The sequence below is a fragment of the Bombina bombina genome, chromosome 5 (genome assembly GCF_027579735.1).
Source record: "Bombina bombina isolate aBomBom1 chromosome 5, aBomBom1.pri, whole genome shotgun sequence".
Classification (NCBI taxonomy): domain Eukaryota; kingdom Metazoa; phylum Chordata; class Amphibia; order Anura; family Bombinatoridae; genus Bombina; species Bombina bombina.
In genome coordinates this window covers 25,895,073-25,967,161 of record NC_069503.1, presented here as the reverse complement: position 1 = coordinate 25,967,161, position 72,089 = coordinate 25,895,073, and the positions used below count along the sequence as shown (strand labels likewise).

Below are 72,089 nucleotides of genomic sequence, written 5' to 3'. Positions count from 1 at the left end.
TATTTATTAGGATTAAAAGGTTGTAAGAAGTGTATTATTGATATTTTGATTTATAAAAGATAAATGTTATTTAATTCTAAAAGTTGTAAATTACACTTTGATATTGTATTCTATTAAGCTTAAGATTTCTCTATAATGTTCAACAGATTTAATAAGACATGTCAGGACTTGTTTTATTGTTGATATTTTGATTTATAAAAGATAAATGTTATTTAATTCTAAAAGTTGTAAATTACACTTTGATATTGTATTCTATTAAAATATTAGGAGTTTTTAAAAAGGGGGATAAAAGTATAATTTTGATAATGTTTGTTAACATTTGTTATAGGATTTCTGTGAAGCAAATCATTTAATTCAGCACTGCACATATCTTCTCTGTCTTCATGCCAGCATATTGTATGAACTGAATGCACAGTGCTCTGACACTTTTATGTTATTAAAATGCTGACTTATCCAATACGTTATTTGTTAAATGATGACTAAGTATTTTGTTAAAAAATCATCATATTACTTTCAGATGTCATTTGAATTAACAAGCTATTTTAAAATACTGATACACATAATTTCTGTACGACTAAGCATATCACATGTATCTAAACTAAAGCAAACTGTCAAGGTTAGCCCAATGCAAATGACAAATCTCATACCTTTACCCTAAATATCTATAGCAAGATAATTTCATTAAAAATGTTATAAAATCTAGATGAGTAAAATACTATCAACAGATTGTTTATATGTACAGAGTTCATACAAGTTTAAACCATTGATCACAAAATAAACATTCAGAAACATAAGTTTGCATAACCGTAAAGCGACCTTCAACTACACAAGATTAGCGCGTTATCTGTTTTTAAAAAAACTTAAACTCTTACCTAATTTTATGTAACATGGTAAATAAAATCTTATAAATGTACATTTACTGATATTGTTTTTAATATCAAATTCATATCAGAATCCTTATACAACCTATACTTGGTTACACGTTAACTTTGTGGGTGTGAAACTTAAAATTTGGCCTTCTGGCTCATACAGTTTCAAAGTACAAGTGACTCAAAGTATAATGGGGCAGTTTCACCACGATGTTGCTTATCAACAACAGTATCCAACGGTAAGCTATGTTATTTTTTTATTTATATTTATAAAAATGTTTAAAAAACAGCTTTTTTATTGAAATGTGTATATTAATTATGATTTAACAGTGAAATATTTCCTAACTTTATTAGGCTATCAGCATGCAACAGAAGCAAATTCTCAATTATCTTTTTAAATTAACTTTATACCCACAAAACAAAAATAAACATTTATACATCACAAATACAAATAAGCTTAATGCAAACATCTTAATAAAATGATTAACTCACAATATTATTTTATTTTGAACTCACATATCTGTACTCAGCTGATGAAGCAATTTAAAACAAATACAGATACACAAATACAATATTTTTCAAAACATTGCATGTGCTCGTGAACGTGAAGTTATCTGGGAGCAGGCACTGATTGGCTAGACTGCAAGTCTGTCAAAATAACTGAAAAAAGGGGCAGTTTGCAGAGGCTTAGATACAAGATAATCACAGAGGTTAAAAGTATATTATTATAACTGTGTTGGTTATGCAAAACTGGGAAATGAGTAATAAAGGGATTATCTATCTTTTAAAACAATAAAAATTCTGGTGTAGACTGTCCCTTTAATAAAAAAATAAATACATCTCTTATAGAAATATTTTTTTCTATCTTATTTTAAAAACCTCTATTTTTACCACCCCTGCTTGGATGACAATATGTGTACCAACAAACTCTTTTATACTTTTTATTGTAAAGTGTTACACTAAGTAATTAAGCTTAACTTATATTAATGAAACTAATGTTACCATCAGTTTACACTGTTTACAACAGCAATGTGTTCTCATTGTGACCACTTAATATAGCTAGTGATTTTTAACCTCTCATACTAATAATATATCACTTAATGCACTTGTTGGCTACATCACATGAGTATTTTCATCTTGTTTACTAAGGACAAACTGCATTTGTATATTAGGTATGGTGTATATGAGCATATTTATATTAGGTATGGTGTATATGAGCATATTTATATTAGGTATGGTGTATATGAGCATATTTATATAACGTATGGTGTATATGAGCATATTTATATTAGGTATGGTGTATATAAGCATATTTACATTAGGTATGGTGTATATGAGCATATTTATATTAGGTATGGTGTATATAAGCATATTTATATAAGGTATGGTGTATATTAGCATATTTATATTAGGTATGGTGTATATGAGCATATTTATATTAGGTATGGTGTATATGAGCATATTTATATTAGGTATGGTGTATATGAGCATATTTATATTAGGTATGGTGTATATGAGCATATTTATATTAGGTATGGTGTATATGAGCATATTTACATTAGGTATGGTGTATATGAGCATATTTATATTAGGTATGGTGTATATGAGCATATTTATATTAGGTATGGTGTATATGAGCATATTTATATTAGGTATGGTGTATATAAGCATATTTATATTAGGTATGGTGTATATAAGCATATTTATATTAGGTATGGTGTATATAAGCATATTTATATTAGGTATGGTGTATATGAGCATATTTATATTAGGTATGGTGTATATAAGCATATTTATATTAGGTATGGTGTATATAAGCATATTTATATTAGGTATGGTGCATATGAGCATATTTATATTAGGTATGGTGTATATAAGCATATTTATATTAGGTATGGTGTATATGAGCATATTTATATTAGGTATGGTGTATATAAGCATATTTATATTAGGTATGGTGTATATGAGCATATTTATATTAGGTATGGTGTATATGAGCATATTTATATTAGGTATGGTGTATATAAGCATATTTATATTAGGTATGGTGCATATGAGCATATTTATATTAGGTATGGTGTATATAAGCATATTTACATTAGGTATGGTGTATATGAGCATATTTATATTAGGTATGGTGTATATGAGCATATTTATATTAGGTATGGTGTATATAAGCATATTTATATTAGGTATGGTGTATATCAGCATATTTATATTAGGTATGGTGTATATGAGCATATTTATATTAGGTATGGTGTATATGAGCATATTTATATAAGGTATGGTGTATATAAGCATATTTATATTAGGTATGGTGTATATAAGCATATTTATATTAGGTATGGTGTATATAAGCATATTTATATTAGGTATGGTGTATATCAGCATATTTATATTATTTATATTAGGTATGGTGTATATGAGCATATTTATATTAGGTATGGTGTATATGAGCATATTTATATAAGGTATGGTGTATATAAGCATATTTATATTAGGTATGGTGTATAGGAGCATATTTATATTAGGTATGGTGTATATGAGCATATTTATATTAGGTATGGTGTATATGAGCATATTTATATTAGGTATGGTGTATATGAGCATATTTATATTAGGTATGGTGTATAGGAGCATATTTATATTAGATATGGTGTATATGAGCATATTTATATTAGGTATGGTGTATATAGGCATATTTATATTAGGTATGGTGTATATGAGCATATTTATATTAGGTATGGTGTATATGAGCATATTTATATTAGGTATGGTGTATATGAGCATATTTATATTAGGTATGGTGTATATGAGCATATTTATATTAGGTATGGTGTATATGAGCATATTTATATTAGGTATGGTGTATATAAGCATATTTACATTAGGTATGGTGTATATGAGCATATTTATATTAGGTATGGTGTATATGAGCATATTTATATTAGGTATGGTGTATATGAGCATATTTATAGTAGGTATGGTGTATATGAGCATATTTATATTAGGTATGGTGTATATGAGCATATTTATATTAGGTATGGTGTATATGAGCATATTTATATTAGGTATGGTGTATATGAGCATATTTATATTAGGTATGGTGTATATGAGCATATTTATATTAGGTATGGTGTATATAAGCATATTTACATTAGGTATGGTATATATGAGCATATTTATATTAGGTATGGTGTATATGAGCATATTTATATTAGGTATGGTGTATATGAGCATATTTATATAAGGTATGGTGTATATTAGCATATTTATATTAGGTATGGTGTATATAAGAATATTTATATTAGGTATGGTGTATATGAGCATATTTATATTAGGTATGGTGTATATAAGCATATTTACATTAGGTATGGTGTATATGAGCATATTTATATTAGGTATGGTGTATATAAGCATATTTATATTAGGTATGGTGTATATAAGCATATTTATATTAGGTATGGTGTATATAAGCATATTTATATTAGGTATGGTGTATATAAGCATATTTATATTAGGTATGGTGTATATAAGCATATTTATATTAGGTATGGTGTATATGAGCATATTTATATTAGGTATGGTGTATATAAGCATATTTATATTAGGTATGGTGTATATAAGCATATTTATATTAGGTATGGTGTATATAAGTATATTTATATTAGGTATGGTGTATATGAGCATATTTATATTAGGTATGGTGTATATGAGCATATTTATATTAGGTATGGTGTATATAAGTATATTTATATTAGGTATGGTGTATATGAGCATATTTATATTAGGTATGGTGTATATGAGCATATTTATATTAGGTATGGTGTATATGAGCATTTTTACATTAGGTATGGTGTATATAAGTATATTTATATTAGGTATGGTGTATATGAGCATATTTATATTAGGTATGGTGTATATGAGCATATTTATATTAGGTATGGTGTATATAAGTATATTTATATTAGGTATGGTGTATATGAGCATATTTATATTAGGTAAGGTGTATATGAGCATATTTATATTAGGTATGGTGTATATGAGCATATTTATATTAGGTATGGTGTATATAAGCATATTTATATTAGGTATGGTGTATATGAGCATATTTATATTAGGTATGGTGTATATAAGCATATTTATATTAGGTATGGTGCATATGAGCATATTTATATTAGGTATGGTGTATATAAGCATATTTATATTAGGTATGGTGCATATGAGCATATTTATATTAGGTATGGTGTATATAAGCATATTTATATTAGGTATGGTGTATATGAGCATATTTATATTAGTTATGGTGTATATGAGCATATTTATATTAGGTATGGTGTATATAAGCATATTTATATTAGGTATGGTGTATATGAGCATGTTTATATTAGGTATAGTGCATATGAGCATATTTATATTAGGTATGGTGTATATGAGCATATTTATAGTAGGTATGGTGTATATGTGCATATTTATATTAGGTATGGTGTATATGAACATATTTATATTAGGTATGGTGTATATGAGCATATTTATATTAGGTATGGTGCATATGAGCATATTTATATTAGGTATGGTGTATATGAGCATATTTATAGTAGGTATGCTGTATATGAGCATATTTATATTAGGTATGGTGTATATAAGCATATTTATATTAGGTATGGTGTATATGAGCATATTTATATTAGGTATGGTGTATATGAGCATATTTATATTAGGTATGGTGCATATGAGCATATTTATATTAGATATGGTGTATATGAGCATTTTTACATTAGGTATGGTGTATATAAGTATATTTATATTAGGTATGGTGTATATAAGCATATTTATATTAGGTATGGTGTATATAAGTATATTTATATTAGGTATGGTGTGTATAAGCATATTTATATTAGGTATGGTGTATATAAGCATATTTATATTAGGTATGGTGTATATGAGCATATGTATATTAGGTATGGTGTATATGAGCATATTTATATTAGGTATGGTGTATAGGAGCATATTTATAGTAGGTATGGTGTATATAAGCATATTTATATAAGATATGGTGTATATAAGCATATTTATATTAGGTATGGTGTATATGAGCATATTTATATTAGGTATGGTGTATAGGAGCATATTTATATTAGGTATGGTGTATATAAGCATATTTACATTAGGTATGGTGTATATAAGCATATTTATATTAGGTATGGTGTATATGAGCATATTTATATTAGGTATGGTGTATATGAGCATATTTATATTAGGTATGGTATATATGAGCATATTTATATTAGGTATGGTGTATATGAGCATATTTATATTAGGTATGGTGTATATGAGCATATTTATATTAGGTATGGTGTATATAAGCATATTTATATTAGGTATGGTGTATATGAGCATATTTATATTAGGTATGGTGTATATGAGCATATTTATATTAGGTATGGTGTATATGAGCATATTTATATTAGGTATGGTGTATATGTGCATATTTATATTAGGTATGGTGCATATGAGCATATTTATATTAGGTATGGTGTATATGAGCATATTTATATTAGGTATGGTGTATATGAGCATATTTATATTAGGTATGGTGTATATGAGCATATTTATATTAGGTATGGTGTATATGTGCATATTTATATTAGGTATGGTGTATATGAGCATATTTATATTAGGTATGGTGTATATAAGCATATTTATATTAGGTATGGTGTATATAAGCATATTTATATTAGGTATGGTGTATATAAGCATATTTATATTAGGTATGGTGTATATGAGCATATTTATATTAGGTATGGTGTATATGTGCATATTTACATTAGGTATGGTGTATATGAGCATATTTATAGTAGGTATGTTGTATAGGAGCATATTTACATTAGGTATGGTGTATATGAGCATATTTATATTAGGTATGGTGTATATGAGCATATTTATATTAGGTATGGTGTATATGAGTATATTTATATTAGGTATGGTGTATATGAGTATATTTATATTAGGTATGGTGTATATGAGTATATTTATATTAGGTATGGTGTATATGAGTATATTTATATTAGGTATGGTGCATATGAGCATATTTATATTAGGTATGGTGTATATAAGCATATTTATATTAGGTATGGTGTATATGAGCATATTTATATTAGGTATGGTGTATATGAGCATATTTATATTAGGTATGGTGTATATGAGCATATTTATATTAGGTATGGTGTATATAAGCATATTTATATTAGGTATGGTGCATATGAGCATATTTATATTAGGTATGGTGTATATAAGCATATTTACATTAGGTATGGTGTATATAAGCATATTTACTTTAGGTATGGTGTATATGAGCATATTTATATAAGGTATGGTGTATATGAGCATATTTATATTAGGTATGGTGTATATAAGTATATTTATATTAGGTATGGTGTATATGAGCATATTTATATTAGGTATGGTGTATATGAGCATATTTATATTAGGTATGGTGTATATGAGCATATTTATATTAGGTATGGTGTATATGAGCATATTTATATTAGGTATGTTGTATATGAGCATATTTATATTAGGTAAGGTGTATATGAGCATATTTATATTAGGTATGGTGTATATGAGCATATTTATATTAGGTATGGTGTATATGAGCATATTTATATTAGGTATGGTGTATATGAGCATATTTATATTAGGTATGGTATATATGAGCATATTTATATTAGGTATGGTGTATATGAGCATATTTATATTAGGTATGGTATATATGAGCATATTTATATTAGGTATGGTGTATATGAGCATATTTATATTAGGTATGGTGTATATGAGCATATTTATATTAGGTATGGTGCATATGAGCATATTTATATTAGGTATGGTGTATATGAGCATATTTATAGTAGGTATGGTGTATATGAGCATATTTATATTAGGTATGGTGTATATGAGCATATTTATATTAGGTATGGTGTATATGAGCATATTTATATTAGGTATGGTGTATATGAGCATATTTATAGTAGGTATGGTGTATATGAGCATATTTATAGTAGGTATGGTGTATATGAGCATATTTATATTAGGTATGGTGTATATGAGCATATTTATATTAGGTATGGTGTATATGAGCATTTTTATATTAGGTATATGGTGTATATGAGCATATTTATAGTAGGTATGGTGTATATAAGCATATTTATATTAGGTATGGTGCATATGAGCATATTTATATTAGGTATGGTGTATATGAGCATATTTATAGTAGGTATGGTGTATATAAGCATATTTATATTAGGTATGGTGTATATGAGCATATTTATATTAGGTATGGTGTATATAAGCATATTTATATTAGGTATGGTGTATATGAGCATATTTATATTAGGTATATGGTGTATATGAGCATATTTATATTTTCCACAGGGATGCCAGTTTTATAGCAATTCAATGCAATCTCTAGGATTTTATTTGTATCTTGTACTATTAACAAAGAACATTTAGTATCTGAAGATGCTGGTGTGACTTATTTGCTATAATAATGAGTGAATTTATTGTGCAAGAGAAGTGTAGGGCAAGATCCACTTATTTCTTTTCTCTCTCTCTCTTTTTGTGTGCATATATTTTACTTTTTACCTTCATGCACTTTCCCTGGATATTGTTTTGGGACAAAGTGCCTTAGTAGCTGTCTAACTCACACACATTCATTTGTGAAGGGGAGCGCTATCCTAGTTGCATAATATTTCCTAACATCAGCTTCCAGGGATTGCGAGAAGCCATATCTAAAGTAGTGAAGCTTGTGGTATAGTGAAGGCTCACCTATCAGCCCTAAAGCTCTCTAATTAAGGAGAGGATTACCAATTTATTTCCAGAAAACACATTTTGGCTATCTTCTCTCACAAAACACGTTCATTCCCTTACTTTTTCCCATTCCCCATTCATCAACCACATAAATAGTAGATTTAAACAGTATGGGCTGTTTTATGAAGCTGTGGATGCAGCTTTGGACCTTTGTGACCCTGCAACATCTAGTTAAGAAGCAAAAGTCTTAAGAAGCTGCACATGAACAAAGTTACCAGGCAACGAGAGCTGACCACCCATGCTAGCAACCAGTAAACTCTCTTAATTATAACTAGACTTAACCCCAGCTCTACAGAATTGTGCAATACTATACAAACTATAATAATAATCGTTCTCAGGAGTCACCATTCATGGTTAAAACAATAGATTAGGACACTGTATGTTAAAAGTGTAGGACATTTTACCTAACGTATAAAGGAAAATATAAACAACTTACTTATTTAGTTAAAATCTGCATAGACGTTTACCCCAAATTATTTGAGTTATTTAGGATTTGTTATGTTTGTTAAGTTTTCAAAAATACAGACTTGTTTAAACTTCAGAGTTGCAAACACATTTATTAACAAATCATACGATTCACATAAGTAGATGTACGTATAGTATTGGTAATGAATATATATATATACATATAGCTATACACAGAGCAACATACGTTAGATTTCCTTCCAATTTTTATTTACATACAGTTACACACAAATTTACAACTGCTACAAATAAAACTAGGGATTTTAAGTATATTAAGTATGTCACTGAAATAAATGTATGGACATAAATATGTATATAATATACTAAAAATACATAGAGACTTGTATCAACATAAGTACTTACAAATACAGCTAAAACTGTCATAAACTTGCACAAATGGGTCATACATTAACTTAAGTACCATCCCATATAAATACTTATATAGAAATTATATCTGAACAATACACTTACATACCTACATCATTTTAAATTTACATATCAAACACAAATATAAAAGCACACGAAAACACAGTTCACTCTTTACCTTGTGTATTTTAAACAAGATTCATATTTTGTTTATTTTGTAATATATCAAATGGGTGCAGAAGATTTTTAATTTACATTTTTAGATATTTGTATGCTTGATATATTTCTGTAACATTTTAGTATGTGCCCCACAATTTATAGTAACGTCACTCTTTATCAGGCTGCTATGTTCAACTGAGTCTATAAAATAGGATAATGTTAGATCAATAATATCAGTTCTAGTTTATATGTGACTTTGTCTCTGTTACTGAAATAATTATAGTAACAAAGTTAACATACCTAAATATATTTCTTACAGAAGATTCCATGTCAAGCTTCAGATAACACAAATAACATATTTATTACATATTTACTTCTAAACATAATACATTATTTATATTTCTGTTCTAGAAAATAACTTTGGTAATTAAGATCAACGGCATTAAATATCTTTACTGGTAACAATCTAAGTTTAATACCTGGCTTATTCATTTTAGTTTGAAATGACTACTTTTTAGCAGTTTTCTTGCATTGGTTTGTATTTATTCTAAGCACATGTTTATTGTTTGTCTTTGTACTGGATGCATAATAGTGTAATCGCTTTATGTATTGAATCTGTTTTCTTGCATAGAGAGTGCTAAATACAGTAAGGTATATAGGTTATGATCAGCATCAATTCTTCTTGCATTGAGAGTGTTAAATACAGTAAGGTATATAGGTTATGATCAGCATCAATTCTTCTTGCATTGAGAGTGTTAAATACAGTAAGGTATATAGGTTATGATCAGCATCAATTCTTCTTGCATTGAGAGTGTTAAATACAGTAAGGTATATAGGTTATGATCAGCATCAATACTTCTTGCATAGAGAGTGTTAAATACAGTAAGGTATATAGGTTATGATCAGCCTTAATACTTCTTGCATAGAGAGTGTTAAATACAGTAAGGTATATAGGTTATGATCAGCATCAATTCTTCTTGCATAGAGAGTGTTAAATACAGTAAGGTATATAGGTTATGATCAGCATCAATACTTCTTGCATAGAGAGTGTTAAATACAGTAAGGTATATAGGTTATGATCAGCCTTAATACTTCTTGCATAGAGAGTGTTAAATACAGTAAGGTATATAGGTTATGATCAGCATCAATACTTCTTGCATTGAGAGTGTTAAATACAGTAAGGTATATAGGTTATGATCAGCATCAATACTTCTTGCATAGAGAGTGTTAAATACAGTAAGGTATATAGGTTATGATCAGCATCAATACTTCTTGCATAGAGAGTGTTAAATACAGAAAGGTATATAGGTTATGATCAGCATCAATTCTTCTTGCATAGAGAGTGTTAAATACAGAAAGGTATATAGGTTATGATCAGCCTCAATACTTCTTGCATAGAGAGTGTTAAATACAGTAAGGTATATAGGTTATGATCAGCATCAATACTTCTTGCATAGAGAGTGTTAAATACAGAAAGGTATATAGGTTATGATCAATTCTTCTTGCATAGAGAGTGTTAAATACAGTAAGGTATATAGGTTATGATACCCTCAATTCTTCTTGCATTGAGAGTGTTAAATACAGAAAGGTATATAGGTTATGGTCAGCCTCAATTCTTCTTGCATTGAGAGTGTTAAATACAGTAAGGTATATAGGTTATGGTCAGCCTCAATTCTTCTTGCATTGAGAGTGTTAAATACAGTAAGGTATATAGGTTATGATCAGCATCAATACTTCTTGCATTGAGAGTGTTAAACACATAATGATATATAGGTTATGATCAGCCTCAATTCTTCTTGCATTGAGAGTGTTAAACACAGTAAGGTGTATAGGTTATGATCAGCCTCAATTCTTCTTGCATTGAGAGTGTTAAATACAGTAAGGTATATAGGTTATGATCAGCCTCAATACTTCTTGCATAGAGAGTGTTAAATACAGTAAGGTATATAGGTTATGATCAGCCTCAATACTTCTTGCATAGAGAGTGTTAAATACAGTAAGGTATATAGGTTATGATCAGCATCAATTCTTCTTGCATTGAGAGTGTTAAATACAGTAAGGTATATAGGTTATGATCAGCCTCAATACTTCTTGCATAGAGAGTGTTAAATACAGTAAGGTATATAGGTTATGATCAGCCTCAATTCTTCTTGCATTGAGAGTGTTAAATACAGTAAGGTATATAGGTTATGATCAGCCTCAATACTTCTTGCATAGAGAGTGTTAAATACAGTAAGGTATATAGGTTATGATCAGCATCAATTCTTCTTGCATTGAGAGTGTTAAATACAGTAAGGTATATAGGTTATGATCAGCCTCAATTCTTCTTGCATTGAGAGTGTTAAATACAGTAAGGTATATAGGTTATGATCAGCCTCAATACTTCTTGCATAGAGAGTGTTAAATACAGTAAGGTGTTTATCAGCCTTTATTATTTCTTGCAGTGAAGGGGCTAAAAAATAAATAAATAATCTTTTTATGTCACAACAGTACAAAGACGTATTTTAAAATGTAAAGAGCGCTCCACTAACATAAACCCCACCCAAACTCTAATCTAAGGGAAAAAAATGTTGCTGGGCTGTCCATTAGTCTGTTGTGGACACTTGATAGCCAACACCCTGCATTAGCCACAAGAAAAAAAACAACTAGATGTACATGAAGTAGCAGTCTAAATAAATACTTTGTCAATATATGTAGCTGTCATTTCATCAATCTTCATCATCAAGGTAATGCTACACGTCACTTTTATGTTGTTTAAGAAAGTTTGTTAAGAATTATTAGATAATTAAAAGTAGATCTTTATGTTATTAAAATATTTTCTTAATGAAAAATAATGTTTTAATATAAAAACTATGGAACTTGGTACAGATAACTACACCAAAAAACAAAAATGTTTTAGTTATTCAAGTAATGATATCAATTTAAAAAGGATACGACTTGATTTTCGGATACATTGCGACCGCCAAATACATTAACATGTTTTGCTGTTCATACTAGTAACCATACTATTCTTTTAAACTTGCAATCTCCCTTTATAATATTTACATAGATTAACTTAAATTCAAAATAGTAATATTTTATTGTATAAAAGTATACATGGAAACATTTAAAACTTAAGAGATGGCACGCTAACTTGGGACAAGGTAAAGAACTTTCCAGAATATGTTTGGCTCTTCTATAGTGGTGAGTAAATAGCTGATCCCAAAACCCAGAGATTTGACAAGAGATTGAAGAAATGTTAAGTTTCTCTGGCAATGGCAACTGGCATTTATTTATCCCATTCATTTTAAAATAAAATAAATGATAACACTTCATGAAATAATCTAAATAAAATGTTGATGGTATTGTAGGTGCGCAAGCAGAAGTTTTCAATATACCTTGTTTCTCTGTAATAATTCATTCTTACGATCAAGACCCTGGAAAGAAAAGGGATAGCACAATCTGCCCTAGATACTCTATAGCTTTTTGCTAATTACTAGATGGTCCTTTGTAAATTATGAAGTTAAAATACCAAATGCTCCAGTTGAAATTATTTGCGTTTCTCACATTTTGAAGGCTCTAGAATTACTCATTCTTTAATATTATATCTATTAAAACTTGCACAACCCTGAAGAAATAATGTAATATATAGTTGAAAATGAGACTCTAGTTTTTTCCTCTAAGACATTAAAGTTAATCCATCTTTAATATTGTCTTAAATGAATAGATTAACATTTAATTTGAAATATTTTCCCTTTTACCATAAAATAGGTATATCCAGTTGCCTTAAGTCTGATACGTGGAAACTTGTAATTTTCTATACTTCTATTTTAAGAAAAGTTGAACATAGCAGCCTTATAAAGAGTGACGTTACTATAAATTGTGGGGCACATACTAAAATGTTACAGAAATATATCAAGCATACAAATATCTAAAAATGTAAATTAAAAATCTTCTGCACCCATTTGATATATTACAAAATAAACAAAATATGAATCTTGTTTAAAATACACAAGGTAAAGAGTGAACTGTGTTTTCGTGTGCTTTTATATTTGTGATTGATATGTAAATTTAAAATGATGTAGGTATGTAAGTGTATTGTTCAGATATAATTTCTATATAAGTATTTATATGGGATGGTACTTAAGTTAATGTATGACCCAATTGTGCAAGTTTATGACAGTTTTAACTGTATTTGTAAGTACTTATGTTGATACAAGTCTCTATGTATTTTTAGTATATTATATACATATTTATGTCCATACATTTATTTCAGTGACATACTTAATATACTTAAAATCCCTAGTTTTATTTGTAGCAGTCGTAAATTTGTGTGTAACTGTATGTAAATAAAAATTGGAAGGAAATCTAACGTATGTTGCTCTGTGTATAGCTATATGTATATATATATATTCATTACCAATACTATACGTACATCTACTTATGTGAATCGTATGATTTGCACTCAATCTTATAATTTGTTACTAAATGTGTTTGCAACTCTGAAGTTTAAACAAGTCTGTATTTTTGAAAACTTAACAAACATAACAAATCCTAAATAACTCAAATAATTTGGGGTAAACGTCTATGCAGATTTTAACTAAATAAGTAAGTTGTTTATATTTTCCTTTATACGTTAGGTAAAATGTCCTACACTTTTAACATACAGAGTCCTAATCTATTGTTTTAACCATGAATGGTGACTCCTGAGAACGATTATTATTATAGTTTGTATAGTATTGCACAATTCTGTAGAGCTGGGGTTAAGTCTAGTTATTATTAAGAGAGTTTACTGGTTGCTAGCATGGGTGGTCAGCTTTCGTTGCCTGGTAACTTTGTTCATGTGCAGCTTCTTAAGACTTTTGCTTCTTAACTAGATGTTGCAGGGTCACAAAGGTCCAAAGCTGCATCCACAGCTTCATAAATCAGCCCATACTGTTTAAATCTACTATTTATGTGGTTGATGAATGGGGAATGGGAAATAGTAAGGGAGTGGACGTGTTTTGTGAGAGAAGATAGCCAAAATGTGTTTTCTGGAAATAAATTGGTAATCCTCTCCTTAATTAGAGAGCTTTAGGGCTGATAGGTGAGCCTTCACTATACCACAAGCTTCACTACTTGTGGAAAATATAAATATGCTCCTATACACCATATACCTAATATAAATATGCTTATATACACCATACCTAATATAAATATGCTTATATACACCATACCTAATATAAATATGCTCATATACACCATACCTAATATAAATATGCTTATATACACCATACCTAATATAAATATGCTCATATACACCATACCTAATATAAATATGCTCATATACACTATACCTAATATAAATATGCTCATATACACCATACCTAATATAAATATGCTCATATACACCATACCTAATATAAATATGCTCATATACACCATACCTAATATAAATATGCTCATATACACTATACCTAATATAAATATGCTCATATACACCATACCTAATATAAATATGCTTATATACACCATACCTAATATACATATGCTCATATACACCATACCTAATATAAATATGCTTATATACACCATACCTAATATAAATATGCTCATATACACCATACCTAATATAAATATGCTCATATACACCATACCTAATATAAATATGCTTATATACACCATACCTAATATAAATATGCTCATATACACCATACCTAATATAAATATGCTCATATACACTATACCTAATATAAATATGCTCATATACACCATACCTAATATAAATATGCTCATATACACCATACCTAATATAAATATGCTTATATACACCATACCTAATATAAATATGCTCATATACACCATACCTAATATAAATATGCTTATATACACCATACCTAATATAAATATGCTCATATACACCATACCTAATATAAATATGCTCATATACACCATACCTAATATAAATATGCTCATATACACCATACCTAATATAAATATGCTCATATACACCATACCTAATATAAATATGCTCATATACACCATACCTAATATAAATATGCTTATATACACCATACCTAATATAAATATGCTTATATACACTATACCTAATATAAATATGCTTATATACACCATACCTAATATAAATATGCTCATATACACCATACCTAATATAAATATGCTCATATACACCATACCTAATATAAATATGCTCATATATACCATACCTAATATAAATATGCTTATATACACCATACCTAATGTAAATATGCTTATATACACCATACCTAATATAAATATGCTTATATACACCATACCTAATATAAATATGCTCATATACACCATACCTAATATAAATATGCTTATATACACCATACCTACTATAAATATGCTTATATACACCATACCTAATATAAATATGCTCATATACACCATACCTAATATAAATATGCTCATATACACCATACCTACTATAAATATGCTTATATACACCATACCTAATATAAATATGCTCATATACACCATACCTAATATAAATATGCTTATATACACCATACCTAATATAAATATGCTCATATACACCATGCCTAATATAAATATGCTTATATACACCATACCTAATATAAATATGCTCATATACACCATACCTAATATAAATATGCTCATATACACTATACCTAATATAAATATGCTCATATACACCATACCTACTATAAATATGCTCATATACAGCATACCAACAATAAATATGCTAATATACACCATACCTAATATAAATATGCTCATATACACCATACCTAATATAAATATGCTCATATACACCATACCTAATATAAATATGCTCATATACACCATACCTACTATAAATATGCTCATATACAGCATACCAACAATAAATATGCTAATATACACTATACCTAATATAAATATGCTCATATACACCATACCTAATATAAATATGCTCATATACACCATACCTAATATAAATATGCTCATATACACCATACCTAATATAAATATGCTTATATACACCATACCTAATATAAATATGCTTATATACACCATACCTAATATAAATATGCTCATATACACCATACCTAATATAAATATGCTCATATACACCATACCTAATATAAATATGCTTATATACACCATACCTAATATAAATATGCTCATATACACCATACCTAATATAAATATGCTCATATACACCATACCTAATATAAATATGCTTATATACACCATACCTAATATAAATATGCTTATATACACCATACCTAATATAAATATGCTTATATACACCATACCTAATATAAATATGCTCATATACACCATACCTAATATAAATATGCTTATATACACCATACCTAATATAAATATGCTCATATACACCATACCTAATATAAATATGCTCATATACACCATACCTAATATAAATATGCTTATATACACCATACCTACTATAAATATGCTTATATACACCATACCTAATATAAATATGCTCATATACACCATACCTAATATAAATATGCTTATATACACCATACCTACTATAAATATGCTTATATACACCATACCTAATATAAATATGCTCATATACACCATACCTAATATAAATATGCTCATATACACCATACCTAATATAAATATGCTTATGTACACCATACCTAATATAAATATGCTCATATACACCATACCTAATATAAATATGCTCATATACATCATACCTAATATAAATATGCTCATATACACCATACCTAATATAAATATGCTTATATACACCATACCTAATATAAATATGCTTATATACACCATACCTGATATAAATATGCTTATATACACCATACCTAATATAAATATGCTCATATACACCATACCTAATATAAATATGTTCATATACACCATACCTAATATAAATATGCTTATATACACCATACCTAATATAAATATGCTCATATACACCATACCTAATATAAATATGCTCATATACACCATACCTAATATAAATATGCTCATATGCACCATACCTAATATAAATATGCTCATATACACCATACCTAATATAAATATGCTCATATACACCATACCTAATATAAATATGCTTATATACACCATACCTAATATAAATATGCTCATATACACCATACCTAATATAAATATGCTCATATACACCATACCTAATATAAATATGCTTATATACACCATACCTTATATAAATATGCTCATATACACCATACCTAATATAAATATGCTCATATACACCATACCTAATATAAATATGCTCATATACACCATACCTAATATAAATATGCTCATATACACCATACCTAATATAAATATGCTCATTTACACCATACCTAATATAAATATGCTCATATACACCATACCTAATATAAATATGTTCATATACACCATACCTAATATAAATATGCTCATATACACCATACCTAATATAAATATGCTCATATACACCATACCTAATATAAATATGCTCATATGCACCATACCTAATATAAATATGCTCATATACACCATACCTAATATAAATATGCTCATATACACCATACCTACTATAAATATGCTTATATATACCATACCTACTATAAATATGCTCATATATACCATACCTAATATAAATATGCTCATATGCACCATACCTAATATAAATATGCTCATATACACCATACCTAATATAAATATGCTCATATACACCATACCTACTATAAATATGCTTATATACACCATACCTAATATAAATATGCTCATATACACCATACCTAATATAAATATGCTTATATACACCATACCTAATATAAATATGCTCATATACACCATGCCTAATATAAATATGCTTATATACACCATACCTAATATAAATATGCTCATATACACCATACCTAATATAAATATGCTCATATACACTATACCTAATATAAATATGCTCATATACACCATACCTACTATAAATATGCTCATATACAGCATACCAACAATAAATATGCTAATATACACCATACCTAATATAAATATGCTCATATACACCATACCTAATATAAATATGCTCATATACACCATACCTAATATAAATATGCTCATATACACCATACCTACTATAAATATGCTCATATACAGCATACCAACAATAAATATGCTAATATACACTATACCTAATATAAATATGCTCATATACACCATACCTAATATAAATATGCTCATATACACCATACCTAATATAAATATGCTCATATACACCATACCTAATATAAATATGCTTATATACACCATACCTAATATAAATATGCTTATATACACCATACCTAATATAAATATGCTCATATACACCATACCTAATATAAATATGCTCATATACACCATACCTAATATAAATATGCTTATATACACCATACCTAATATAAATATGCTCATATACACCATACCTAATATAAATATGCTCATATACACCATACCTAATATAAATATGCTTATATACACCATACCTAATATAAATATGCTTATATACACCATACCTAATATAAATATGCTTATATACACCATACCTAATATAAATATGCTCATATACACCATACCTAATATAAATATGCTTATATACACCATACCTAATATAAATATGCTCATATACACCATACCTAATATAAATATGCTCATATACACCATACCTAATATAAATATGCTTATATACACCATACCTAATATAAATATGCTCATATACACCATACCTAATATAAATATGCTCATATACACTATACCTAATATAAATATGCTTATATACACCATACCTAATATAAATATGCTTATATACACCATACCTAATATAAATATGCTCATATACAGCATACCTAATATAAATATGCTCATATACACCATACCTAATATAAATATGCTTATATACACCATACCTAATATAAATATGCTTATATACACCATACCTAGTATAAATATGTTCATATACACCATACCTTATATAAATATGCTCATATACACCATACCTAATATAAATATGCTCATATACACCATACCTAATATACAAACCAGAATTTTTATTGTTTTAAAAGATAGATAATCCCTTTATTACCCATTTCCCAGTTTTGCATAACCAACACAGTTATAATAATATACTTTTAACCTCTGTGATTATCTTGTATCTTAGCCTCTGCAAACTGCCCCTTTTTTCAGTTATTTTGACAGACTTGCAGTCTAGCCAATCAGTGCCTGCTCCCAGATAACTTCACGTTCACGAGCACATGCAATGTTTTGAAAAATATTGTATTTGTGTATCTGTATTTGTTTTAAATTGCTTCATCAGCTGAGTACAGTTATGTGAGTTCAAAATAAAATAATATTGTGAGTTAATCATTTTATTAAGATGTTTGCATTATGCTTATTTGTATTTGTGATGTATAAATGTTTATTTTTGTTTTGTGGGTATAAAGTTAATTTAAAAAGATAATTGAGAATTTGCTTCTGTTGCATGTTGTTAGCCTAATAAAGTTAGGAAATATTTCACTGTTAAATCATAATTAATATACACATTTCAATAAAAAAGCTGTTTTTTAAACATTTTTATAAATATAAATAAAAAAATAACATAGCTTACCGTTGGATACTGTTGTTGATAAGCAACATCGTGGTGAAACTGCTCCATTATACTTTGAGTCACTTGTACTTTGAAACTGTATGAGCCAGAAGGCCAAATTTTAAGTTTCACACCCACAAAGTTAACGTGTAACCAAGTATAGGTTGTATAAGGATTCTGATATGAATTTGATATTAAAAACAATATCAGTAAATGTACATTTATAAGATTTTATTTACCATGTTACATAAAATTAGGTAAGAGTTTAAGTTTTTTTTAAAAACAGATAACGCGCTAATCTTGTGTAGTTGGTCGCTTTACGGTTATGCAAACTTATGTTTCTGAATGTTTATTTTGTGATCAATGGTTTAAACTTGTATGAACTCTGTACATATAAACAATCTGTTGATAGTATTTTACTCATCTAGATTTTATAACATTTTTAATGAAATTATCTTGCTATAGATATTTAGGGTAAAGGTATGAGATTTGTCATTTGCATTGGGCTAACCTTGACAGTTTGCTTTAGTTTAGATACATGTGATATGCTTAGTCGTACAGAAATTATGTGTATCAGTATTTTAAAATAGCTTGTTAATTCAAATGACATCTGAAAGTAATATGATGATTTTTTAACAAAATACTTAGTCATCATTTAACAAATAACGTATTGGATAAGTCAGCATTTTAATAACATAAAAGTGTCAGAGCACTGTGCATTCAGTTCATACAATATGCTGGCATGAAGACAGAGAAGATATGTGCAATGCTGAATTAAATGATTTGTTTCACAGAAATCCTATAACAAATGTTAACAAACATTATCAAAATTATACTTTTATCCCCCTTTTTAAAAACTCCTAATATTTTAATAGAATACAATATCAAAGTGTAATTTACAACTTTTAGAATTAAATAACATTTATCTTTTATAAATCAAAATATCAACAATAAAACAAGTCCTGACATGTCTTATTAAATCTGTTGAACATTATAGAGAAATCTTAAGCTTAATAGAATACAATATCAAAGTGTAATTTACAACTTTTAGAATTAAATAACATTTATCTTTTATAAATCAAAATATCAATAATACACTTCTTACAACCTTTTAATCCTAATAAATATGCATATCAATTGGATATCCAGTTGATATTAAAAAACACTTTTTTAATATCAATTTTATATCAATTTTATATCAATTTAATATAAAATCACTTTTTTTTATATCAATTTTATATCAAAATCACCTTTTTATATCAATTTTATATCAAATTGATATTAAAAAGGGGCGGGATTAAGGGAGGAGAAAGGGGCGTGTCAACCTGTCAAAGGTGTGGAAAAAGGGGCGTGGTACCTGTCAAAAAGGTGTTTGACATAACCTCCATACTCTTACTACTACTGTGTTCAGGCAGCATGGCTCCTACAGCAGCTTCTGAGACAGGATCAGATTGAGACATATAGCAGTTTCCGGATTGGGAAAAAATGCAAATGCTAAAATTGACAAAAAAGCAAATAGCATAGCAATGTGAGCATAAGAAGGCAAGGAGCATATAGGAAGTGGGGTAAAATAAAACTAATTTTTTTGGCGCCAAGTATGACGCACAACGCAAAAGAAAGCATATACATTTTTTGGTGCCAACAAACATCCGGAAATGACACAACTCGCGTGATAAACAACTTTGTGCCAAACAACCTGGCATCAACTAAGACACAGGAAATGACGAACTTGCGTCATCATAGACGCACATTCGTGCCAAAAAATTCTCGCGCCAAGAATGACGCAATAAATAACAGCATTTAGATCCCTCACGAGCCTAATTTGCCCACAAATGTTTTAAAAGAAAAACAAGTGAAATTTGAAAAAAACTAAATTTATGCTTACCTGATAAATTTCTTTCTTTTGCGATGTACCGAGTCCACGAATTCATCCTTACTCGTGGGATATTATCCTTCCCTACAGGAAGTGGCAAAGAGAGCACCCACAGCAGAGCTGTCTATATAGCTCCTCCCTTAACTCCACCCCCCAGTCATTCGACCGAAGGCTTAGGAAGAAAAAGGAGAAACCATAAGGTGCAGAGTTGACTGAAGTTTTTAATAAAAATACTTTTTGTCTTGAATAGACAGGGCGGGCCGTGGACTCGGTACATCGCAAAAGAAAGAAATTTATCAGGTAAGCATGAATTTTGTTTTCTTTTGCAAGATGTACCGAGTCCACGGATTCATCCTTACTTGTGGGATACCAATACCAAAGCTTTAGGACACGGATGAAGGGAGGCACAAGACAGGAACCTAAACGGAAGGCCTCACTGCTTGAAGAACCTTTCTCCCAAAAATAGCCTCTGAAGAAGCAAAAGTATCAAATTTGTAAAATTTGGAAAAGGTATGAAGCGAAGACCAAGTCGCAGCCTTACAAATCTGTTCAACAGAGGCCTCATTTTTAAAAGCCCATGTGGAAGCCACTGGAAAGCGAGGTAGCCGTAGCTTTTTGACCTCTACGTTTCCCAGAATAGACCACAAACAAAGATGATGTTTGACGGAACTCCTTGGTTGCTTGCAAGTAAAATTTCAAGGCACAAACCACGTCCAAGTTGTGCAAAAGACGCTCCTTCTTAGAAGAAGGATTAGGACACAGAGAAGGAACAACAATTTCCTGATTGATATTCCTATCAGAAACAACCTTAGGAAGGAATCCTGGTTTGGTACGCAAAACCACCTTATCAGCATTGAAAACCAGATAAGGCGAATCGCATTGTAATGCAGATAATTCAGAAACTCTTAGAGCCGAAGAGATAGCAACTAAAAACAGAACTTTCCAAGATAGAAGTTTAATATCTATGGAATTCATGGGTTCAAACGGAACCCCTTGAAGAACTTTAAGAACTAAATTCAAACTCCATGGCGGAGCAACATGTTTAAACACAGGCTTGATTCTAACTAAAGCCTGACAGAACGACTGAACGTCTGGAACATCTGCCAGACGCTTGTGTAATAGAATAGACAAAGCAGATATCTGTCCTTTTAAGGAACTAGCTGACAAACCCTTCTCCAATCCTTCTTGGAGAAAGGACAAAATCCTAGGAATCCTGATCTTACTCCATGAGTAGCCTTTGGATTCGCACCAACAAAGATATTTACGCCATATCTTATGATAGATTTTCCTGGTGACAGGCTTTCGAGCCTGAATCAAGGTATCTATGACCGACTCAGAGAAACCCCGCTTGGATAAGATCAAGCGTTCAATCTCCAAGCAGTCAGTCGCAGAGAAATTAGATTTGGATGCTTGAAAGGACCTTGAACCAGAAGGTCCTGCCTCAGCGGTAGAGTCCATGGTGGAAGAGATGACATGTCCACCAGGTCTGCATACTAAGTCCTGCGTGGCCACGCAGGTGCTATCAAAATCACCGAAGCTCTGGCAATCAAACGAGGAAGGAGAGGAAATGGTGGAAACACATAAGCCAGGTTGAACGACCAGGGTACTGCTAGAGCATCTATCAGTACTGCTTGGGGATCCCTTGATCTGGACCCGTAACAAGGAAGTTTGGCGTTCTGACGAGACGCCATCAGATCCAATTCTGGTGTGCCCCATTGATGAATCAATTGTGCAAACACCTCCGGATGGAGTGCCCACTCCCCCAGATGAAAAGTCTGACGACTTAGAAAATCCGCTTCCCAGTTCTCCACTCCTGGGATATAGATTGCTGATAGATGGCAAGAGGGAGTCTCTGCCCATTTAATTATTTTGGTAACCTCTATCATCGCTAGAGAACTCTTTGTTCCCCCCTGATGATTGATATATGCTACAGTTGTGATGTTGTCCGACTGGAATCTTATGAATCAGGCCAAAGCCAGCTGAGGCCATGCCTGAAGCGCGTTGAATATCGCTCTCTATGACCCATGCTGAGTCTGCGGAAACATATTCCCTGGGACAGATGATCCTGTGACAACCACCAAAGAAGAGAGTCTCTGGTCTCTTGATCCAGATTTATCTGAGGAGATAAATCTGCATAATCCCCATTCCACTGTTTTAGCATGCATAGTTGCAGTGGTCTGAGATGCAAGCGAGCAAACGGAACTATGTCCATTGCCGCTACCATTAGTCCGATTACCTCCATACACTGAGCTACTGACGGCCAAGGAATGGAATGAAGAGCTCGGCAGGTGGTTAAAATCTTTGATTTCCTGACCTCCGTCAGAAACATTTTCATGTCCACAAAATCTATCAGAGTTCCTACGAATGGAATTCTTGTAAGAGGGATAAGTGAACTCTTCTTTATGTTCACCTTCCACCCGTGAGATCTCAGAAAAGCCAACACGATGTCCGTGTGAGATTTGGCTAGTTGGTAAGTTGACGCCTGAATTAAAATATCGTCCAGATAAGGCGCCACTGCTATGTCCCATGGCCTTAGAACTGCCAGAAGGGAGCCTAGCACCTTTGTGAAAATTCTGGGGGCTGTGTCCAACCCGAAGGGAAGCGCCACAAACTGGTAATGCTTGTCCAGAAAGGCGAACCTGAGGAACTGGTGATGATCTTTGTGGATAGGGATGTGTAGATACGCATCCTTTAAGTCCACGGTGGTCATATATTGACCCTCCTGGATCATTGGTAAAATAGTCTGAATGGTCTCCATCTTGAAAGATGGGACTCTGAGGAATTTGTTTAGGATCTTGAGATCTAAAATTGGTCTGAAGGTTCCCTCTTTTTTGGGAACCACAAACAGATTGGAGTAAAACCCCTGCCCCTGTTCTGTTTTCGGAACTGGGCAGATTACTCCTATGGTAAATAGGTCTTCTACACAGCGTAAGAAAGCCTCTCTTTTTGTCTGGTCTACAGACAATTGAGAAAGATGGAATCTCCCCCTTGGAGGAGAATCTTTGAAATCTAGAAGATACCCCTGGGTTACGATTTCTAAAGCCCAGGAGTCCTGAACGTCTCTTGTCCAAGCCTGAGGGGAGAGCGAACTCTTTCCTTCGTTCACCTTCCACCCGTGAGACCTCAGGAATTAGATGGCATAACCTGGTTTCCTTCTGTCTGAGAATCATCCAGTGCCACATTCTTAAGGGCTAAAATATGCTCTTTGCAATTTATAGACATAGTAGTGCATGAGGGACACATTCTAAGAGGGGGTTCCACAATGGCTTCTAAACACATTGAACAATGATTTTCCTCACTGTCAGACATGTTAAACAGGCTAGTAATGATAACAAACAAGCATGAAAACAAAATGTATGCTTACCTGATAAATTTATTTCTCTTGTGGTGTATCCAGTCCACGGGTTCATCCATTACTTGTGGGATATTCTCCTTCCCAACAGGAAGCTGCAAGAGGACACCCACAGCAGAGCTGTCTATATAGCTCCTCCCCTAACTGCCTCCCCCAGTCATTCGACCGAATACAAGCAAGAAGAAAGGAGAAACTATAGGGTGCAGTGGTGACTGTAGTTTAAAAATAAAAAACACCTGCCTTAAAATGACAGGGCGGGCCGTGGACTGGATACACCACAAGAGAAATAAATTTATCAGGTAAGCATAAATTTTGTTTTCTCTTGTAAAGGTGTATCCAGTCCACGGGTTCATCCATTACTTGGGATACCAATACCAAAGCTTTAGGACACGGATGAAGGGAGGGACAAGGCAGGAAACTTAAACAGAAGGCACCCCTGCCTGTAAGACCTTTCTCCCAAAAATAGCCCCCGAAGAAGCAAAAGTATCACATTTATAGAATTTAGAAAAGGTATGACGCGAAGACCAAGTCGCCTCCTTACAAATCTGTTCAACAGAGGCCTCATGTTTAAAAGCCCATGTGGAAGCTACTGCTCTAGTAAAATGAGCTGTAATTCTTTCAGGAGGCTGCTGGCCAGCAGTCTCATAAGCTAAGCGTATTTATACTTCTTAGCCAAAAAGAAAGAGAAGTTGCCGAAGCCTTTTGGCCTCTCCTCTGTCCAGAGTAGACAACAAACATAGCTTGTAAATAAAACTTTAAAGCACGAACCACATCAAGATTGTGTAATAGATGTTCCTTCTTTGAAGAAGGATTAGGACATAGTGAAGGAACAACAATCTCCTGATTGATATTCTTATTAGATACCACCTTAGGAAGAAACCTAGGTTTGGTACGTAACACTACCTTATCTGCATGGAAAATCAGATAAGGGGAATCACACTGTAAAGCAGATAATTCCGAAAATCTTCGAACCGAGGAGATAGCTACTAAAAACAGAACTTTCCAAGATAAAAGCTTAATATCTATGGAATGTAAAGGTTCAAACGGAACCCCTTGAAGAACTTTAAGAATTAAATTTAAACTCCATGGCGGAGCCAGGTTTAAACACAGGCTTGATTCTAACTAAAGCCTGACAAAACGCTTGAACGTCTGGAACCTCAGAAAGACGTTTGTGCAAAAGAATAGACAGAGCAGAAATCTGTCCCTTTAAGGAACTAGCTGACAATCCCTTCTCCAATCCTTCTTGGAGAAAAGATAATATCCTAGGAATCCTGACCTTACTCCATGAGTAACCCTTGGATTCACACCAATGAAGATATTTACACCATATCTTATGATAGATTTTCCTGGTGACAGGCTTTCGAGCCTGAATTAAGGATTCGGAAAAACCACGCTTTGATAGAATCAAGCGTTCAATCTCCAAGCAGTCAGACGTAGAGAAATTAGATTTGGATGTTTGAAGGGACCTTGAAGTAGAAGGTCCTGCCTTAGCGGCAGAGTCCATGGTGGAAAGGATGACATGTCCACCAGATCTGCATACCAAGTCCTGCGTGGCCACGCAGGGGCTATCAAGATCACCGAAGCTCTCTCCTGCTTGATCTTGGCAATCAGACGAGGGAGCAGAGGAAACGGTGGAAACACATAAGCCAGGCTGAAGGACCAGGGCGCCGCTAGAGCATCTATCAGCGCTGCCTTGGGATACCTGGACCCGTAATAAGGAAGCTTGGCGTTCTGACGAGACGCCATGAGATCCAGTTCTGGTTTGCCCCATAGTTGGATCAACTGGGCAAATACCTCCGGATGGAGCTCCCACTCCCCCGGATGAAAAGTCTGCCGACTTAGAAAATCTGCCTCCCAGTTCTCTACTCCTGGGATATGGATAGCTGAGAGATGGCAAGAGTGAACTTCTGCCCATATAATTATCTTTGAAACCTCCAACATTGCCAGGGGGTTCCTTCTTCCCCTCTGATGGTTGATATAGGCTACAGTCGTGATGTTGTCCTACTGAAATCTGATGAACCTGACCGCAGCTAGCTGAGGCCAAGCCTGAAGAGCATTGCATATCGCTCTTAGTTCCAGAATGTTTATCGGAAGGAGGGCCTCCTCCTGAGTCCACGAACCCTGAGCCTTCAGGGAGTTCCAGACTGCACCCCAGCCCAGAAGGCTGTCATCTGTCGTTACTATAGTCCATTCTGGCCTGCGGAAACTCATTCCCTTGGACAGATGGACCCGAGATAGCCACCAGAGAAGAGAATCCCTGGTCTCTTGATCCAGATTTAGTAGAGGGGACAAATCTGTGTAATCCCCATTCCACTGATTGAGCATGCAAAGTTGCAGTGGGTCTGAGATGTAGGCGAGCAAATGGAACTATGTCAATTGCCGCTACCATTAATCCGATTACCTCCATACACTGAGCCACTGACGGATGAGAAGTGGAATAAATAGCACGGCAGGAAGTTAGAAGTTTTGACAACCTGACCTCTGTCAGATAAATCTTCATTTCTACTGAATCTATCAGAGTTCCTAGGAAGCAAACTCTTGTGAGAGGGGAGAGCGAACTCTTTCCTTCGTTCACCTTCCACCCGTGAGACCTCAGGAATGCCAGAACAATGTCCGTATGGGACCTGGCGATTTGAAAAGTCGACGCCTGTATCAGGATGTCATCTAGGTAAGGGGCCACTGCTATACCCCGCGGTCTTAGAACCGCCAGAAGGGACCCTAAAACCTTCGTAAAGATTCTTGGTGCCATGGCTAACCCGAAGGGAAGAGCCACAAACTGGTAATGCCTGTCTAGGAAGGCGAACCTCAGAAACTGATGATGATCCCTGTGTATCGGAATATGTAGATAAGCATCCTTTAAATCCACAGTAGTCATATATTGACCCTCCTGGATCATAGGTAGGATGGTTCGAATAGTCTCCATCTTGAAGGATGGGACCCTGAGAAATTTGTTTAGGATCTTGAGATCCAAGATAGGTCTGAAAGTTCCCTCTTTCTTGGGAACTATAAACCGATTTGAAAAGAAGCCCTGCCCCTGTTCCTCCTTTGGAACTGGGTGGATCACTCCCATAACTAGTAAGTCTTGAACGCAACGTAAGAATGCCTCTCTCTATCTGGTTTGCAGATAATTGTGAGAGATGAAATCTCCCCTTTGGAGATGAAGCTTTGAAATCCAGAAGATATCCCTGGGAAAACAAATCTCCAGAGCCCAGGGATCCTGGACGTCTCTTGCCCAAGCCTGGGCAAAGAGAGAAAGTCTGCCCCCCACTAGATCCAGTCCCGGATCGGGGACTACTCCTTCATGTTGTCTTAGAGGCAGCAGCAGGCTTTTTGGCCTGTTTCCCCTTGTTCAAAGCCTGGTTAGGTCTCCAGACTGGCTTGGACTGGGCAAAATTTCCCTCTTGTTTTGTAGAAGAGGAAGATGAAGCTGCGCCACTCTTGAAGTTTCTAAAGGAACGAAAATTAGTCTGTTTGGTCCTTAACTTGTTGGACCTATCCTGGGGAAGGGCGTGGCCTTTTCCTCCAGTAATATCAGAAATGATCTCCTTCAGTCCAGGCCCAAATAGGGTCTGCCCTTTGAAGGGGATATTGAGAAGTTTAGACTTTGAAGTAACGTCAGCTGACCAGGATTTAAGCCATAGCGCCCTACGCGCCTGAATGGCAAAACCTGAATTTTTAGCCGTTAGCTTGGTTAAATGAAAACGGCGTCAGAAATAAATGAATTGGCTAATTTAAGAGCTTTAAGCCTGTCAAGGATATCATCCAACGGGGCAGTTTCGGCTGAAAAAAAAAACTAACACCTGCAAAAAAGCAGCGTTCAGCTCCTAACGCAGCCCCATTGTTTCCTATGGGGAAACACTTTCTAAGTCTGCACCTAACACCCTAACATGAACCCCGAGTCTAAACACCCCTAACCTGACACTTATTAACCCCTAATCTGCCGCCCCCGCTATCGCTGACACCTGCATAATGTTATTAAACCCTAATCTCCCGCTCCGCACACCGCCACAACCTACATTATCCCTATGAAACCCTAATCTGCTGCTCCCAACATCGCTGACACCTATATTATATTTATTAACCCCTAATCTGCCCCCCCCAACGTCGCCACCACCTACCTACAATTATTAACCCCTAATCTGCCGACTGGACATCGCCGCCACTATAATAAATGTATTAACCCCTAAACCGCCGCACTCCCGCCTCGCAAACACTATAATAAATTTCATTAACCCCTAATCTACCCTCCCTAACGTCGCCGCCACCTACCTACAATTATTAACCCCTAATCTGCCGCCCCCAACGTCGCCGCTACTATAATAAAAAAATTATTTTCTGTAATTTAGTGTTTGTTTTTTTTGTACTATAGTTTAGTTAATTTAATTGTATTTAATTGTAGGTAGTTTAGTTAATTAATTTAATTATAGAGTAGTGTTAGGTGTAATTGTAACTTAGGTTAGGATTTATTTTACAGGTAAATTTGTAATTATTTTAACTAGGTAGCTATTAAATAGTTAATAACTATTTAATAACTATTGTACCTAGTTAAAATAAATACAAAGTTGAATGTAAAATAAATATTAATCCTAAAATAGCTACAATGTATTTAGTTTTAAATAGGAATAATTTATTTAATGATAGTAATATTATTTCGTTTTATTTAAATTATATTTAACTTAGGGGGGTGTTAGGGTTAGATTTAGGTTTAGGGGTTAATAACTTTATTATAGTAGCGGCGACGTTGGGGGCGGCAGATTAGTGTTAGGGAGGGCAGATTAGGGGATAATACAATTTATTATAGTGTTTGCGAGACGGGAGTGCGGCGGTTTAAGGGTTAATACATTTATTATAGTGGCGACGATGTCCGGTCGGCAGATTAGGGGTTAATAAGTGTAGGTAGGTGGCGGCGACGTGGGGGGGCAGATTAGGGGGTAATAAATATAATGTAGGGTTCAGCGATGTTAAAGGGACACTGTACCCAAAAAAATTATTTTGTGATTCAGATAGAACATGCAATTTTAACCCCTTAATGACCAACGACGTGCAGGGTACGTCCTCCAAAAAAATGTCCTTAACGACCAAGGACGTACCCTGCACGTCGTTGGTCTTTGTAAGCAGTGAAAGCGATCCTGATCACTTCCAGCTGCTTTCATGTTATTGCAGTGATGCCTCGATATAGAGGCATCCTGCAATAACTTTTTTAAGCAGTCCGATGCAGAGAGAGCCACTCTGTGGCCCTCTCTGCATCGGCTATGATCGTTGGTGGGTGGGAGCGTGTCCAGGGAGGCCATCAGTAGAGGAGGGGGGCGGGATCGTGCGTGCACGGGAGCGTGCGCGCGTGTGCATGGGAGTGTGCGCGCGCGTGCACGTGTGAAACTGCCCAAAAGTTAGAATTGAAGTGGAAGAGGCACAAGGTGGGACTCAGTGGGAGAGAGGGTGGGAATAAAAAATATTAATGATCTGGGAGAGGGTGGGGGGTTGGGTGTTAAGGGGGGTAAGCTACACTACAGAAAATCTTAAAATAAACTTTTGATTTCAAACTGGGTACTGGCAGACAGCTGCCAGTACCCAATATGGTGCACAATAAGGCAGAGGAGGGGGGTAGAGAGCTGTTTGGGGGGGATCAGGGAGGTTGGGGCTAAGGGGGGGGGGTCCTACACAGCAGAATTTTTTTTTTTTTTTAAACTTTTATTTTAGTACTGGCAGACTTTCTGCCAGTACTTAAGATGGCGGGGACAATTGTGGGGTGGGGGAGGGAAGACAGCTGTTTGGGAGGGATCAGGGGGTGTGATGTGTCAGGTGGGAGGCTGATCTCTACACTAAAGCTAAAATTAACCCTGCAAGCTCCTTATAAGCTACCTAATTAACCCCTTCACTGCTAGCCATAATACACGTGTGATGCGCAGCAGCATTTAGCGGCCTTCTAATTACCAAAAAGCAACGCCAAAGTCATATATGTCTGCTATTTCTGAACAAAGGGGATCCTAGAGAAGCATTTACAACCATGTGTGCCATAATTGCACAAGCTGTTAGTAAATAATTTCAGTGAGAAACATAAAATTGTGAAAAATGTAGCGTTTTTTTCAATTTGATCGCATTTAGGCGGTGAAATGGTGGCATGAAATATACCAAAATGTGCCTAGATCAATACTTGGGGTTGTCTACTGCACTACACTAAAGCTAAAATTAACCCTACAAGCTCCCTAACTAACCCCTTCACTGCTGGGCATAATACACGTGTGGTGCACAGTGGCATTTAGCGGCCTTCTAATTACCAAAAAGCAACGCCAAAGCCATATATGTCTGCTATTTCTGAACAAAGGGGATCCCAGAGAAGCATTTACAACCATTTATGCCATAATTGCACAAGTTGTTTGTAAATAATTTCAGTGAGAAACCTAAAGTTTGTGAAAAAATTTGTGAAAAAGTGAACAATTTTTTTTATTTGATGGCATTTGGCGGTGAAATGGTGGCATGAAATATACCAAAATGGGCCTAGATCAATACTTTGGGATGTCTTCTAAAAAAAAATATATACATGTCAGGGGATATTCAGGGATTCCTGAAAGATATCAGTGTCCCAATGTAACTAGCGCTAATTTTGAAAAAAAGTGGTTTGGAAATAGCAAAGTGCTACTTGTATTTATTGCCCTATAACTTGCAAAAAAAGCAAAGAACATGTAAACATTGGGTATTTCTAAACTCTGGACAAAATTTAGAAACTATTTAGCATGGGAGTTTTTTGGTGGTTGTAGATGTGTAACAGATTTTGGGGATCAATGTTAGAAAAAGTGTGTTTTTTCCATTTTTTTCCTCATATTTTATAATTTGTTTATAGTAAATTATAAGATATGATGAAAATAATGGTATCTTTAGAAAGTCCATTTAATGGCGAGAAAAACGATATATAATATGTGTGGGTACAGTAAATAAGTAAGAGGAAAATTACAGCTAAACACAAACACCGCAAAAATGTAAAAATAGCCTTGGTCCCAAACGGACAGAAAATGGAAAAGTGCTGTGGTCATTAAGGGGTTAAGCAACTTTCTAATTTACTCCTATTATCAATTTTTCTTCATTCTCTTGCTATCTTTATATGAAAAAGAAGACATCTAAGCTTTTTTCTTGGTTCAGCACTCTGGACAGCAGTTTTTGATTGGTGGATGAATTTATCCACCAATCAGCAAGGACAACCTAGGTTGTTCACCAAAAATGGGCCGGCATCTAAACTTACATTCTTGCATTTCAAATAAAGATACCAAGAGAATAAAGAAGATTTGATAATAGGAGTAAATTAGAAAGTTGCTTAAAATTGCATTCTCTATCTGAATCATGAAAGAAATTTTTTGGGTACAGTGTCCCTTTAAGGGCAGCAGATTAGGGGTTAAAAATTTTTATTATAGGGTTTGCGATGTGGGGGGGCCTCGGTTTAGGGGTTCATAGGTAGTTTATGGGTGTTAGTGTACTTTGTAGCACTGTAGTTAAGAGCTTTATGTTTCCGCGTTAGCCCATAAAGCTCTTAACTAAAGACTTTTTTTGGCGGTAGGAGTCTTGTCGGTAGAGGCTGTACTGCTCACTTCTTCCAAGATATCGAGGCATCACTGCAATAACCGGAAAGCAGCTGGAAGCGAGCAGGATCGCTTCCAGCTGCTTTCCAGACCAAGGACGTACACCACACGTCCTCGGTCATTAACTGTATTTTTTTTGAGGACGTGTGGCGTACGTCCTTGGTCATTAAGGGGTTAAATGGATTGGATAGAACATGACATTTCAATCAACTTTCCAATTTACTTATATTATCATTTGTGCTTAGTTCTCTTAGTATGTTTGTTAAAGAGTAATCCTAGGGGAACTCAGGAGCGTGCACGTATCTTCAGACAGCAAAGTTTGCAAGAACTTTTATAGCAGTGTTATACATAGTTACAAACACTGCTGCACAGAGTGCTAAATACATGTGCACGCCCCTAATCTCATATAATATCAGCCTCCTATGTTTACTCTATAACAAAGGATACCAAAAGAACAAAGCAAATTAGATTATAGAAGTAAATTGGAAAGGTGGGTAAAATCGCTGCTCTATCTGATTTATCAGCGTTTAACTTTCACTGTCAGATTTGGTTTCTGTCTTTGATGATGTTTTCCTTTTTATTCTGTGATATTTAGTTTTTAATTATACAAAAAACACAAATACTGGTCTGGATTACAATCACTTTTTATTTGCATGAAAAAACATTGTATATCATTATATAGTAAACAGCAGCATTACATGATATATGCACACAATGGTATAAATATACCTAACACTTGTGCTCTTGATACAAAGGGATTTATCACATAATGTTCCCTTTATATATACAGTATGTGCTATTATCAGTTCTTGTGGCTTCTAACTAACATGAAAACATCTAACAGACATAATATCAAGTTACAGAACATGACACACATATTACATACCCAGTATACATGTAGGTTATAGTAGCCATTTAAATTAAACTGATTATGATCACATGACACACATATTACATACCCAGTATACATGTAGGTTATAGTAGCCATTTAAATTAAACTGATTATGATCACATGACACACATATTACATACCCAGTATACATGTAGGTTATAGTAGCCATTTAAATTAAACTGATTATGATCACATGACACACATATTACATACCCAGTATACATGTAGGTTATAGTAGCCATTTAAATTAAACTGATTATGATCACATGACATACATATTACATACCCAGTATACATGTAGGTTATAGTAGCCATTTAAACTGATTATGATCACATGACACACATATTACATACCCAGTATACATGTAGGTTAAAGTAGCCATTTAAATTAAACTGATTATTATCACAAATGTACCAGTTACTGATATTGTGTCTAATTAAATAAAATCAGTTCCCCCTCAGTAATTCCTCTGGTATATAACATTATAATAATATAATAATAATTTGCGATTTATATAGCGCTTTTCTCCCTGTGAGACTCAAAGCGCTTTACAAATATACCAACATAAGACATAAAAGTTAGGAGTTTCTGAAGGTCAGATAAGCGGACTGAATGCCTGATGGAAGAGGTGGGTCTTTAGCTTTTTTTTAAAAAGTCTGTAAGGACGGTGCCTCTCTGATTGTGCACGGTAAAGAGTTCCAGAAAGTAGGGGCAGCGTGGCCGAATGCTCTGGAGCCTGAGTTTGTCCTTATTCTTGGCACTGAGAGGAGGGATGTGTTGGCTGACCTAAGTGAACGGGATGGGATGTAGGGTGTCAGGAGCTCTTTCAGGTACTGTGGGTCTTGGTTGTTTAAGGCTTTAAAGGTCAGAAGGCCAGTTTTAAAATATGTTCGCCAATTAATTGGAAGCCAATGCAGGGAGTGGAGAACAGGTGTTATGTGGCAGGAGCGAGTTTGATTGGTCAGTAGTCTGGCTGCTGCGTTTTGTACCGTCTGAAGGCGATGGAGTTCTTTTTTTGGGAGGCCCAAGTAAAGTGCATTGCAGTAACCTAGCCTAGAGGATACAAATGCATGGATTAATGTTGGTATATCATCCGGTGGAATTAAGTGTTGTATCCTGGCTATGTTTTTCAGATGAAAGTATGCAGATTTTATTACAGAGGAAATCTGCTGTTTAAAAGATAGTCCAGCGTCAATCAGCACTCAGAGGTTTTGTACCTTTGCTGAACTAACGAGTTTAGAGCCTCCAAGCTCCAGGCCAGTTGGGTGATCGTGGGATAATTGTAATGCCCGGGGTCCCCTCACCAAAAGTAACTCTGTTTTGTCCGGGTACACTTTGAGACAGCTAGCATTCATCCATTCTATGAGGTCTGTTAAGCAATTGTTTATGCGGCATGCTGGGTCTGTAGTATCTGGAGCAAAGGAGAAGTAGAGTTGTGTGTCATCAGCGTAACAATGATACCTTAGGCCATTTCGGTTAATGATGTCCCTCAGTGGTAGTAAGTAAATTGCGAATAGCATGGGAGACAGGATAGATCCTTGTGGAACTCTGCAGGCCAGTTCTGTTGGTGCTGATGAGCTTGATCCTGATATTACTCTCTGTGATCTATCAGCGAGAAAAGATTTAAACCAGTTAAGGACTGTGCCTCCTAGACCACAGATGTACTGCAAGTGCTCTATTAGAATCCTATGGTCAATGGTGTCAAATGCAGCTGAGAGATCCAGGAAGATTAGAATGGAGTAATCACCTTTGTCTTTTGCCATAACGAGATCATTTAGCACTCAGACATGTACAATGCTAAGTATCTATTGCTATAAGAAAAGGTTTATCCACATGATGTGCACATTAAATATATCTCCCAGATGTCAATCATTTGAGACTGATGATCTTGTTTATATAATTCTCTAACACTCTATTCATATAAAGACTCTTTATTCTGTAAATGTAATTATTTCCTCCCCTGTGTAAAACAAAACGTACAACGCCTAACACTGGCATATTAATAAACAACACTGGGGGTGCTTTGGTGGTGAATGGTTGTGTAACTGGTCAGTATGAGGACAAAGTTGTATAATCCTGTGTGGTGTTTGGATTCTATCACATTGATATGAGAGAAACTGAGGTGCACATATATAGAGGAACAAAGGACAGCAAGAGAGCTCTTCCAATATGGAGATTTTGTAACTGGGATTTTTGCCCTCTTTAGGATAATTGTAAAGAGGTTTGTACACTGTCTATATAAAGTTTATTTGTGTGTAAATATTTGGCATTTTGTGATACCTGACTTTAATAAAAAAACATGTTTTCCACTTTCTAAGCATGTGAAAGGTTTCTTCCCTTGTGACTCCTTTCATGAATTTTCAGATTACTTATTTGTGTAAAACTTTTTCCCCCCTCTGTACATGTGAACGGCTTTTCTCCTGTGTGACTCCTTTCATGAGTTTTTAGATTACTTATTTGTGTAAAACCTTTTCCACACTCTGTACATGTGAACGGCTTTTCCCCTGTGTGACTCCTTTCATGTCTATTCAGATGACTCTTATGTATAAAACTTTTCCCACACTCTGTACATGTGAAAGGATTTTCTTCTGTGTGACTCCTTTCATGAATTTTCAGACTTCTCTTTACTGTAAAACCTTTTCCACACACTGTACATGTGAAAGGTTTTTCTCCTGTGTGAATCCTTTCATGAGTTTTCAGATCATACTTTTCTGTAAACCTTTTTCCACACTCTGTACATGTGAAAGGCTTTTCTCCTGTGTGACTCATTGTATGAGTTTTCAGATGACTCTTTAGTGTAAATCTTTTTCCACACTCTGTACATGTGAAAGGCTTTGCTCCTGTGTGAATCCTTTCATGAGTTTTCAGATGACTCTTTAGTGTAAATCTTTTTCCACACTCTGTACATGTGAACGGCTTTTTCCCTGTGTGAATCCTTTCATGAGTTTTCAGACAATCCATTCGTGTAAAACATTTCCCACACTCTGTACATGTGAACGGCTTTTCCCCTGTGTGAATCATTTCATGACTTTTCAGACGATCTATTCGTGTAAAACATTTTCCACACTCTGTACATGTGAAAGGCTTTTCCCCTGTGTGACTCCTTTCATGAGTTTTCAGATTACTCTTTAGTGTAAAACATTTTCCACACTCTGTACAAGTGAAAGGCTTTTCTCCTGTGTGAATCCTTTCATGAGCTTTCAGATAACTCTTTTCTGTGAAACTTTTTCCACACTCTGTACACGTGAACGGCTTTTCTCCTGTGTGACTCCTTTCATGAGCTTTCAGATAACTCTTTTCTGTGAAACTTTTTCCACACTCTGTACACGTGAAAGGCATTTCTCCTGTGTGACTCCTTTCATGAGTTTTCAAATGATCCATTTGTGGAAAACTTTTTCCACACTCTGTACATGTGAAAGGCTTTTCTCCTGTGTGACTCATTGTATGAGTTTTCAGATGACTCTTTAGTGTAAAACTTTTTCCACACTCTGTACACGTGAACGGCTTTTCTCCTGTGTGACTCCTTTCATGAGTTTTCAGACTACTCTTTTGTGTAAAACATTTCCCACACTTTGTGCATGTGAAAGGTTTTTCTCCTGTGTGACTCCTTTCATGAGTTTTCAGAAGATCCATTCGTGTAAAACTTTTTCCACACTCTGTACATGTGAAAGGCTTTTCTCCTGTGTGACTCATTGTATGAGTTTTCAGATGACTCTTTAGTGTAAAACTTTTTCCACACTCTGTACATGTGAACGGCTTTTCTCCTGTGTGACTCATTGTATGAGTTTTCAGATGACTCTTTAGTGTAAAACTTTTTCCACACTCTGTACATGTGAACGGCTTTTCTCCTGTGTGAAACTTTTTATGAGTTTTCAGATGATTAATCTGTGTAAAACATTTACCGCACTCAGTATATGTGAACGGCTTTTCTCCTGTGTGAAACTTTTTATGAGTTTTCAGATGATTCATTTGTGTAAAACATTTACCACACTCAGTATATGTGTGTGGTTTCTCACCTGTGTGAATTTTGTGGTGTTCTAGTAGATTAGACTTACATCTAAAGCTTTTCTCACATTCTGTACATTTGAAAGGTTGCTCCTTTGTATGAATCATTTGGTTAGACTGTAGACTTTTCCTTTCTTTAATATGTTTTGAAAACTCTGTAAATGTGTGTGGTTTATCTTCTGGGATAATCATTTCACTAGATAAGGCATTAATGTTGTCCACTTGTTTGATGACTAAATTACTCTCTGTACATAATGATTGCTGCCTTATTCCTTCCAATTCACCATCTTCTTTAAATATCTGCTGTGATGTCCCCAATATTTATGAATAGTCATTGGTGTCTAAGACTTTTGGAGTTTGTGGTATCATTCTGATGCTTCCTGTAGTGAAGGATGAATATGAACTATTGATGTGTTTGTCTACATAAAAAGAAATGGAATAAAGAAAAATAAGAATGTTTATTCATTATAATATAATTCATCTCAATAAAAAACATTTTTGTATACTAAAAAATGTCTTCCGTTTTTTATTTTTAAATTTATTTACCTGTAAATCACAAATTAAAAAAGCATGAGACAGAATGTAAACATTACTACATCACAGTAAAATAAATTACCGATTACTGATAAAAACAAGTTATAGGGCCGCATTAAACCAGGTGCGTGTGAAAAATGTTCTCAGCCAGGGAACAAGTAAATCTGTATTCTAAGCAGGAGAGGTGGCATCCACCATCCTCATTTAACATTGCACAAGCAAATGCACATACAGCCCTGTCCGGCTCATGCTTAAAGGGACACTGAACCCAAATTTTTTCTTTCACGATTCAGATAGAGCATGCAATTTTAAGCAACTTCTAGTTTACTCCTATTATCAATTTTTCTTCGTTTTCTTGCTATCTTTATTTTAAAAGCAGCTATTTTAAATCTTAGCAGCTAGACCATTTTAGGTTCAGCACCATGGATAGCACTTGCTTATTGGAGGCTTACATTTATCCACCAATAAGCAAGCATAACCTAGTTTCTCAAAAAAATGGGCCAGCTCCTATGCATAACATTCCTGCTTTTTAAATAAAGATAGCAAGAGAACAAAGAAAAATTGATAATAGGAGTAAATTAGAAAAATTGCATGCTCTATCTGAATCATGAAAGAAAAAAAGAAAATTTATGCTTACCTGATAAATGTATTTTTTTTTGACACGATGAGTCCACGGATCATCTTAATTACTAAAGGGATATTCACCTCCTGGTCAGCAGGAGGTGGCAAAAAGCACCACAGCAGAGCTGTTAAATAGCTCCTCCCCTCCCTCCCACTCCAGTCTTTCGACCGAAGTTAAGGAAAGGAAAAGCCAAGGTACAGAGGTGTCTGAAGTTTATAATAACCAACAACCTGTCTTACAAGAACAGGGCGGGCCGTGGACTCATCGTGTCAAAAAAGAAATACATTTATCAGGTAAGCATAAATTTTCTTTTCTTTTTTAAGACACAATGAGTCCACGGATCCTCTTAATTACTAATGGGATCCAATACCCAAGCTAGAATACACAGATGATACAGGAGGGACAAGACAGGGCACCTAAACGGAAGGCACCACTGCTTGAAAAACCTTTCTCCCAAAAGCGGCCTCAGTCGAGGCAAACGTGTCAAATTTGTAGAATTTTTAAAAAGTGTGCAGAGAGGACCAAGTTGCAGCCTTGCAAATCTGTTCCACAGAAGCTTCATTTTTGAATGCCCATGAGGAAGCAACAGCCCTCGTGGAATGAGCCGTAACCTTCTCGGGAGGCTGCTGTCCAGCAGTCACATATGCAAAAGGTATGATACTCTTCAGCCAAAAAGAAAGAGAAGCAGCCGTAGCTTTTTGTCCCTTACGTTTTCCTGAGAAAATCACAAACAAAGAAGAAGACTGACGAAAGTCCTTAGTCACCTGCAGGTAAATCTTTAAAGCACGGACCACATCCAAATTGTGCAGAAGTCGTTTCTTCTGAGAAGAAGGATTAGGACACAGAGAAGGAACAACAATCTCCTGATTAATGCTCCGATCAGTAACAACCTTAGGAAGAAATCCTAATTTTGTACGTAAAACCACCTTGTCTGAATGGAAAATAAGGTAAGGAGACTCATACTGCAATGCCGAGAGCTCTGATGCTCTTCAAGCAGAAGAAATAGCAAGAAGAAATAAAACTTTCCAAGATAACAACTTAATATCTAAGGAATGCATAGGCTCAAACGGAGCCCCTTGTAAAACTTTGAGAACTAAATTAAGACTCTTGAGGAGGAGTAACTGGTTTGAACACAGGCCTTATCCTGACCAAGGCCTGACAAAATAATTGTATATCTGGGACATCCGCCAGACGTTTGTGTAACAACATAGATAAGGCCGAGATTTGACCCTTTAGGGAACTCGTCGATAAACCCTTCTCCAAACCCTCTTGGAGAAAAGACAAAATTCTAGGAATCCTAACTCCTCTACTCCATGAGTAGCCCTTGGATTCACACCAATAGAGATATTTACGCCAAATCTTATGGTAAATCCTTTTAGTTACAGGCTTACGAGCCTGAATCATGGTCTCTATGACCGAATCAGAAAACCCCCGCTTGGATAAAAAGGAAATTTATGCTTACCTGATAAATTTATTTATTTTACGATGTACCGAGTCCATGGGTTTCATCCTTACTTGTGGGATATTAACCTCCTGTTAACAGGAAGTGGCAAAGAGCACCACAGCAGAGCTGCAATATAGCTCATCCCTTAACTCCTCCCCCCAGTCATTCGACCGCAGGCATAGGAAGAGAAAGGGAAAAACTAAAAAGGTGCAGAGGTGACTGACGTTTAGAAAAATTTTAAATCCTGTCTCAGTGACAGGGTGGGCCGTGGACTTGGAACATCGTAAAAGAAATACATTTATCAGGTAAGCATAAATTTCCTTTTCTTTTACAAGATGTACCGAGTCCACGGGTTTTATCCTTACTTGTGGGATACCAATACCAAAGCATTAGGACACGGATGAAAGGGAGGGACAAGACAGGAACCTAAACAGAAGGCACCACTGCTTGAAGAACCTTTCTCCAAAAAATAGCCTCAGAAGAAGCAAAAGTATCAAATTTGTAAAATTTGGAAAAAGTATGAAGGCAAGACCAAGTCACTGCCTTACAAATCTGTTCAACAGAAGCATCGTTCTTGAAAGCCCAAGTGGAAGCCACAGCCCTGATGGAATGGGCCGTAATCCTTTCAGGAGGCTGCTGTCCAGCAGTCTCATAAGCCATATGGATAATGTTTTTGAGCCAAAATGAAAGAGAGGTCGCCGTAGCCTTTTGACCTCTCCGTCTACCAGAGTAAACAACAAAGAGAGAAGATGTTTGACGGAATTCTTTAGTTGCTTGCAAATAAAATTTTAAAGCACTGACCACGTCCAGATTATGCAACAGACGTTCCTTCTTAGAGGAAGGATTAGGACACAAGGAAGGAACCACAATTTCTTGATTAATATTCTTATTTGAACAAACCTTTGGAAGGAAACCAGGCTTAGTACGCAAAACCACCTTATTTGAATGGAATATAAGATAAGGTGAATCACATTGTAACGCAGAAAGCTCAGAAACTCTTTGAGTAGAAGAGATAGCAACAAGAAACAAAACTTTCCAAGATAACAGTTTAACATCTAAGGAATGCATGGGTTCAAACGGAACCCCTTGAAGAAAATTGAGAACTAAATTCAAGCTCCATGGCGGAGCAATAGGTCTAAACACAGGCTTGATTCTGATTAAAGCATGACAAAAAGCCTGAACGTCTGGAACATCTGCCAGACGCTTATGAAGCAAATTGACAAAGCAGAAATCTGTCCCTTTAAGGAACTAGCTGAAAGACCTTTCTCCAATCCTTCTTGGAGAAAGGGCAGAATACTAGGAATCCAAACTTTACTCCATGAGTAACCTCTGGATTCGCACCAATAAAGATATTTACTCCATATCTGATGGTAAATCTTCCTAGTGACAGGCTTGCGAGCCTGAATCAGAGTATCAATGACCGACTCAGAGAATCCTCGCCTTGATAAAATCAAACGTTCAATCTCCAGGCAGTCAGTTGCAAAGAAGTTAGATTTGGATGTAGGAACGGACCTTGGATGAGAAGATCCTTCCTCAATGGTAGTTTCCACGGAGGTAGAGACGACATGTCCACTAGATCCGCATACCAGGTCCTGCGTGGCCATGCAGGAGCTATTAGAATCACTGAAGCCCTCTCCTGTTTGATTCTTGCAATCACAGGTGGCAGGAGAGGAAAAGGTGGAAACACATAGCCAGGTTGAACGACCAAGGTACTGCTAGAGCATCTATCAGTGCCTCCTTGGGGTCCCTTGATCTGGACCCGTAAAGAGGAAGTTTGGCATTCTGTCGAGATGCCATCAGATCCAATTCCGGTGTGCCCCATTGATGAATCAAAGCAGCAAACACCTCCGGGTGGAGTTCCCACTCCCCTGGATGAAAAGTCTGACGACTTAGGAAATATACTTCCCAGTTCTCTACTCCTGGGATGTAGATCGCAGAGAGATGGCAAGAGTGAGACTCTGCCCATCGGATTATTTTCTATACTTCTATCATCACTAGAGAACTCCTTGTTCCCCCCTGATGATTGATATATGCCACAGTCGTGATGTTGTCCGACTGGAATCTTATGAATTTGGCTGCAGCCAACTGAGGCCACGCCTGAAGCGCGTTGAATATCGCTCTCAGTTCCAGAATATTGATCGGTAGTTGAGACTCCGCCTGAGTCCACACACCCTGAGCCTTCAGGGAATTCCAGACTGCACCCCAGCCCAGCAGGGTGGCGTCCGTCGTTACTACAACCCAAGATGGCCTGCAAAAGCACATCCCCTGGGACAGGTGGTCTTGAGACAACAACCACTGAAGAGAATCTCTGGTCTCCTGGTCCAGATTTATTGGAGGAGACAAATTCGCATAATCCTCATTCTACTGCCTGAGCATGCACAGTTGTAGTGGTCTGAGATGAAAGCGCGATATCCATTGCCGCTACCATTAGGCCGATAGCTTCCATACACTGTGCCACTGTTGGCTGGTGAAGGGACTGCAGAACTCGGCAAGTATTTAGAATCTTTGATTTTCTGACCTCCGTCAGAAATATTTTCATGTTTACTGAATCTAGTAGAGTACTCAGGAATGGAACTCTTGTTAGAGGGACTAGTGAACTCTTTTCCACGTTCACTTTCCAACTGTGAGTTCTTAGAAAAGACAACACGATGTCCGTGTGAGATTTGGACAGAAGATAGGTTGACGCCTGGATCAAGATATCGTCCAGATAGGGCGCCACTGCTATACCTCACTGTCTGAGAACCGCCAGAAGGGACCCTAGAACCTTTGTGAAGATCTTGGGAGCCGTGGCCAACCCGAAGGGAAGAGCCACAAACTGATAATGCTTGTCCTGGAAGGTGAACCTCAGGAACTGATGATGACCCTTGTGAATAGGAATGCGAAGGTACGCGTCCTTCAGATATACAGTGGTCATGTATTGATCCTCCTGGATCATTGGCAATATCGTTACGAATGGTCTCCATCTTGAACGATGGGACTCTGAGAAACTGGTTTAGAAACTTGAGATCTAAAATTGGTCTGAAGGTTCCCTCTTTTTTGGGAACCATGAAGAGATTTGAATAAATCCTGCCCCTGTTCCAGTTTTGGAACTGGGCAAATTACACCCATGGTGTAGAGGTCTTCTACACAGCGTAAGAACACCTCTCTTTTTGTCTGGTCTACAGACAAGCGAGAAAGATGAAATCTTCCCCTGGGTAGACAATCCTTGAATTCCAGCTGGTATCCCTGGGTCACAATTTCTAATGCCCAGGGATCCTGTACGACCCTTGCCCAAGCCTGAGCAAAGAAAGAGAGTCTGCCCCCTACTAGATCCGGTCCCGGATCGGGGGCTGCCCCTTCATGCTGTCTAGGTAGCAGCAGTGGGCTTCTTGTTTTGTTTACCTTTATTCCAGGCCTGGTTAGGTCTCCAGATCGACTTGGATTGAGTAAAGTTCCCTTCCTGCCTAGCAGAGGAACCGGGCGTTGAGGAAACACCTCTAAAGTTTCGAAAGGAGAGAAAATTATTTTGTCTACCCCTCGTCTTAAGGGATTTGTCCTGAGGCAGGGCATGTCCCTTACCTCCAGTAATGTCAGAAATTATTTCCTTCAGTTCAGGCCCAAATAGGGTCTTACCCTTGAAGGGAATAGATAAAAGTTTACATTTAGACGATACGTCAGCAGACCAAGACTTTAGCCATAACGCTCTGCGTGCTAGAATGGCAAAACCTGCATTTTTCACTGCTAATTTTGCAATCTGAAAAGCAGCGTCGGTAATAAAAGAGTTAGCCAACTTAAGGGCCTTAATTCTGTCCAGAATTTCCTCTAAGGGGGTCTCTACTTTCAGAGACTCCTCCAGGGCGTCAAACCAAAAAGCCGCTGCCGTAGTTACTGGAGCAATGCAGGCCGTCGGCTGTAGGAGAAAACCTTGTTGGACAAACAATTTCTTTAGAAGACCCTCTAATTTTTTATCCATGGGGTCTTTGAAAGCACAACTGTCCTCAATGGGAATTGTTGTACGCTTTGCTGGCGTGGAAATAGCTCCTTCTACCTTAGGGACAAGTTGCCAGGAGTCCCGCATGGTATCAGATATTGGAAACATTTTCTTAAAATTAGGGGGGGGAAACGGTATACCTGGTCTATCCCATTCCCTCTTAACAATTTCCGCAATCCTCTTAGGAACTGGAAATACGTCCGTGTAAGAAGGCACTTCTAAATATTTATCCATCTTGCACAATTTTTCTTGGGGAATTGTGATAGGATCGCAATCGTCTAGAGTTGCCAAAACCTCCCTGAGCAACAGGCGGAGGTGTTCTAATTTAAATTTAAAGGACGGAGTGTCCGAGTCAATATGAGGAATTGGGTTCCCTGATTCTGAACATTCTCCCTCAGACATAAAATCCCTAACCCCCACATCAGAGCATAGTGAAGGGGCATCGGAAATAGGCACTAAGGCATCAGAAGGTTCAGCATTTGTCTCTAAACCTGACCTACTGCGTTTACCTTGCAAACCTGGCACTTTAGACAGCACCTCTGTAAAGGTGTTAGACATTACTGCCGCCATATCCTGTAGAGTAAAAGAAGTAGACGCACTAGAAGTACTTGGCGACTCTTGTGCAGGAGTAATGGGTTGAGACACTTGAGATCATTAGGTGGCATGTCATGGTTCTCTTCAGACTGAGAATCATCTTTAGACACACTATCAATACCTAAGATATGATCTTTACAGTGTAGGGCCCTGTCGGTACAAGTAGGACACAATGTAAGGGGGGGTTCCACAACAACCTCTAAACACATGGAGCACTGACTTTCTTCAATGTCAGACATGTTGAACAGACTAATAAGCACAGTACAAGTCTTGGAAAACCTTTATTGTTTGAGAAAAAACTATTTTTGAAAAGCCGTTACTGTACCTTTAAGAAAATAAAATGTACACAAAAACTGCAAAAGTGCCTAAACGTTAATGAAAATGGCCAATTTTGCTAGGGAAGGTATCTATGGGCTATATGGTATTGCACCCAAGTATGGACCAGATTTAACCCTTGCTTGGGGAGAAAGCTGCGGCATAACTTGACCCTCGTCATTAGACCCTTGGGCAGCATCCATTTTTTAAAAAGTTTGCTCAGAAAAAAATCTTTTCCCTATAATTTAAAGTCCTCTCAATACATGTGGGACAGAAAGGGATTGGTGGTTCCACATTAGCTTGAAAACACAAAGAGCAAGAAACATTTTGTAAGGCCCCTTGGTCTATACTTATTCACAATTGACTTTTTTATATGATAAAAATGTTAAACCCAAAAGACGTTACTGTTTCTTTAATTTCAAAGTGACCACTTGTTTACTTTAAGGCCTGTAAAGTTCAGTGTGTTTTGGAAAAAGCCGGTCCTGGCATAAGGGAAAACTGCATAGCAAGATAAACAGATCTTCATTGAAGTTCTGCTGATTGAAGATTTTCCCTGGAAAGCAAAACCTCAAAGTCTGGAATAGACAGCGCTCCCATACTTGAGCAAGTTATTCCATACACGGCATTGGAGACATCAAGGCAGGCTGCGTTTATCCGGACAATATTGCAAGGCTTCGAAACAGATGATCCCAAACAATTGAATTGAAAACTTTTTCTGCATCAACTGCATCTGATATCTGGACCTTCTGAGGATTTCCAACTGCTTTTGTGCCAAGGACACAGTGAGCTGGACCACTGCAAAAGTTTCAGTCTGCTACACATGCACCAGCTGGGTGCTTTTTGTTTGTGAGTATCCTACTCATCTGTGTTGCTGTGTTTCATTTCCCTGGCGATATTAGGCCATGTTGGCGCCTCTGTGTTTTACTCTTTTTCAAGTTAATTTTGCTACCAAAATATGCCAAAAGAAGAAAAAACACCTCTGAACCCCAGCAACCGTGCCGAGGTGCTCCTACTTGACCGAAAAACGGGTGCCTATGTTTCCGCTCAGCGCTGCAGTAGCCAATTCTCATCCGTTGCATTGCAGTATTAACCTCAATCCGGAGCGCTACAGTACAGATTTTCCAACCGGTGCTAGAAACGCATGCTCTACACGGACCATGCGTTTCAAAGCAACACCTCAGAATATGTGATCTGAGTAACTTCTTGCCCGATGCGCAAGTGAATTGGCACGAACTCGGAAGCTCCACCCATCGTGGGCGTATCACATCAGGAGGAAAAACTCAGTTCCGTTTTAGCACATAAATACATGATTTCTGAGCAAAGGATTCTTGAATAAAGTGAAACCCACCAGAGAAATGGTCCACAGCCCCAGTGCCTGCATAGAAATGCTGTCCCAATACCTCTCCAGACTAGGAGAGTCCTTAGTGTCCCAATATAAGTGCCTTCCTATTGCACTTAATAACAATAATGGTGTGCTTACTCCTTTCTGGTTCCCCCCAGAAAATATATAAAGTAGCACTTACCTTAACTTCTGCCTGACAGCTAGGCAGTGATGTGCGGTGACGTCAGCGGCTAGTGAGGCACTGACAATGATACGCACAAGAATCACACACACACACACATATATATTTATATATATATATATATATATATATATATATATATATATATATATATATATATATATATATATATGTGTGTGTGTGTGTGTGTGTGTGTATATATATATATATATATATATATATACATATATACACACATACATATACATATCACTAAATTACTGGCACCAACAAATATTTTGCACCTGAAAAAAGTTAGTTATGTTCACCTACAGCACAGGGCTCAAATTGTGACCCTCCAGAGGTTTTGGAACTAGATTTCCCAGCTGAAATGGTGGCTGAGCATTATGGGAAATAGCACCTAACACAAGTACTGGACTCACACACACAGACCCACACACAAACAGATGCACACACACAGACAGACCCCCACACACACAGACAGGCAGACAGAAACACACACTCAGACAGACCCCCCCCCCACACACAAAGACACACACAGGGACAGACCCACAAACACAGACCCCTTCCAAACAGACACACACGCGCACACACAGACCCAAACAAACACACAGGGGGACACACAGGGACAGACCCACACACACAGAAAAATCCACACACATACACACAGACCCACACACACAGACAGGCAGACCCACACACACAGACCCCCCAAACACACAGACATACAGTCACACAAACACATCCACACACAGACAGACAAACCCACACACACAGACCCCCCCAAACCCACACAGACAGACAGTCACACACACAGACTCAACACACACACTGTACATATTAAGTGTTGTGTTCTGCCTCATGCAGGGATAGATAAAGGAGGGGAGTTTTAAAAATAAAAACAGAAATAATTCAATATATAGTAAAAAATGAAGCACTACTAGTACCACTGAGCACTCTTCACTAAGTTCACTTGACTCACTGACTTAAACAGACTTGTATACTAAGCTTACAAATGCACACACAGTGTTTATAAAAAGCCATGTGCTTATTTATATTTAATATTTATATTTATTAAAAAAAAGCATAGAGTTTAATGCAATTTGTAAATACAAATAAGGAATATGGCTGTTCATGCACGGTTGTCACCTGTGAGCCGCTTACTAAATATGCAAATCCAGTACTCATAACTCCTGGAAATAGATAAATATTTGGGGTTAGAGATAAGAGATGTGGTTATTTTTAGGGTTTGGGATAAAGGCTAAGAGAGGTTTTGCAATCCATAATCAGCAGCAATGTTGCCAGCTACATTTCTGTGCTGACAATATTTCTGTGACCAGTGGCCAATATGCCATAGTGATATTTTCACTGTAATATCTTTACATTTTCCCCTATTTCCAATAAGAACCAGAGCTACAAATCAGCAAATTCATTCTATTCCCCCAGAAAGGACAGGAATGACCCAGGCACAATGTCAACTGCATGCATTAGTGATGTGCTGTGTGTGTTGCAATGCAAACTGACAGTGGAAATGTAATATGAGATCTATTCTACACAATAGCTAGATGTGTAGGGAAGGCTTACAAAGGCAGGCAGAGTGCTCTTAAAGGGACACTCAATCAAAATTAAACTTTCATTATTCAGATAGAGCATGCAATTTTAAACAACTTTCTAATTTACTTCCATTAACAAAATGTGCACAGTCTTTTTATATTTAAACTTTTTGAGTCACCAGCTCCAACTGAGCATGTGCAAGAATAAGTGTGTATGCATTTGTGAATGGCTGGTTGCTGTCACATGGTACATGTATGCATTTGGGATTGGCTGATGGCTGTCACATGGTACAGGGGGAGTGGAAAAAGACAACTTTTAAAATTGTCAGAAAAAAAAATCTACTACTCATTTGAAGTTCAGACTAAGTGCTATTGCATTGTCTTGTTATGTTGCATTTGTTGATTATGCAAACCTACAGTGTTGACTGGTCCTTTAATTTACAAGGTGCCACAGCTACTGCATTCCATTGATAAGCAGTGTTCATTAAAATCCCCAGGCATCAAAGAGGTTAACTAGTAATTGATAACACAGAAAATAGTGCACTCCCTAATTACATACATGCACCTTTTCAAGTAGAGATCCACAATCCATGAGAAAACACAGGTTAGCGTTAGAGTATCCTTACATAGCAAACTAAGAAGGGGGGCACATTCCTTACATAGCACTAAGCAGCAGGAGGATGACGGGCTCTTCCCTGAGAACGAAGGGGTTGTAAATGCAGCGCTACTGAGGGAAGGATTTGATTTATAGTTGTTCTCTTATCAGGCAGCGTTCCCACTTGTTATATAACAGCTGCCGTTGTAGGCTGCATTTCCCCTCAGTTCTAAATCACTATATTGTGCTAAGGCAGCAGGCTATTTGTGTAAGTTAGAGCCCCGTTAAGAGAAAGCGCTGAGCTCAGCATATGGAATTGCATGAGGTCCCTAGCCCCCTACTGACCTCACAACAGTGTGTGTCCCCCGGCTGCAATATACTTTATTTCAGGATCATCTCTCCTCCTGGGCACTCTGTGTTGTTAAGCAAGTTCTCACTGCAGCAGTATGGCTATGTGATGAGATCGTGACATGATGTTATTTTTTTCCTGATCTAAGGGACTGAAGATTCAGAATCATTAGCATTTCCCTTTAGAAAATAGCCATACTGTATTACTGCTGCAGTGAGAACTTGCTTAATAACACAGAGTGCCCAGGAGGAGAGATGATCCTGAAATAAAGTATATTGCAGCCGGTGGACACTGTGTAGTGTACGTTCTTCTGAGTGACTGCTCTGCTGACTGCTCCCCTCCCCCCCATGCTATACACACTCAGTCACTCGCATACCCTCTCAGGAGGGTATGCGAGTGACTGAGTGTGTATAGCATGGGGGGGAGGGGATTGGGGAATAGACCTTGATGACTCAAATAAGCTATTATTATTTACCGGTCTGTCTACTCTGACACCGGTCTCAGTCACAGTGACACAAAGTTCCATGTGGGACAGACTCCCTCGGCAGGCACTCTCTTGCTGCAGCTCCCCATGCTCACTAGTTCCTGCCAACAGCCGTCCCACGTCACTGCTTCAAACAAGCCCGGCCGGCACGCCTCCTCAGCAGCACTGATGCTGATTGGCTGTGGTCACCTCCATCTCATAGAGGCGGTTTAGAGAACCGCCTCTATTGGAGAGAGGCATGGGCCCGGTGAGACACCACTGGGTGGCGCTAGCTCATAGTGAGCACTAAACAGTAGTCAGCATCCATGTTGCGCAATTAATGGAGGGCAGCGGAGCAGCTCACTGCCTCTTAATTGCGCAACATGGATGGGTGACAATGGCAATGGATGGTATTGCATCTGTGGAGCCGGCAAGGGGGGGTGTGTGGTCACAAAATGTAAAAAAAAAAATTACACTACTTTTTTTTATTTTTTTAATCATAAATAAAAACTTATTTTTCTGATTGGACAGGGGAGGCACTGCCTCCCTTGCCTCCTATTACTGCACGTCACTTCAGCTAGGCAGCTCACAGGCTTAAGAGGTCCTCTCCCTCCCATTGACCTGTGGAAAAAAGGCATGCTGAGTAATCTTTTCCTCAGACTAAAGCATACAGGGTAGCAAAAATACATGGGAGGCGCAGTGAGAATTATGCCCCACAAGTTCCCATTGCTCTAAAGCCACCAAAACTCTACCGAAGAGACTTATATGGACTACGGCTACACCCTAGGACAAAGCAGCACAATCTTGCACTACTCACTTTACTACCTCCTATCACTAACGTAGGCAAAGAGAATGACTGGAGTGGGAGGGAAGGGAGGAGCTATTTAACAGCTCTGCTGTGGTGCTCTTTGCCGCCTCCTGCTGACCAGGAGGTGAATATCCCATTAGTAATAAGATGATCCGTGGACTCATCGTGTCTTAAAAAAGAAATTTGGGTTTAGTGTCCCTTTAACCAGTTGGGTAAGAACATGTCTTAATCCTCACAAACTAATAATCAGTGTGAAATGTTTTGAGAGGGTGTGGTTGTTTGATTTATATAAACAGCCAAAAACTTTATTAGTTTAATAATACTCACTGTAAAATTAATCACACAAATCAGTGGTGGTTCTGGGGTGGGAAACACTGGGGGGGTTGTGGGTGTAAAACACATGGGAACAAGATAGGCATAAGTGTAGTTATTGGTGTTCCATGAGCGAGGTCAGGGCAGGGGAAGGTGGAGTTGCAGTTGTTCTGAGTAATGAACCAGGTCTGGGGGTGAGGTTAGGCAGTTGTTAGACATGGTCTGTCTATAAGGACAGAGGGGGGGAGTAGTATTTTTTACCCTCCTCCTCAGTCCTATAGGAGTTGCTCCTTCTTTATAACGTCACTGACACAAATGTTCTTAAAGATTCAGATATAAATATAATAGTTTATATTTGTTTAAAGGGACACTGAACCCAATTTTTTTTCTTTCGTGATTCAGATAGAGCATGCAATTTTAAGCAACTTTCTAATTTACGCCTATTATCAATTTTTCTTCGTTCTCTTGCTATCTTTATTTGAAAAAGAAGGCATCTAAGCTTTTTTGGGGTTCAGAACTCAGGATAGCACTTTTTTATTGGTGGATGAATTTATGCACCAATCAGCAAGGACAACCCAGGTTGTTCACCAAAAATGGGCCGGCATCTAAACTTACATTCTTGCATTTCAAATAAAGATACCAAGTGAATGAAGAAAATTTGATAATAGGAGTAAATTAGAAAGTTGCTTAAAATTTCATGCTCTATCTGAATCAAGAAAGAAACAAATTGGGTTCAGTATCCCTTTAATGAGTGATCTATTCTGTTTTCCCATTAAATAAAGTCAGTATAATATCATGCCTCCCAACATTTCAAAATTTAAAAGAGGGAGACCCCCCTGCGGCAAAAATTAAAATGTGGTGGGCAGGAGCAGGGGCGGGGCTTAAAAAAAAAATCATAAGACCAAAGTAATATAAATAAAATTCTAAATAAAGTCATATATTTTAATACTCTTAGGCAGCAAATCAAACACAAGCTCAAACCACTAGTATAGCCATGTGACCTCTGTATTTAATTAGCCTTTGCAGAGACAGCGCTAAATATTTTTATCTTAATTGGGCATGTTACAAACTGCTGTTTGTAACTGGCCCTTTAAATGAAAAATTGCCCTGCTTCCCTGGATTTTGGAGAAGCCTATTTGCCAGCCTCCTTCCTCATGACTATGGCCCCTGGAAGATTGTGCCCCTGAGGACATATTGACTTTTGTTGGGTGTGTGTGGCCCTTTAAGAACCATCTGGGGACATATTGTGACTTTAATGAACAATGCCCCTTTAAGACTATGTCCCCAGACCTGTGAAATGACTTGTCCCTGGCTTTCTCCCACTTGGTTCAGTTTCATTGTGTGCCATTAAGAGTTAAATTTTGTTCAGCTTCAAGAAACCTATTCTAAATACAAGTCTGCTGGGATTAGCTCTAATTAGGTTTAGTGATCAACTTTCCCATTGTCTAATCAGACTAGTATTGATAAGGTGGACTGCATTGTTTTATTGTGTGTAATGTTATCTGCTGAAGTAAATGTTGTGGCCTGTCAAAGGGAGTGTCTCTCTATCTAATATCAAATGTGTGATGGGGGATTTTATGCCTCCCCCTGAGAGTGTCCTGTTGGCATGTAACCTCAATAAAAAGGAGGCTGTGTGCTCCAGCACATCAGACCTATTTTCTGTCCCTCTAACTTGCAGCTTTGACTCATGTTTGTAGGGGACAGCTTCAGCTAATATCACTACAGGGATTGCTGACTATGGTGCTGATGATTCTTTGGTGAGCGCTAGGAGCATCCTTTTCTACGGTCCAACTTCCAGCCAGCCTGGAGGCAACCGTAACATTTGGCGGCAGCGGTGGGATTGGCGTCCTAGCGCAAGGAGCAGCACCACAACAGCACTGGTATCGTAGGAGAGTTATTGAGGGCAACGCTAGCCACTGCGCAGCGTCCCTACCTACAGCAGCATGGAGCTGACAAGACACTATTCAGAACCCTGTGAAGAGCACCTCAACCTGATCCGTCGCTATGAGGGCGCGGATTTCGTTCCAGAGGTAAAGAGGCGGCTAGTCCGATATGGTCCAGACCCTGCACAGGAGGTAGTCAGTCGCATCATCCGGGAATTGGATACGGAGAACAAAGCGGCACGAGCCTTTGAGCGCCAACTGTGGAGTTTGAGGGTCTGGACACCTGGTCTCCAGCGAGAAAGTGAGTCACAGGGAGCGGAGAGCAACGACCTCCCTTCCCAGCGGCAGCCAGAGTTACAGGGAGAGGAGAGCAGCGACCTCCCTCCCCAGCGGCAGTATACCGTGCAGAGGGAAGAGACAACCAGTCCCCTTCCCCAGCCAGAGATACCAGAGGCAGCAGGCCTCATAGACTGGTCCTGGGAGGACCCCCAGCAGGCAGGTGGAGATGGGACCGCAGTCTCTCTACCGGCCCTACAGGGATGCTGGGCAGGCGGCCCAGATCCCCAGCGACAGACCCAGCTACAGGGAGGGGAGAGCATCGACCTCCCTCCCCAGCCGGAGTGTGCCTTCCAGGGAGAGGAGACAACCGGTCTCTCTCCCCAGCCGCAGCATGTTCCACAGGAAGCGGAGAGCATCGACCTCCCTTCCCAACGGCCACCGGAGTATCAGGAGGAGGAGGTAAGCCAATCTCCCCCTCCCCAGCTAACTCCTAACTTGGGCCCAGGGTTAACAGTGGAGATGTTAACCCCCACTGACCCCCACGTTCCCTTTGCCACCGGGCAGGACTATGCCCCAATTCCCCCAGCAGAAGAGCTGGCATCAGAACAGAGCGCTGCTGGCCTCTGCCCTACAGACCCCCTTGTTACAGGACTGGCCTGCAAACCCCTCACCCCAGCAGAAGCGCTGGCACCAGGGCAGAGTGCCGCTGGCCTCTGCCCCCCAAGTACCATCAGCTATTTGCCCAGCTGCGCCAGGAAGGCCGAGGATGCTGCACTTTCATCCTGCAACCTGGAACTTACAGGCCAGTACTACGTATTGTGGGGGGGCTACTTTGCTGCTAGCGATTATTTGTGGGTGGGTTGCGAGACTAACTTGGGCACTGACCGGCAGAAGGTCAGGTGCCTGGTTAGTCTCCCTCCAAAAGGGGAGATATGTTACAAACTGCTGTTTGTAACTGGCCCTTTAAATGAAAAATTGCCCTGCTTCCCTGGATTTTGGAGAAGCCTATTTGCCAGCCTCCTTCCTCATGACTATGGCCCCTGGAAGATTGTGCCCCTGAGGACATATTGACTTTTGTTGGGTGTGTGTGGCCCTTTAAGAACCATCTGGGGACATATTGTGACTTTAATGAACAATGCCCCTTTAAGACTATGTCCCCAGACCTGTGAAATGACTTGTCCCTGGCTTTCTCCCACTTGGTTCAGTTTCATTGTGTGCCATTAAGAGTTAAATTTTGTTCAGCTTCAAGAAACCTATTCTAAATACAAGTCTGCTGGGATTAGCTCTAATTAGGTTTAGTGATCAACTTTCCCATTGTCTAATCAGACTAGTATTGATAAGGTGGACTGCATTGTTTTATTGTGTGTAATGTTATCTGCTGAAGTAATGTTGTGGCCTGTCAAAGGGAGTGTCTCTCTATCTAATATCAAATGTGTGATGGGGGATTTTATGCCTCCCCCTGAGAGTGTCCTGTTTGCATGTAACCTCAATAAAAAGGAGGCTGTGTGCTCCAGCACATCAGACCTATTTTCTGTCCCTCTAACTTGCAGCTTTGACTCATGTTTGTAGGGGACAGCTTCAGCTAATATCACTACAGGGATTGCTGACTATGGTGCTGATGATTCTTTGGTGAGCGCTAGGAGCATCCTTTTCTACGGTCCAACTTCCAGCCAGCCTGGAGGCAACCGTAACAGGGCATTTAATAATAGATTCTTTAAAACTGCTCTCTGCATTCCCTATTAATATTCTAGATTCTGGCCTTTAAAGTCAGCAAAAATGCACAGTAACACACTACATAGCATACACATATATGCAGATACACACACACTGCATAGTATACACTTACACATGCAGATACGCACACACACACTACAAAGCATACATTTATACATGCAGATACACACACACTACATAGCATACACTTATACATGCAGATACACACACACTACATAGTATACACTTATACATGCAGATACACACACACTACATAGCATACACTTATACATGCAGATACACACACACTACATAGTATACACTTATACATGCAGATACACACACACTACATAGCATACACTTATACATGCAGATACACACACACTACATAGCATACACATATATGCAGATACACACACACTGCATAGTATACACTTACACATGCAGATACGCACACACACACTACAAAGCATACATTTATACATGCAGATACACACACACTACATAGCATAAACTTATACATACAGATACACACACACTACATAGTATACACTTACACATGCAGATACACACACACTACATAGCATACACTTATACATGCAGATACACACACACTACATAGCATACACATATATGCAGATACGCACACACACTACAAAGCATACACTTATACATGCAGATACACACACACTACATAGCATACACTTATACATGCAGATACACAAACACTACATAGCATACACTTATACATGCAGATACACACACACTACATAGCATACACTTATACATGCAGATACACACACACTACATAGTATACACTTATACATGCAGATACACACACACTACATAGCATACACATATATGCAGATACGCACACACACTACAAAGCATACACTTATACATGCAGATACACACACACTACATAGCATACACTTATACATGCAGATACACAAACACTACATAGCATACACTTATACATGCAGATACACACACACTACATAGCATACACTTATACATGCAGATACACACACACTACATATCATACACTTATATGCAGATACGCACACACACTACAAAGCATACACTTACACATGCAGATACACACACACTACATAGCATACACTTATATGCAGATACGCACACACACTACAAAGCATACACTTACACATGCAGATACACACACACTACATATCAGATTTATACAGGCAGATACACACACACACTACACAGCATACACTTATACATGCAGATACACACTTATACATACAGATACACACACTACATAGCTTACATTTATAGATGCAGACACACACACTACATAGCATACACTTACACATGCAGATACACACACTACATAGCATACACTTATACATGCAGATACACACACTACATAGTATACACTTACACATGCAGATACACACACACACTACATAGCATACACTTATACATGCAGATACACACACTACATAGTATACACTTACACATGCAGATACACACACACACTACATAGCATACACTTATACATGCAGATACACACACATTAAATAGCATACATTTATACATGCAGATACACACACACTACATAGCATACACTTATACATGCAGATACACACACACTACATAGCATACACTTACACATGCAGATACACACACACACACTTATACATACAGATACACACACACACTACATAGCATACATTTATACATACAGTTACACACACACACACACTACATAGCATAAATGTATACATGAGATACACACACACTTTATAGATACAGATACACACACACTACATAGCATACATTTATACATACAGATACACACACACACTACATAGCATACACTTACACATGCATATACACACACACTACATAGCATACACTTATACATGCAGATACACACACACACTACATAGCATACATTTACACATGCAGATATACACACACTACAAAGCATACACTTATACATGCAGATACACACACACTACATAGCATACAATTATACATACAGATACACACACTACATAGCATACATTTATACATGCAGATACACACACACTACAAAGCATACACTTATACATGCAGATACACACACACTACATAGCATACAATTATACATACAGATACACACACTACATAGCATACATTTATACATGCAGATACACACACACTACATAGCATACACTTATACATACAGATACACACACACTACATAGCATACAATTATACTGGCAGATACACACACACTACATAGCATACAATTATACATACAGATACACACACTACATAGCATACACTTATACATGCAGATACACACACACTACATAGCATACACTTATACATGCAGATACACACACACTACATAGCATACACTTATACATGCAGATACACACACACTACATAGCATACACTTATACATGCAGATACACACACACTACATAGCATACACTTATACATGCAGATACATACACACTACATAGCATACACTTATACATGCAGATACACACACACACTACATAGCATACACTTATACATGCAGATACACACACACTGCATAGCATACACTTATACATGCAGATACATACACACTACATAGCATACACTTATACATGCAGATACACACACACACTACATAGCATACACTTATATATGCAGATACACACACACTACATAGTATACACTTACACATGCACATACACACACACTACATAGCATACACTTATACATGCAGATACACACACACTACATAGCATACACTTACACATGCAGACACACACACACTACATAGCATACACTTACACATGCAGATACACACACACTACATAGCATACACTTATACATGCAGATACACACACACTACATAGCATACACTTATACATACAGATACACACACACTTATACATACAGATACACACACACTACATAGCATACACTTATACATGCAGATACACACACACTACATAGCATACACTTATACATACAGATAAACACTTATACATGCAGATACACACACACTACATAGCATACTTATACATACAGATACACACACACTACATAGCATACACTTATACATGCAGATACACACTTATACATGCAGATACACACACACACTACATAGCATACTTATACATACAGATACACACACACTACATAGCATACACTTATACATACAGATACACACACACTACATAGCATACACTTATACATACAGATACACACTTATACATGCACATACACACACACTACATAGCATACACTTATACATGCAGATACAAACACACACTTATACATGCAGATACACACACTTATACATACAGATACACACACACTACATAGCATACACTTATACATGCAGATACACACACACACTTATACATACAGATACACACACACACTACATAGCATACATTTATACATACAGTTACACACACACACACACTACATAGCATAAATGTATACATGCAGATACACACACTACATAGCATACACTTACACATGCACATACACACACACTACATAGCATACACTTATACATGCAGATACACACACATTACATAGCATACACTTACACATACAGTTACACACACACACTACATAGCATACACTTATACATACAGATACACACACACTACATAGCATACACTTATACATGCAGATACACACACACCTTATAGATACAGATAGACACACACACTACATCATATATGGGTATCTGTAAATCATTGTATGGGGTCCTGGGGTTGGCAAGCACATTAGCTGGCAGTCTGCGGCTGCCACTGTTCGTTACCCTGGTGTTAGCACTGCTCATTGTATAAAACTGAAGGCATGCTAGTATTATCACCAGGGGTTAGACGTCATCACTACCAGGGGTTAGAGGTCACCATTACCTGAGGTCAGAGGGTATACAGCCTTGTTACTGCTGCTTAACCCACACACCATTCCTTTTCCACAGGGAATCTAACAGGTATCTAATAGAATTTAAATGCATGGGGACAGATGGCTAGCAACCTGGGACAGTGGGACAGACCCCTATAGTCGGTACTGTCCCACGGAAATCGGGACAGTTGGGGGGTATGGAATATCTATTTTACTCACCTAACACATATGAGTTCATGCTGATAACAGGCTCCAATGTCTGTGCTCAGGAAGAAGGTTCCCTTATTCACTCCAGTTACATCAATACCGGATATCTCTCAGTGCTCTGGCCGTGTCTGTAAAAAGTATATTAAATGGTTTAGACAGATAATAATAAATAATGGTTCTGATTAGCTGTACGTATGGTATAATTAAAGGCACACATAACAATTCATGTGATACAGATCAGCTGATTAGGTTATTACATATGTGCTATTGATTCAGCACAAGCATTTAGTACAGTTAGCCCTGTGGGTGTTATAATTACATTGCATGTGATACAGATCAGCTGATTAGGTTATTACATATGTGCTATTGATTCAGCACAAGCATTTAGTACAGTTAGCACTGTGGGTGTTATAATTACATTGCATGTGATACAGATCAGCTGTTTAGGTTATTACATATTTGCTATTGATTCAGCACAAGCATTTAGTACAGTTAGCGCTGTGGGTGTTATAATTACATTGCATGTGATACAGATCAGCTGTTTAGGTTATTACATATGTGCTATTGATTCAGCACAAGCATTTAGTACAGTTAGCTCTGTGAGTGTTATAATTACATTGCATGTGATACAGATCAGCTGTTTAGGTTATTACATATGTGCTATTGATTCAGCACAAGCATTTAGTACAGTTAGCTCTGTGAGTGTTATAATTACATTGCATGTGATACAGATCAGCTGTTTAGGTTATTACATATGTGCTACTGATTCAGCACAAGCATTTAGTACAGTTAGCTCTGTGGGTGTTATAATTACATTACATGTGATACAGATCAGCTGTTTAGGTTATTACATATGTGCTACTGATTCAGCACAAGCATTTAGTACAGTTAGCTCTGTGAGTGTTATAATTACATTGCATGTGATACAGATCAGCTGTTTAGGTTATTACATATGTGCTATTGATTCAGCACAAGCATTTAGTACAGTTAGCGCTGTGGGTGTTATAATTACATTGCATGTGATACAGATCAGCTGATTAGGTTATTACATATGTGCTATTGATTCAGCACAAGCATTTAGTACAGTTAGCTCTGTGGGCGTTATAATTACATTGCATGTGATACAGATCAGCTGTTTAGGTTATTACATATGTGCTATTGATTCAGCACAAGCATTTAGTACAGTTAGCTCTGTGGGTGTTATAATTACATTGCATGTGATACAGATCAGCTGATTAGGTTATTACATATGTGCTATTGATTCAGCACAAGCATTTAGTACAGTTAGCGCTGTGGGTGTTATAATTACATTGCATGTGATACAGATCAGCTGTTTAGGTTATTACATATGTGCTACTGATTCAGCACAAGCATTTAGTACAGTTAGCGCTGTGGGTGTTATAATTACATTACATGTGATACAGATCAGCTGATTAGGTTATTACATATGTGCTATTGATTCAGCACAAGCATTTAGTACAGTTAGCTCTGTGGGTGTTATAATTACATTGCATGTGATACAGATCAGCTGATTAGGTTATTACATATGTGCTATTGATTCAGCACAAGCATTTAGTACAGTTAGCGCTGTGGGTGTTATAATTACATTGCATGTGATACAGATCAGCTGTTTAGGTTATTACATATGTGCTATTGATTCAGCACAAGCATTTAGTACAGTTAGCGCTGTGGGTGTTATAATTACATTGCATGTGATACAGATCAGTTGATTAGGTTATTACATATGTGCTATTGACTCAGCACAAGCATTTAGTACAGTTAGCGCTGTGGGTGTTATAATTACATTGCATGTGATACAGATCAGTTGATTAGGTTATTACATATGTGCTATTGATTCAGCACAAGCATTTAGTACAGTTAGCTCTGTGGGTGTTATAATTACATTGCATGTGATACAGATCAGCTGTTTAGGTTATTACATATGTGCTATTGATTCAGCACAAGCATTTAGTACAGTTAGCGCTGTGGGTGTTATAATTACATTGCATGTGATACAGATCAGCTGTTTAGGTTATTACATATGTGCTATTGATTCAGCACAAGCATTTAGTACAGTTAGCGCTGTGGGTGTTATAATTACATTGCATGTGATACAGATCAGCTGATTAGGTTATTACATATGTGCTATTGATTCAGCACAAGCATTTAGTACAGTTAGCTCTGTGGGTGTTATAATTACATTGCATGTGATACAGATCAGCTGTTTAGGTTATTACATATGTGCTATTGATTCAGCACAAGCATTTAGTACAGTTAGCGCTGTGGGTGTTATAATTACATTGCATGTGATACAGATCAGTTGATTAGGTTATTACATATGTGCTATTGATTCAGCACAAGCATTTAGTACAGTTAGCGCTGTGGGTGTTATAATTACATTGCATGTGATACAGATCAGCTGATTAGGTTATTACATATGTGCTATTGATTCAGGACAAGCATTTAGTACAGTTAGCTCTGTGGGTGTTATAATTACATTGCATGTGATACAGATCAGCTGATTAGGTTATTACATATGTGCTATTGATTCAGCACAAGCATTTAGTACAGTTAGCGCTGTGGGTGTTATAATTACATTGCATGTGATACAGATCAGCTGTTTAGGTTATTACATATGTGCTATTGATTCAGCACAAGCATTTAGTACAGTTAGCTCTGTGGGTGTTATAATTACATTGCATGTGATACAGATCAGCTGATTAGGTTATTACATATGTGCTATTGATTCAGCACAAGCATTTAGTACAGTTAGCGCTGTGGGTGTTATAATTACATTGCATGTGATACAGATCAGCTGTTTAGGTTATTACATATGTGCTATTGATTCAGCACAAGCATTTAGTACAGTTAGCGCTGTGGGTGTTATAATTACATTGCATGTGATACAGATCAGCTGTTTAGGTTATTACATATGTGCTATTGATTCAGCACAAGCATTTAGTACAGTTAGCGCTGTGGGTGTTATAATTACATTGCATGTGATACAGATCAGTTGATTAGGTTATTACATATGTGCTATTGATTCAGCACAAGCATTTAGTACAGTTAGCGCTGTGGGTGTTATAATTACATTGCATGTGATACAGATCAGCTGATTAGGTTATTACATATGTGCTATTGATTCAGCACAAGCATTTAGTACAGTTAGCTCTGTGGGTGTTATAATTACATTGCATGTGATACAGATCAGCTGATTAGGTTATTACATATGTGCTATTGATTCAGCACAAGCATTTAGTACAGTTAGCTCTGTGGGTGTTATAATTACATTGCATGTGATACAGATCAGCTGTTTAGGTTATTACATATGTGCTATTGATTCAGCACAAGCATTTAGTACAGTTAGCTCTGTGAGTGTTATAATTACATTGCATGTGATACAGATCAGCTGTTTAGGTTATTACATATGTGCTATTGATTCAGCACAAGCATTTAGTACAGTTAGCTCTGTGAGTGTTATAATTACATTACATGTGATACAGATCAGCTGTTTAGGTTATTACATATGTGCTATAGATTCAGCACAAGCATTTAGTACAGTTAGCTCTGTGAGTGTTATAATTACATTGCATGTGATACAGATCAGCTGATTAGGTTATTACATATGTGCTATTGATTCAGCACAAGCATTTAGTACAGTTAGCTCTGTGGGTGTTATAATTACATTGCATGTGATACAGATCAGCTGATTAGGTTATTACATATGTGCTATTGATTCAGCACAAGCATTTAGTACAGTTAGCTCTGTGAGTGTTATAATTACATTGCATGTGATACAGATCAGCTGATTAGGTTATTACATATGTGCTATTGACTCAGCACAAGCATTTAGTACAGTTAGCGCTGTGGGTGTTATAATTACATTACATGTGATACAGATCAGCTGATTAGGTTATTACATATGTGCTATTGATTCAGCACAAGCATTTAGTACAGTTAGCTCTGTGGGTGTTATAATTACATTGCATGTGATACAGATCAGTTGTTTAGGTTATTACATATGTGCTATTGATTCAGCACAAGCATTTAGTACAGTTAGCGCTGTGAGTGTTATAATTACATTGCATGTGATACAGATCAGCTGTTTAGGTTATTACATATGTGCTATTGATTCAGCACAAGCATTTAGTACAGTTAGCGCTGTGAGTGTTATAATTACATTGCATGTGATACAGATCAGCTGATTAGGTTATTACATATGTGCTATTGATTCAGCACAAGCATTTAGTACAGTTAGCGCTGTGGGTGTTATAATTACATTACATGTGATACAGATCAGTTGTTTAGGTTATTACATATGTGCTATTGATTCAGCACAAGCATTTAGTACAGTTAGCTCTGTGAGTGTTATAATTACATTGCATGTGATACAGATCAGCTGATTAGGTTATTACATATGTGCTATTGATTCAGCACAAGCATTTAGTACAGTTAGCGCTGTGGGTGTTATAATTACATTACATGTGATACAGATCAGTTGTTTAGGTTATTACATATGTGCTATTGACTCAGCACAAGCATTTAGTACAGTTAGCTCTGTGGGTGTTATAATTGCCCCTTAAATATGAATCTTCCCAGATCTGTACAACATAATGGTAGAAAATCTATTTATGGGGTCCTATCACAACTTTACAAATATATTATAATCTTTGTTTCTATCATTTATATGAAACAATATTTTCTCCTGAAAGAAATTTTAAAAATCAGTTGTTAAAATAGAAGTTAAATTGCATACTGCAGTATTGGTATTGTACTTCCTACTAATTCTCACTGTCAGACATTTTGTCATGTGCTCCACCCCCAGTCCTTTACCTTCTCTTGGTCAATACTGAGTTGTTTTAAATCACACTGCAAGGGGGAGTGGGAGAGATAGGCACTAACATGTTCATATCAATTGTTATCTTGAATAGAGTTAAGAAAAGAAAGAATTTGTGTTTATATAGAGTGATAATATAATGAGATGTTCTTTTGGCAAATTCAGTCCATTTAAAAGGACCATAAAATATAGAATTACAAAACCACAGGTGCATAATAAAAATGCAATGCAATAAAACTTACTATGAATTAAAAAGAGCAGTAGATTGTTTTCTGATAAATGTAGTTCTGCCTCTGTACCATGTGACAGCTATCAGCCAATAACAGACTCCTGTACCATGTGACAGCTATCAGCCAATAACAGACTCCTGTACCATGTGACAGCTATCAGCCAATAACAGACTCATATGTTTATATAATGTGATCTCCTGCATATGCTAAGTAGGGGCCGGAGCCTCAGGTCATTTAAAAGGCTGTGTACAATTTAATAATGAAAATAAATTACAGACAGCAAACAGTTATTTTATATAAAAATAAAGCTAAAGGTGAAATTTCCCATACACTTTATACTATTTTATACACCGGTAAAACAAGTCATTAGAAACAAATTAAAGGGACAGCAAGGTCACAATTAAACTTTTATTATTCAAATTTAAACAACTTTCTAATTTCCTTCTATTATCAAATCTGCTTTATTCCCTTGGGGACCTTTGTGACAAAGCTTATAATGCACTATGGTGCGCTAGCTGCTGATTAGTGGCACATACAAGCCTCTTGTCATTGGCTCACCTTATATGCTCAGCTAGCTCCCAGTAGTGCATTGCAGCTGCTTCGATAAAGGATATCTAGAGAATGAAGCAAATATCATAATTTAAATAATGAAAAACATTTGGGGTTTCTTGTTATTTTAAGGGAAACACAAATTTACAGCACACTGTCCCTTTAAGTCTGTGATCATGTGACATAAACAGCAGCAGCTGAAGGTGCAGAATACACTTACTAAGGTCTTTACTAACAACAAGAATCAGTCACAGATCAGTGGGATAAACGTTCTGATGATAAACAGGTGCAGCTAATAGAAATAAGAAATGTATTATAAAATAACCTCATTAGAAATAAAATAATATGCAGATCACAAGATATTTATCATTAGATCAGTAAATGTGATGAGACTGATACAACAGGGCCATAAGCTGAGTGATATTTATTACTGGAGCAAATAGCAGCTTCACACTAATATTAAATGACAATGGTTTATCTGGGCTCTACAGTTAATTATAAACCTATAGGGAAATACAAGATTCTAATTGGTTGATACTTAAAATTGGGACGTGCACTCATAGGAGGCAGGTGAGGCAGTGCCTCCCCTGGCCAATCTAGGTATTGCAGCCTTTTTTTTTATATAAAAATAAAAAAATATTTTTTTTTTCATTTTTTGTTTTTAATAAAAAGTGACCCCCCCACCCCTCCACCAAAATCAGTACTTTATTATTTTGATGTGTTATTACTTATGCAATGTATTCACTGTGGAAGTGTATGGGCCGCTGAGAGACTGCCACCAGGAGGAGAATAAGTGCCATTGCAGTGCTCTCTTGCGGCCCATACTGCTCCCACCGGAGGCTTGTCTCTGAAAGCCTCGGGAGCCGTGGCCTCCTCTCAGCCAATCAAACGACAGCAAGTATGACTGTCTGAGTCTATGTTGTGCTGACTGAGTGCCGGCCAGACGGGAAGGAATCGAGCGGCGTGCGTCAGCGTCTGTCACGTGCAGCCGTCACCAAGAATAGATCAGTCGACATCGATCAGTCAGTGAGTGAGTGTGGGGTCGGTCGTGTTCGTGACGGGTGAACTTACAGCACTGAGCAGTGCACGCAGCAGTAGAAGACTAAGTCTACTGTTTGGCGCATATAATTCTTAGGTAGGTGGCGGTGCTAATATATATACTACTCAGCTGAGCATCAGCCTGCATCAAACTAACTTGTTTCAGGCAGCCTTCAGACAGGAATGTTAATGCTTATGGTTAATGGCGCATATTCTTATAATACTGCATGTGCTACCTAGTGCCTTATAATACTCATGTGCTACCTAGTGCCTTATAATACTGCATGTGCTACCTAGTGCCTTATAATACTGCATGTGCTACCTAGTGCCTTATAATACTGCATGTGCTACCTAGTGCCTTATAATACTGCATGTGCTACCTAGTACCTTATAATACTGCATGTGCTACCTAGTACCTTATAATACTCGTGCTACCTAGTGCCTTATAATACTGCATGTGCTACCTAGTGTCTTATAATACTGCATGTGCTACCTAGTACCTTATAATACTCATGTGCTACCTAGTACCTTATAATACTGCATGTGCTACCTAGTACCTTATAATACTGCATGTGCTACCTAGTGCCTTATAATACTCATGTGCTACCTAGTGCCTTATAATACTGCATGTGCTACCTAGTACCTTATAATACTCATGTGCTACCTAGTGCCTTATAATACTGCATGTGCTACCTAGTGCCTTATAATACTCATGTGCTACCTAATGCCTTATAATACTCATGTGCTACCTAGTGCCTTATAATACTCATGTGCTACCTAGTGCCTTATAATACTGCATGTGCTACCTAGTACCTTATAATACTCATGTGCTACCTAGTACCTTATAATACTGCATGTGCTACCTAGTGCCTTATAATACTGCATGTGCTACCTAGTACCTTATAATACTGCATGTGCTACCTAGTACCTTATAATATTGCATGTGCTACCTAGTACCTTATAATACTCATGTGCTACCTAGTGCCTTATAATACTCATGTGCTACCTAGTGCCTTATAATACTGCATGTGCTACCTAGTGCCTTATAATACTGCATGTGCTACCTAGTGCCTTATAATACTCATGTGCTACCTAGTGCCTTATAATACTGCATGTGCTACCTAGTGCCTTATAATACTGCATGTGCTACCTAGTACCTTATAATACTCATGTGCTACCTAGTACCTTATAATACTCATGTGCTACCTAGTGCCTTATAATACTGCATGTGCTACCTAGTACCTTATAATAATGCACGTGCTACCTAGTGCCTTATAATACTGCATGTGCTACCTAGTACCTTATAATACTGCATGTGCTACCTAGTACCTTATAATACTCATGTGCTACCTAGTGCCTTATAATACTCATGTGCTACCTAGTACCTTATAATACTCATGTGCTACCTAGTGCCTTATAATACTGCATGTGCTACCTAGTGCCTTATAATACTGCATGTGCTACCTAGTGCCTTATAATACTGCATGTGCCTTATAATACTGCATGTGCTACCTAGTACCTTATAATACTGCATGTGCTACCTAGTACCTTATAATACTGCATGTGCTACCTAGTGCCTTATAATACTGCATGTGCTACCTAGTGCCTTATAATACTGCATGTGCTACCTAGTGCCTTATAATACTGCATGTGCTACCTAGTACCTTATAATACTGCATGTGCTACCTAGTACCTTATAATACTCATGTGCTACCTAGTGCCTTATAATACTGCATGTGCTACCTAGTACCTTATAATACTGCATGTGCTACCTAGTGCCTTATAATACTGCATGTGCTACCTAGTGCCTTATAATACTGCATGTGCTACCTAGTACCTTATAATAATGCATGTGCTACCTAGTGCCTTATAATACTGCATGTGCTACCTAGTGCCTTATAATACTCATGTGCTACCTAGTACCTTATAATACTGCATGTGCTACCTAGTACCTTATAATACTCATGTGCTACCTAGTGCCTTATAATACTCATGTGCTACCTAGTACCTTATAATACTCATGTGCTACCTAGTACCTTATAATACTGCATGTGCTACCTAGTACCTTATAATACTCATGTGCTACCTAGTACCTTATAATACTCATGTGCTACCTAGTACCTTATAATACTGCATGTGCTACCTAGTACCTTATAATACTGCATGTGCTACCTAGTACCTTATAATACTCATGTGCTACCTAGTACCTTATAATACTCATGTGCTACCTAGTGCCTTATAATACTGCATGTGCTACCTAGTGCCTTATAATACTCATGTGCTACCTAATACCTTATAATACTCATGTGCTACCTAGTACCTTATAATACTCATGTGCTACCTAGTGCCTTATAATACTCATGTGCTACCTAGTACCTTATAATACTGCATGTGCTACCTAGTGCCTTATAATACTCATGTGCTACCTAATACCTTATAATACTCATGTGCTACCTAGTACCTTATAATACTCATGTGCTACCTAGTACCTTATAATACTCATGTGCTACCTAGTACCTTATAATACTCATGTACTACCTAGTGCCTTATTCTCTGCCCTGCCTGTGAGTGTGCCCATGACAATTACTCGCCTATATACATTGTATGAGGGAGAGTAACGGAACATTTACCATTTTCTAACCAAACAAAAAGAACCTGAGCAAGGTGTGTTTGTGTAGTTATTTATGATTAATGCAGGTTAACTAAGATAAAAACATTTATATCCCTTCTCTCTCTGTGCAAGGGAGCACCACTGTGAAGAATACGCTCCCTATATAAAACAGTCCACTTCCATATACAAAAGGAAACAAATACATTACGGGGCAATATAGTCTATATAACTTCTATAGACTGGGGCAAGCTGTGAGAAATCCCTGCCAAGTCTCTAGAACAACTTGTAATGCTCACAGTCAGCCCCTGGGGGCTCCTTTTGTTCTATACAGCGAGACTAGTTTACCATAACAAAACATACATTATAAACCTTTAGTCTGATGTAAACATTATGCAATATGGCCTAATTCACCCTAGCTTAATAAAAATCATAAACCTTAAAGTAGTTAAATACATAGGTAAAGTACCGCTTCAGAGCACCAAGCAGGAGGTCTCAGTGGGGACCCAATCAGGATCAGTAGTTTCCAGGAGGGTTCAATGTTTGCCACTAAGGAACAGGAGTTACCTGTGTGTTTAACCTTTTTTTAGCGCGTTAAACAGATGGTAAACTTTGGACAGTAAGACAAAAATGGCACACTCTAAAGAATTACTGTCCCTTTAATTGAAAAATATAAAAGCCCAATTTGTTTGCTGTTATAGCTAAAATTGAATTTTATATATGTGCAGCCTTTTGCTTTTAACGTTTTATTCAATGAAATTGCTAATCTGAAAAAATTCCATGATCTGATTTAAACCAATACGTCTTTAGTCGTCTCGAAATTCACATTTCTCCATATTAGGTAATACTGTTGTATGAAACATTACTATTGTATGAAACATTACTGTTGTATGAAACAATACTGTTGTATGAAACATTACTGTTGTATGAAACATTACTATTGTATGAAACATTACTATTGTATGAAACATTACTGTTGTATGAAACATTACTGTTGTATGAAACATTACTGTTGTATGAAACATTACTGTTGAAGTAGGTTTTGTCTTTAGCTTCTGTGTAATAAAAAAAAAAGCTGAGATGTGGAATCTTATTGTACCACATCTATATTTAAAAAAAACAAACAAAAAAAACAACAAACTGTATTGGACTTTTTTTTACATAACCTACAATAGCAACTGGTCATAGTAAATTCAAATTGTGTTATAACACAGGAATTGTGTTATGGTTATTGTTAGGAATTGTTTAAGGCATTGGATTGGAACTTGGCACTACTACTACTTGGCAGATGATTGTTGGCAAACTTGGCAGGCAGCAGCAGCAAAATGTACTCGTGACTCAGAAGAACTTCTTACTACTTTTACTATTTTTTAGTAACTGTTTTTGTCAGTGGCAGGCTACTGAGCATATTTAGATATGATTTTCAACAAAGGATATCTGATTTTCTTCATTCTTTTGATATCCTTTGTTGAAAATCATATCTAAATATGCTCAGTAGATACTGATTGGTGGCTGCATATAGATCATCATGCGATTGGCTCGCCCATGTACATTGCTATTTCTTCAACAAAGGATATCTAAAGAATGAAGGCGTATCCGATTCCTAGCCACTGCCTCACCAGCCTCTGAAGTCACCGCACATCACTTAAGTTAAGAATCTGTTGCTCATTGTATAACAGGAACAACCCTCACAAATGTATTATTGGACAGACTTACTCAAGATTGAAAATATGGTTTGGTTCTGCTACAAGCATTTATTTTACAAAATCCTATAAATCATTATGTATTCAATTGGGCTTTTTAAATGAAAGAACTTTATGTTAAATTCAGTAAATACAGTCAAATCCAAAAAAAAACTTTTATGATTTAAATAGGGAACGTAATTTTAAACAACTTTTCAATTTAATTTTATCACCAATTTTGCTTTGTTCTCTTCATATTCTTAGTTCAAACCCTCTAGGAGGTTCATATGCTAATTTCTTAGACTTTGAAGACTGCCTCTAATCTAAATGCATTTTGACCACTAGAGGGCATTAGTTCATGTGTTTCTTATAGATAAGATTGAGCACATGAAGTTACCCAGGAGTGAGCACTGACTGGCTAAAATGCAAGTCTGTCAAATAAAACTGAAATAAGGGGGCAGTCTACAGAGGCTTAGATACAAGATAATCACAGAGGTAAAACTTATTTCTTTCATGTTTTGGCAAGAGTCCATGAGCTAGTGACGTATGGGATATACAATCCTACCAGGAGGGGCAAAGTTTCCCAAACCTCAAAATGCCTATAAATACACCCCTCACCACACTCACAATTCAGTTTTACAAACTTTGCCTCCTATGGAGGTGGTGAAGTAACTTTGTGCTAAGATTTCTATGTTGATATGCGCTTCTCAGCATTTTGAAGCCCAATTCCTCTCAGAATACAGTGAATGTCAGAGGGATGTGAAGGGAGTATCACCAATTCAATGCAATGGTTTTCCTCGCGGGAGATGTATTTCATAGGTTCTCTGTTATCGGTTGTAGAGATTCATCTCCTACCTCCCTTATTCAGATTGACGATATACTCTCATATTCCTTTACCTCTACTGATAACTGTTTCAGTACTGGTTTGGCTATCTGCTATTTGTGGATGAGTGTCTTTCGCTAAGTATGTTTTCATTACTTAAGACACTCTCAGCTATTTGAGGGAAAAAACATATTTAGGAAAATATTTTTCTTGCCTGGGGTATAATATTTTTCAATTGACTGCTTTTTCATTAAATGTCGCGGGCAAAATTAGGCTCGCGAGGGCGCAAAATGCTAGTTTATTGCGTCATTCTTGGCACGGTACGTCTTAGTTGACGCCGAGTTCTTTGCACAAGGTTGCGTCTTCAATGATGCGAGTGTGTCATTTCCGGATGTTGTTGGCGCCAAAAAAATTTCAGTTTGCGTTGTGCGTCATACTTGGCGCCGAATAATTTCATTATTTAAAACCTCATTCCTATATGCCTCTTGACTTTTTCTATGTCAGAGGGCTATGCTGTTTGCATTTTTCCCATTCCTGAAACTGCCATATAAGGAAATTGATCATTTTGTTTTATATGTTGTTTTTTCTCTTACATTTGCAAGATGTCTCAATCTGATCCTGTCTCAGAAACCACTGTTGGAACCCTGCTGCCTGATAACAGTTCTACCAAAGCTAAGTGCATTTGTTGTAAATTTGAGGAGATTATATCTCCAGCTGTGGTATGTAATAGTTGTCATGATAAGCTTTAACATGCAGAAAATGTGTCCATCAGTAATAGTACAATGCCTGTTGTTCCTTCAACACCTAATGTACATGATATACCTGTAAATATAAAAGATTTTATTGCTGATGCAATTCAAAAGGCTTTGTCTGCCATTCTGCCTTCTAATAAATGTAAAAGGTCTTTTAAAACTTCTCATAAAGTTGATGACATTTTTAATGACCGACAACATACTGAATTATCCTCCTCTGATTCAGAAGATCCTTCCTCAGATATTGACACTGACAAATCTACTTATTTATTTCAAATGGAGTTTATTCGTTCCTTGTTAAAAGAGGTGTTGATTACATTGGATATTGAGGAAACTAGTCCTCGATATTAAAACTAATAAACGTTTAAATTCTGTTTATAAACCTCCTGTGGTTACTCCAGAAATGTTTCCAGTTTTTTATGCTATTTCTGATATGATTTCTAAGGAATGGAATAAGCCTGGTACTTCTTTTGTTCCTTCTTCAAGGTTTAAAAAATTGTATCCTTTGCCAGCAGTTAGATTGGAGTTTTGGGAAAAGATCCCCTAAGTTGATGGGGCTATT

At 36.7% G+C, this 72,089-nt stretch overlaps 1 protein-coding gene across 1 annotated transcript; it reads right to left on the bottom strand.

Moving 5' to 3' along the window:
• Positions 1-33,698: 33,698 nt before the first annotated feature.
• LOC128659726 (oocyte zinc finger protein XlCOF6-like) lies at positions 33,699-59,137 on the bottom strand. The gene is made up of 2 exons (XM_053713306.1): positions 59,021-59,137; positions 33,699-38,387 (listed from the first exon to the last, which is right to left on the bottom strand). The coding sequence occupies exon 2, from the start codon at positions 38,158-38,160 to the stop codon at positions 36,277-36,279; it is 1,884 nt and encodes a 627-aa protein (XP_053569281.1). The 5' UTR covers positions 38,161-38,387; positions 59,021-59,137; the 3' UTR covers positions 33,699-36,276.
• Between the last annotated feature and the right edge of the window lie 12,952 nt (positions 59,138-72,089).

Excerpts from the sequence above, each read along its gene's own strand:
- LOC128659726 (XM_053713306.1), bottom strand. The coding sequence starts at position 38,160 with ATGATTATCCCAGAAGATAAACCACACACATTTACAGAGTTTTCAAAA.